The sequence below is a fragment of the Euphorbia lathyris genome, chromosome 5 (genome assembly GCF_963576675.1).
Source record: "Euphorbia lathyris chromosome 5, ddEupLath1.1, whole genome shotgun sequence".
Classification (NCBI taxonomy): domain Eukaryota; kingdom Viridiplantae; phylum Streptophyta; class Magnoliopsida; order Malpighiales; family Euphorbiaceae; genus Euphorbia; species Euphorbia lathyris.
The window spans coordinates 82,318,058-82,390,146 of NC_088914.1; the positions used below are offsets into that span (position 1 = coordinate 82,318,058).

Below are 72,089 nucleotides of genomic sequence, written 5' to 3' on the forward strand. Positions count from 1 at the left end.
TGGTGAGAAGTTAGTAGATGAATGTATAGCCCTATTATAAGCGAACTCAATAAATGGTAGGCATTCTTCCCATGACTTAAGATTCTTTTGAATAACTGCCCTAAGAAGTTGTCCTAAAGTTCTATTTACTACTTCGGTTTGACCATCAGTTTGAGGGTGACAAGAAGTAGAAAACAACAGTTTAGTCCCCAATTTATTCCACAAAGTCTTCTAAAAATAGCTTAAAAACTTAGGATCTCTATCACTAACTATACTCTTTGGCATCCCATGCAGACGAACAGCCTCTCTAAAGAACAAGTTAGCAATATTAATAGCATCATCAGTTTTATGGCATGGTATGAAATGTGCCATCTTAGAAAAGCGATCTACAACCACAAATATGGAATCATTACCTCTCTTAGACCTAGGTAAAGCCATCACAAAATCCATGGATATAGCAGTCCAAGGTTCATTCGGCACAGGTAATGGAGTGTATAAACCATGAGGCATAACTCTAGACTTAGCTTTCTTACAATTAATACAACTAGCACATATTCTTTCCACATCACGTTTCATATGAGGCCAAAAGAAATGTTCAGAAATCATGTCCAAAGTCTTAGCAACCCCAAAATGCCCCATCAAGCCTCCACCGTGGGCTTCCCTCACAAGAAATTCTCTATGTGAACATTTAGGCATGCATAATCGATTATCTCTAAATAAGTAGCCCTCATGTCTATAAAATTTTCCAAAAGCAGTAAGTTCACAAGCTTTATAAATAGATGCAAAGTCTAGATCATCAACATATAATTCTTTGATATACTCAAATCCTAAACACTTAGCATGCATCACATTCAATAAGCTAACTCTCCTACTTAATGCATCAGCAACTACGTTTTCCTTCCCTTGCTTATACTTAATCACATAAGGAAACGTCTCTATAAATTCCACCCACTTGGCATGTCTTCGGTTCAATTTTTGTTGACCCTTAAGATGTTTCAAGGATTCATGATCGGTGTGGATCACAAACTCTTTAGGCCATAAATAATGTTGCCACATTTGCAAAGCCCTAACTAATGCATAGAGTTCTTTATCATAAGTGGGATAGTTTAAGGTTGCACCACTAAGTTTTTCACTAAAGAAGGCTATAGGTCGACCCTCTTGCATTAAAACAGCACCAATCCCTACTCCCGACGCATCACACTCAATTTCAAACGATTTATCAAAGTTTGGAAGTGCTAAAACGGGGGCAGAAGTTAGTCTTGCCTTAAGCATCTCAAAAGCATCCTCTTGTGCTTTGCCCCACTTAAAGCCAACATTCTTTTTTATTACCTCGGTTAGTGGTGCGGCAATGGTACTGAAGTTCTTCACAAACCTCCTATAGAAACTCGCCAAGCCATGAAAGCTCCTCACCTCGGTAACTGAACTTGGCGTTGGCCACTCTTGAATGGCTTTCACCTTTTCAATATCAACAGAAACTCCTTGTGCTGAAACAATAAAACCCAAAAACACAACTTTCTCCATGCAAAATGAGCACTTAGAAAGGTTAGCGTATAATTTCTGTTCTCTCAAAACATCTAATACAACCTTAACATGTTCTATGTGTTCTGCCTCAGATTTAGAATAGATAAGAATGTCATCAAAATAAACAACAACAAATTTACCTATAAACTCTCTCAAAACATGATTCATTAATCTCATAAAAGTACTAGGTGCATTTGTTAAACCGAAAGGCATAACTAACCACTCATATAAACCATGCTTAGTCTTAAAAGCCGTTTTCCATTCATCTCCTAATGACATGCGAATCTGATGGTACCCACTCTTAAGATCTATTTTAGTGAAAATAACAGCCCCATTTAATTCATCCAACATATCATCTAACCTAGGGATAGGATGACGATACTTTACCGTGATTTTATTGACGGCTCTACAATCGATGCACATCCGCCAAGTTCCATCTTTCTTTGGTACTAGGATGACTGGTACAGCACACGGACTCATAGATTCACGAATCAACCCTTTTGCCATTAGTTCCTCGACTTGCCTTTGTAGTTCTTTTGTCTCCTCAGGGTTACTTCTATAGGCTGGTCGATTTGGAATTTGTGCTCCGGGAACAAAGTCAATTTGATGCTCAATTCCTCGAATCGGGGGTAACTTATTAGGCATCTCTTCGGGGAATAAATCCTTGAATTCCTGCAAAAGAGGGGAAATACTAGAAGGAAGGTTAGACTGACTTACAGAAGATAAACAAAAACTCTTACAATAAAATAATAATAAATTTTTGTTTTCAAAATCAGCTTGCTTTACATCCCTCAATTTAGCATATAAAGATAGATTTTGGCTTTTGTTAATGCTCCTCTCTTTTTCTCTCCTCTCACCCTCATTTCTCGACCTCACTAATGCCTTTTCACTCACCTCTTCTCTCTTCACACCCTCACTGATTTTATCACTCTTATTTTCTCTCGCCTTAACCTTTTCCCTTCTCACAGATTGTTCTTGTAACATTCTTTGCATGTAGAGCTGATCTTCAAACACTTCAGCAGGTGATAAAGGTGGCAAAATATACTTCTTCCCATCCTTAGCAATAGTAAATTTATTTGTTCGACCATGATGTAGTGCTGATCGATCGAATTTCCAAGGCCTCCCCAATAACACATGACATGCTTGCATAGGTACTACATCACATAATACCTCATCAGAAAAAGAACCAATAGAAAAGTTCAGAAGCACCTGTTTAGTAACTTTGAGTTCGTTACTATCATTCAACCATTGTAACCGATAAGGATTGGGATGTGGAATTGTTGATATCCCTAATCGGCTTGCTAACACATTGCTTACCACGTTGCAACAACTTCCTCCATCAATAATTAGTAAGCATGTTTTTCCAAGTATGTTGCAATGAGCATGAAAGATGTGCTCTCGTTGCTCAATGTCACCACTCACTCCCATCTTCAATGTTCTACGAGTGACTAAGTTAACTCCATGTCCTCCTTTACTATCCACCTCTTCTATATCACTACAATCTTCTAAGGTGGGCATATCATCTGATTCATGTTCGGACTCACTTTCGGATATTAACTCACCATGCTTCATAACCATCGCCTTTTGATTCGAACACTCTCTTGCATAGTGCCCTCTCCCTTGGCACTTAAAACACACAATTTCACGAGTTCTTGTGGGTTTTTCAGTAGTTTTGTATTTTGGAGTAGTTCCACCAATTTGCAACTTCCCAAATGCTTTTGAATCAACCTGAGGCGTTTGGTCACTTTTAGAGCTAAATTCAGATTTAGTTTTGAAATTACCTCTTGGATCTGACTTCCATGGAGTGGAAGTAGTGCCTTTGAACTTTGATCTCCCTTTCTCAACCTCTTGAAGTTGTCTCTCAATTTTTATCGCTTTATGGAGCATCTCGTCCATGTGGAAATAAGTTTGTAGCTCAAGAGGGTTGCGAATCTCCCTCTTCATTCCCATGAGAAATCTAACCATGGTAGCTTCCTCATCTTCTTGTATATCAGCTCGGATTAGTGCCATCTCCAATTGTTCGTGATAATCTTCAACAGATTGGTTACCTTGAGACATGGATTGGAGTTCTTTCAACAACTCCTTATAATAGTGAGCCGGCACAAATCTCTTTTTCATGACCTTCTTCAATTCACCCCATGTTCTTATGGGTTCATCACCATCTCTTTTTCTTGTGCGCTTTAATTGGTCCCACCAAACAGCCGTATATTCAGTTAGTTCGGATACTACAAGTTTCACCTTCTTCTCCTCGGAATACTCATGTATGTCAAAGATTGTTTCAACCTTTCGTACCCAATCAAGATACGCCTCTGGGTCACTAGCTCCTCGAAAAGTAGGCATTTTAAGTTTGATAGCATTAAGATTACTATCTTTTCGATCGTTACCCCTTTTTCGGTATCCAAACTGCTCCTCCTCTTCAGACTCGGATAGTTCATCATCAAAATTCAATCTCCCGCGTCCTCCTTTCTTTTGGCTTGATTTCTTTTGGTTTGAAACCAAATCAGCCACAATAGCCCCTAACCTCTTCATCTCACCTACAATAGCTTGTTGCCATTCTTTAGAATCAACATCGTTAACGTTGTCCTTTTTAGGTTCGTTAGACATGACAAAATATATAAAGAATGAAAGAAAAGTGAAATCTAGTCTAAAGCAAGAAAAGAAGAAAAAGAAAGTAAAAGAAGTACCTCACAACCGGTTCAATCACTCTTTTATATTATCTTGATAGATCACAAGGATTATCTCGGGTAATATAAATGCCAATGAAGCAAAAGAATGACAAAATAAAGTAGAGCAGAAACTAGAAGCAAAGAAGACTAATATTGTAACGATAACCAAAGTTTAGCACACTAAGAATAGAATAAAAGACGATTTTCGAAGAAGAGACAAATGTTTGAAAGAAATTTTAAGAATGTGTGTTTAGCATGCAAATTCTAGAAAACTTGTAACTTTAGTACAAACAATGAGCCGATTTTTTTTTTTTTTTTTTCCTTTTTTTTCCTCTTTTTTTTTCCTTTTTTTTTTCTTTTTTTTTTCCTTTTTTTTTTAAACTAGATTGGAATTGATTAACAAATTAAACTTGCACTAATGATTTAGCATGCAAAAAAAAATTGAAGAAATTCACACACATAAATGGGTTTGGCTAGTAAGAATAGAATCCAAAAATAATCAGTTCGCTACAACTAAGAACCTAAATAACTAGATGCAAAGATATGAGGAACTCGATCAATAATTAAAGACTCTAGATTGGGGTAATTTTTTTTTTTTTTTTTAATTTCGACAAACAAAACAAAAACAACAAATTCCTTAAGAGCCAAAGCTCTGATACCAATTGATGTGATATTGGTTATGAAAAAGAGATAATAACCAAATCAACAAGTTTTCCCGATCTATCTTAAGGAATTAATAGAATCAAATAACAAACATAAATTGGTGATAACAAACCAATCCCAAAGAATTAAAGACAATGAAAGGAGATCTGACCTTACACCTTCGAATAATTAAATTGGAACCTGAGTGTTTGGCGATTCACAAGTACCTTACCAAAATACTTGTTCACGATCAAGATAATATTGCAAGAATGATGACCCGGTCTCTCAAGCTCACAATAAAGAATTCAATCCCGGATTGAAAATAATTCCCAAAGGAAAAGAAGAACTTTTGTTCATAAAAATATTGATTTCTGATTGATAAAAATAATGAAGAATACAAGCCTTTATATAGGCTACAAAATAAACCTAAACCTAAACTAAAAAGGAAGTTGAATCCTAGTGCACCAAGGTAAAAGAAATCCTAATTAGACAAGGAAAAACATTAAATTCGTTTTTGTCCTTTAGAGCCCAATTTCAGCCCACTAATTAACATTATTTGGGCCTTTTAATTAGCTAGAAATAAGCCCAATCAAACCTATAAGGTTATAGCATTAATTTTAATGAGTCCCAATGGGTTTTGCACATGCCAAACACATGCAAGTCCAAAGCTTCTCTTAAAATATGATCAACCTTTTTACATATCACTATTATGGGCTTGGGCTTGGATACAACACAAAAACACACCATCTTTAATGACTTCGCTAGAATTCATTCCTTGTTTAAAGAAGCTCAAGATGAGTCCATTAAGCATTTGTTGGTCTTTCTTTGCACGATTCTTCGTCATAGGTCCAATTGACAGCTCCAATGGATCCCTCATGCTTCTACTAGGCTCCTTAACTCCAAGCTCCTTTGTTCCATGCTCTTGTGCTTTTGATATCACATCACCAAGTCTGCGTCACATTTGATTTGAGTAGTTCACCTCGACTTTCCAACCTCGATTTTTGTATATGAGGAATTTTATATTGTTGTGAGCCTTTAACTTTCATGATTTCAACCATGCACAGTTGCAAGGTTAGAAATATATAATCCGACTTGAGTGCAGGAAAATCATTGAATGCCTTAACAACAGCATCAATCAACTCATCAACAGTTTTTGGTGCCTCTTTATACTGCAATGACTGAATACCTGCAAAAAATCCAAGATCTAAAACATTTAAATCAGGGGAATTTGCAGGCTGACAAGTCAAACGGATATCAAACCCATCTTGTGTTGCTGCTCGGCGAGAATCTGCATCATCATTTGCAATGTGTGTTTTAGCGTTGTCTTGTTGAATAAATATTGGATAATTTAACTCCTCTCTCAGCCATTTTTCCCTAATGGCGGGTAGAACTTTCTCAATCAAATAGAACTTTACCACCTCTTTTTTCACCGAAGTTAGTGGTTTTGTTTCTATAGTTCCTGCAACTCTGTTAATACTACTTCTTCTAGCAGGCACATGACTGACAAAAGGAACCCCAATTTTCCCAGAGAAAATTTCATTTCTTTCCGCATCAAACCTAGGACGAGCTATAGCAACCAAGAACATGACTTTCACAATAAAAAAATTGCTCTTACAAGTACGTAATGGTTCTTCTTCACTTGGAAGTAAGTAATAATTTTCTTTTTTTTAGTCAAGAAAAACCATTTTTCGTCTATATGAACCACGTTATACATACCTTTAAAAGTTGGATCATGTGGTATAGTACTTGCATCAAGCATCGACAAACAAAACTCCAATCTTGATCTTTTATTTTCTTCCTTTAGAAAAGGCTTTATAGCATTTGAGTGACATCGTATTTCTCCGGAGTTTAGACGCCTAAACAATGTAGTCGTGCTTCAATTGGTAGAAGAAGATAATGACCGTAGAGTTGTCCGTTTATTCAAAGGAATATCACGCAGTGTTTCTAAATCAAACTCCATTCGCTTACGACCACAATTTTTTGTCCTTTTATGTGAGATATCAACATTTGGACCACTATCCTTAGCAAGTTTCCAAATACGTTGAACGGTGCGTATTGGAACAGAAAATGATGATGCCACTGTTGTTGTCACTCCTTTTTTCAATTTTCCATCAATACTCTTCTGCAGCAACATTTCATAAATAGCATGGCGTTGTTCGTTACCTAAAATCAAATGTTGTCTGCCTTCATGTGTTGATGATTGTTCAACATTTTCAGCATTTTGATCAAAGTCAATAGTTTCATCTGTAAAAAAACACACTTAGGATATAAAATTACTCTCACTATTCATATACTTAGAATAAACAGTTTCACCATATTTTTTTTAGCACATTTGAGTTTTAATGGATATAAGCTCATTTTACAAGAGAAACAAAACATAATAGGTTAAATATTCAAATCATAAAAGTGAAAATATTCTAATGGAATTATACATTTCAATGGATGTTTGATAGAATATGTAGACAATTAATATTAAATAAACAACATAAAGAAATAGCGTACCAAATTCTTCATCAGTTTGCAATGCCAATTCAAGCACGTCATTAGAGTTAAAATTAGCTTCATTGTTCAAGTTCATTGGAGAATTTGGATCTTCATTGAGGTCAGGCAAATTGAAAGTAGACTTCTCCGCAACTTATGATTCTCTTGAATCCGTAGCATGATTATCGGACACGTTCAAATCAAATTCTGATAAAGGCATCCGTGTTTCTAAAAATTCAGATTCTTGACGACGATTAACACCCTTATATGGGATGTTCAAATACAAGAGAAGATTTTGTTATTTATAAATTTACCTGAAATATTGAACCCTATGTAGTTGTTTTTGATGAAATTGCAAATTATTTGAAGATAAATGTGATGAATTTATTTATTTTAATTGCAAATTTATGTTTTTGGTATGTTATATTGTTTCATTTTCCTCGTACAAGATCAATTTGTCTATTTTATTCTTTCTCAATGCTGGTTGTTGCTAAGCTATCAGTTTTGATGGTAGTGTTTATCATATAGTTTCACATATGTTTTAGCTTGTTGGTGTTGTTGGAGCAATTACACTTTGGAACTTTCCCTATGGCCATGATTACTCATAAGTGCATTGAACTAAGAATGATTATTCTAATATTCTTTTGCTAGCCCTTCAAGCAGGAATATAATTGGTAATTCTTATTCAAAATTTCATATATCATGGTGGAAGTAATGTTATAGTGTTAGGTCTCTTTCAATAACAATTGCTTGAAATATAACGGTTTGACACTTGATAGGATGTTGAATTGGCTAAACTTTCTATAGTAGGTAGCCTTAAAAAATCTCGTTTGAGCAATGAATCATAAATCGCAGTTGGGGTTTTGTTGCTGGTGTGAGTGTTGCAGATTAAAGATTTGATGATGTTGCTGCTCTTATGAAGATGCTGCTCTAAATTGGCCTAAAAGTCTGCTGATGCTGCTCTTGTGAAGATGCTGCTATAAATTGGCTTAAAAGTTTTGATGGTGTTGTTGCTCTAAATTGGTTGTTACTCTAAATGTTTGAGATTGTCTGTTGCTGCTCTTGTTAAGATACAGTAATAAATTGGTTGCTGCTCTAAATTGGCCTAAAATTTTATGCTGCTCTAAATTGGAGGATTAAAGATTTGATGATCCTGTTGCTCTAAATTGGCCTAAAATGGTCTAAATTGGTCTAAGATTGTATGATTAATTAGTGCTATTTGCTTTCTCTAATTTATACTTTCATAATTGTAAAATTATTCTACGGTTTTATGGCTATAAACTTACTTAATTTTCTTAGCTAGCTTTATACACAATTTTGGATAATTTGGATGCTTCTTTAAATTTGCCTAAAATGGCCTGCTGCTCTAAATTGGAGGATTAAAGATTTGATAATCCTGCTGCTCTAAATTGGATTAAAATGGTATAAAATGGCCTAAGATTGTGTGATTAATTAGTACTATTTGCTTTCTCTAATTTATACTTTCATAAATGTAAAATTATTCTACTGTTTTATGGCTATAAACTTACTAAATTGTCTTAGCTAGCTTTATACACAGTTTTGAATAATTTGGCTGCTTCTTTAAGTTGGCCTAAAATGGTCTGCTGCTCTAAATTTAAGGATTAAAGATTTGATAATCATGCTGCTTTAAATTGGCCTAAAATGGTCTAAAATTAGTCTAAGATTGTATGATTAATTAGTGCTATTTGCTTTCTCTAATTTATACTTTCATAATTGTAAAATTATTCAACTGTTTTATGACTATAAGTTTACTTAATCGTCTTAGATACCCTTTACAATTAATGGATTAGCTACCTTTACATATAATTTTACTAAACTGGATGCTTCTTTAAATTGCCCTAAAATGGTATGCTACTCTAAATTGGAGGATTAAATATTTAATGATACTGCTGCTCTAAATTGATTGTTAGTTGTAGGAGTACTTTACCCTGAAAACTTTAGAGTGCATGAATTCATTTTTACAAAGTTCTCCTTTCTTAATTCTATATTCTAATGGTTTTATGATTGTATTCCTAATGCATTCAATTAAATTTTTTTTTGAATGAAAATAGAGCAGAGTCTTAGACTGAGCTCGGACATCCCAACTATGTTGGCACCCCCTTGACCAATCTAAGGCAAAACCCAAGGAATCAATAAATGAAAAAATGATTACAAACTAGGAGAAGTTATCTAAAACGTAAATGAGCTAAATTACAAAGGTCGTCGAAAATGAAAGCCGAACAAAAATTAGAAGCCGAGCTCCACCATCTAATATCGGAACATGAAGTACCAAATCTTGCCAAAGCATCTGCAGCTCACGGTAGATATGAGTCACAATTATTTCCATTGAGGCTCATTGTTGCAGACATTGTAGCCATTTTTGTCTGACCATCCACGGGACGTTCGTGGAGCGTTTTTTCAGGAGATTTACAACGTATATGGAATCTGCTTCCAGCCATAGCTTTGTCCAGCCGCGTTCCCATGCGACGTCAATGGAAAAAATTGCAGCTCTGAGCTCGACAAGATAGGCGTGTGAATTAGGCAGATTGAAGGCGAAACACCCAGTCACAAAACCTCTACTGTTTCGAAAAATACCACCTGCTCCGCCATCCCCGGGTGCGCCAAGCGCTGAGCCGTCAGAGTTAACTTTTATCTAGCCACGAGGCGGTGCAATCCAGTGAACCAGTTTTATGTTCGACGCTGGTGGAGGTCTCGGGGCAAGCCCAAGGCAGCCAAAGATCGGGAGCTCGGTTCTAGAGAAGCTACCACAGATTCTTGAACTAGATTCCCGGATGTATATGCGTAGCCGACGCGAAACAGTTTGGATTGAAGGGAGGTCATTATTGAAGATGGCAGCGTTTCTGGAATTCCAAATTATCCATAAGCAAGATGTAACCGCAAGCTTCCACAGGCAAGTGATGAATTTTCCAAATTTGAAGTTCATCAGATGTTTAAAGAAATCAGCAGCAGTAATACCTGTAGTGACGATGACAATCTCAAAGATCGCTTCCAAAACCTTCCATAGCACCGTAGCAAATGGACATTCAACGAAGATGTGCAGCCTATTTTCAATCGCGTGTCTGCATAGCGCGCAGCGAGGAGCGAGCTGTAAACCATGCTGCTGCAACTTGTCCAGGATGGCGATACTGCCATGGATAATCTTCCAACTCGTTACAAAACGGGACGGTGGAATAAACTCACACCATATAAAGCGGCTCCATTCAGTCGCGGGCCCTGCCGGGCAGAGCTCTTGGAAGAAACTTTTCACAGAGAAAATCCCCGAGGGATTAAGCTCCCACACACAGACATCCTCCAAATCCAGCCCTCTATTGATACCTGCGACATACTGCTGAACCATTGGCGGCAGGGTCTGCAAGTTATGCCATAGGTCCCCGTTCAGAAATTCCTCAACATAATTGAATAATTTCCGGCGCTGATTTACAGACAGCCCCAGACGATCAACTGCCGTTGGCTTTATCCAAGCGTCACACCAAAAGTTCATCTTTGATGAACGAACAATCCACCAACTTACCTGCGAGTTTACCATTTCATAAACACCTTTGCAAGAGGACCAAACCGTCGAACCACCAATAACAGCTCGAGGAATACCAGAAATACTCATAAACCGCGACTTTAATAAGTCAATTGTCATTTCTGATTTTGAGATTAAGGCCCAGCAGAATTTCCCAAGCATTGCCTTGTTAAACAGATGGAAGTTTTTTATACTGAGACCACCTCTGTCCCGATTGCTGCAACAAATGTCCCAAGAAACCGTGCATATTTTCTGTTCTTCCCCGCTACCGGTCCATAGGAAGTTGCAGATGCTCTTATTGAGTCTGTTTAAAAGAGCTACATGCCATTTATATATCATGAACGAGTGCAAAAAAGCCCCTGTTAACGAAGACTTTATCAATGTTAGCCGGCCTGCAAAGGACAGAGCCTTCCCTTTCCATTGGCTGAATTTAGACAGGAACCGATCTGCTAGGCTACTTAAATGTCTGGATTTTGGAGCACCTCTGAAGATCGGGACCCCGAGGTAGCGAAACGGCAAGCTTGCCCGTCGCATGCCTAGGTACCCCGCGAGAGTCGACGCCCTAGCAGTAGTCACCTGTTTACCAAAAAACACTGCCGATTCCTCCCAACTCACTATCTGACCCGAGAAATTACCATACAAGCTGAATAACCTGCGAATTGCACTCACATTGCGCTTTGTTGCCTTAGCAAACAGTAACATGTCGTCTGCGTATAGTAAAAAGGTAGTACTCCGTGCATATCACATTGGTTCAATTAAGCCGCCTATCTCCATTCTATCAATCCACTTGGTAAAGAAATCCTCAGTAATGCAAAAAAGGAGCGGCGAGAGGGGGTCACCCTGTCGGACACCTCTTGAACAACCAAAATATCCTTTGGAAGTTCCGTCAATCAAAATTGAAATCCGGCTAGAAAAGAGCATGTTGTAAATCCACTTTCTGAATCTGTCTGAGAAACTAAAAGCCCTCATGACCATAAGGAGAAAACCCCAATCAAGCGTGTCAAAAGCCTTTTTGATGTCGATCTTCAACGCCATATTCCCTTCGTATGTGCGTTTATCCAGCGTGTTAATACCTTCTGAGGCAGCCGCGATGCAGTTATGAATACTTCTGTCCGGGATAAAGCCAAACTGATTGGGTGCAACAATGCGGTCAGCCACTTTAGCAAGACGGTCTGCCAAGATTTTGGCGATAATCTTATAGCTGAAGTTGCTCATGACAATTGGCCTATAGTGTTCAATTTTGTTTGCAACATCAGACTTGGGAAGCAAAATCATAAGGTTAAGAGTTCTGACCCGGGAGAATGCAACCAGTACTGAAAAAACTACGAACCATATTACAGATGTCTTTTCCTACAATAGCCCAGAAGGTTTGATAAAAGATGCCACCAAATCCATCCGGCCCGGGTGCACTGTCAGCATTTAGGCTAAAGACCCCATTTTTTTATTTCCGTATCCGTAGGGCTGGCTGTTAGCGACTTATTCTCAATTGACGTTACCTGGCTGGTGATAACGGAATCAATTTGCTGTTGACAGGGATCAGCTGGTGGTCCGTTGAATAAATCGGTGAAATAGTCAATAATGTGAGGCGCAATAACCCCCATGTCCTCAGTCTGCACCTCATTGATCAATAGTGAACGGATGCCAACATTAAGTTTTTTAACCGCAACGGTTCTGTGGAAGAAAGATGTGTTCTTATCCCTGGCGGCAAGCCAGTTAGTTCTACCTTTCTCCCGGGCAAGCATCTCTTGACGCAATAGCTGGAGCTCAAGGTCTTCATGGGCAGCCGTTTCCTCTGCTCGTCTACTATTAGTGAGTCCCAGACTGCTTATTTCCTGTTGGATGTCCGAGAGCCTACTCTTTGCTACCTCAATGTTGTTTTCAACCCGCCCAAAGACATCTCTGTTCCAGGCCCTCAGCACCGGTCTTAATGTTTTGAGTTTATGCCCCAGAAGCTGAACCGGAGAGAGAGAGAGATGTGTGAGGAAGCCCAATGGTCCGCCACAAGGTCCTTAAGAGTGGGGTGTGTTAGCCACATAGAGAAGAAACGGAATCTGGAGACTCATGGCGACCCAACATACACTTTAACAGTAACGGACAATGATCTGACAAGTGTCGGGGTAGAGCAGTGCAGTTCAAACTGTCCCAGCTATCCAGAAAATCAGGGGATACTAGTACTCTGTCAAGACGGCACTCAACATGCGCTGAACCAACCCTGCCATTCGACCAAGTGTAGTAAGCTTCCGCCGTGTCAATGTCCAACAGTCCGTGGTGATCAATGAAGCCTCTAAAATTTACGCAAGCTCCTGATGCAGGTGGAGAGCCCGTTTTTTCATGTGCGCCTGTGACAATGTTGAAATCTCCCATAATAAGCCATTTGCCGGGGGAGCAAGGCATAAAACCCATTAGGTCAGCCCATAATTCCAACCTCTTAGAAGCCAGGTTTGCCCCATAGACGAATGTGATAATAGAGGTGTGACTCCCGTGAGCATATTCAAGCGTAACATGTTGCTCATTAGTTTTGAGAAGGGAGAAAACACTGTCATTCCTTCCTAAGATCCATAGAGTCGGAATGTGCTTGTCGTTATGACCAATCAAAGAGAGCCCGAGTGAGGACCAGTAATGTGTAGGAAAACTATCCAGATTAGTCATGGGCTCTGCAATACCCAGAATATCCGGTTTATGAATCTGACATAGCCGCTTCAATGAGCGTTGGGTCCTGGCGTTGTTCAGTCCCCTATAGTTCCAGAACATCGCGATCATTGGAATCTAATAGGGGGCCGACTCTGCCTTTTGGCACGAGTTGAAGACGTTGTGGGGGTTATAATTTTCTTTTTCCTCACCGTGATACACTGTGATTCAATACGCAAGTCCGCCTGTTGCGGCTCCAGACTGACAGTCATAGTCTGATCTTCTTCAACTGTATTCCCAATGGGAGACTCAAAATTAGGACAATTGTCCGGCTTCTGAAAGCTGATTGGGCGGGAGAAATCCCAGCTCTATTTTGGGAACGCTGGTATCATTGGGTCTGGCTTCGAGTTCGAGCCCTCGCCCCACTCCATCTCCAACCTGTTAGTAGTGCCACTATGTACCACAATGGTTGTTTCCTCATTGAGAGTTGCTTTATCAGTTTGTGTCTTGCTTACCTCGGCTTGTGGCTTTCTAACCCAGACATTTTGTGAGGTTGATCGCCCCCGTTTATCCGCTGAACGGGGCCTTTCCTCTTTGTGAGGCTTGTCTGGCTGCTGCTCGGTTTTCCCTGATGCTCTAGCATCGTTACGACGGAAAAATCCGATTGTGTGTCCAATTGATGAACAAAGGTTGCAGAATTCAGGCAGTTTCTCATATTCCAAGTCCACCCATTGCATATTCGTGTCTGTGTCCACTCTGATTTTGTATTGCAGTTCCTAGGCAAGATCAACATCTATCAGAACTCTCGCATAATGGCCAAACTCCCCGTTAACGGTGTTTTGGTCGAACCTAATAGGGATGCCAATTGCACTGGCTATGCTTCCCAATATCCGCTTGTCCCAGAACTCCCAGGGCAGATTGTATAGCCGAACCCAAACCTGAGCCGAAGTTGATTTATATGAGTCTAAGTCAAAACCTGGCTTCCATGCAGAGAAATGCATGACTCCCGGCTTAAGAGCGATGTGTCCCAGTCCCCAGACGGCTTGAATTGCCTCGGTATTCGGCATGATGATATGATAGAAACCCCGGCCAAGCGAAATCAGCTTCCAATCCATAGCTCTCGCCCAAATTGTATTCAATTTCAGTTTCAAGTCTGAGTGTTTCTATGGGCCTTCACCCTTATTTAGAAAAATTCTCCCGATGACCGAGTGCTGACATACTCTCAGCCTTTCATTATATACCGACTGCATTATTTTCACAACTTTGAAACCCCCTTCTTCAGAAATACCTGCAGTATTCAGATCAGATTTGGGAGGAACGAGATTACCTGTAAGGGCCGAGGCAAATGATTGTGGTTTATCTGCACCCGCCACTGTAGAGGCGTTCTGCTCCACCGCAAACGGCGGAACCCTAGTCGGCTGTGCAATCCCTCTTGCGAAGGAGGCTCTATCGAAGAGGTGTGCGATGTTAGGATCTTTTTGAGAGGCGAATGGTGATTTCCTTTATTGCGATTCAAACCCCGCCCTGGAGAAGAGGTGGGCAATGGCGAAATCGGGAGGGTCGGGTTGCGGCGGCGGCGCCATCGTTCCAAAAAAAGATGAATCTAATGCATTCAATTAAATTTGGCAGAATGTATATATGTAAAAAAGAAATCTGAATAATTCAGGTCATATAGTAAGGTATCGAATAATGCCTTGGAATACGTTAAGATATTGAATTAACGAAACAAAATTTGCATTTCCATGTCCCAATCGTTGCTTAAATAAACATGAATCACACAGCTAATACTAAAAATGACCCATATAAGCACACTGAAATCAATCAAAATGCAGTATTTTTTATCTGAAAACCTACAAACAAAAACTAATGAATACTAAAAATCATACATCCCTTGCTTCATCGTCAAACTAAACTTATTGATTCAGATGTTGAATTACATCTCGCACCAAGTCCGCGTCACATTTGATTTGAGTAGGGAGTTCACCTCGACTTTCCAACCTCGATTTTTGTATATGTGGAATTTTATATTGATGTGAGCCTTTAACTTTCATGATTTCAACCATGCACAGTTGCAAGGTTAGAAATATATAATCCGACTTGAGTGCAGGAAAATCATTGAATGCCTTAACAACAGCATCAATCAACTTATCAACAGTTTTTGGTGCCTCTTTATACTGCAATGACTGAATACCTGTAAAAAATCCAAGATTTAAAACATTTAAATCAGGGGAATTTGCAGGCTGACAAGTCAAACGGATATCAAACCCATCTTGTGTGGCTGCTCGGTGAAAATCTGCATCATCATTTGCAATGTGTGTTTTGGCGTTGTCTTATTGAATAAATATTGGATAATTTAACTCCTCGCTCGGCCATTTTTCCCTAATGGCGGGTAGAACTTTCTCAATCAAATAGAACTTTACCACCTCTTTATTCACTGAAGTTAGTGGTTTTGTTTCCATAGTTCCTGCAACTCTGTTAATACTACTTCTTCTAGCAGGCACATGATTGACAAAAGGAAACACCCCAATTTTCCCAGAGAAAATTTCATTTCTTTCCGCATCAAACCTAGGACGAGCTATAGCAACCAAGAACATGACTTTCACAATAAAATTTTTGCTCTTACAAGTACGTAATGGTTCTTCTTCACTTGGAAGTAAGTAATAATTTTCTTTTTTTTAGTCAAGAAAAACCATTTTTCGTCTATATGAACCACGTTATACATACCTTTAAAAGTTGGATCACGTGGTATAGTACTTGCATCAAGCATCGACAAACAAAACTCCAATCTTGATCTTTTATTTTCTTCCTTTAAAAAAGGCTTTATACCATTTGAGTGACGTCGTAACTTGTGATTCTCTTGAATCTGTAGCATGATTATAGGACACGTTCAAATCAAATTCTGATAAAGGCATCCCTGTTTCTAAAAATTCAGATTCTTGATGACGATTAACACCCTTATATGGGATGTTCAAATCAATCTCAGACATAAACATTCTTAGAGGATGAAAAAAAGAATTTTAGAATTGCAATGTTTCAGATGACCTTTGAAATATTACTCCTAAAACTGATATGTCGTTCTTTAGGTGTTGTTTATGATTTTTTATGATTATTAATATTAATTACTAACATCTTAAGCATTCTTTTACTGTATCTTTCATAGAAAAATGATCCAAATTTAATACACTTTTACCGCCTAAATCCAATTTTCTTTTCTTTCTTTTTTCGGAAAAACCACTATTCTTTACCGCCAACTTTTATTTTTGCAGGATCCAAGTAAAACAATGAAAGAGCCCATAATTAATGAGGATAAAACTATCTTTCTTATATAAAATATTATTATTAATTATATTTCTTAATTTGTGTGCTTTTTTTCTTAAACGACAAACATGTGAAACGGAGGGAGTAACTGCAAACAATCAATCTAAACTAACCATCTGCCACCTGTTCCATGCACAACCACGTGTCCTCATAAAGGACACGTAAGACTCCTCATCTTCTTCTCCATATAAGACCCCCAAATTTTGTCCATAGCTAAGTAAATTCAATGTTTGAATCAAAACCTTCAAAAATGCAACCTTTACCCTTTCTTTTGCTTTCCCTGTATTCTTCTCCTTCCTGTTGCTTCTTCCATCAATGGTGAAGAGAGGAGACAGGAAGACATTAATTGTATCAGAGTATGGAGAGATCTCAGCCGTTGATATTAAAAGTGGAACAAAAGGGTCTTTTCATATTGAGTTCATGACATTGGAACCTAACTCTATGTTTCTCCCTGTTCTTCTACATGCTGATATGGTGTTTTATGTTAATACTGGTAATTTAATTAGTTAATTACTTGATTAGTTCCTTAATTAGTGTTTGTGATTAGTATAATTTATGTTAATTTATGGGGTAACTTTCATCAATGGTGTACAACCTTTGCCCGGTTTCACACTTTGGTGTACAACCTTCATTTTGTCTCACTAATATATACGACCTTATAGGTGACCTCCCACTTTGGTGTACAGCAGGTAAAAATGACCGGTCAACGCATGGTCAACGTGCCACCTCATCATTTTTTATTCAAATCATCACTAAAAGTGGGACCCATAAATTATAAAAAAAATTAATTTTTACCTTTCCCTTTTTTACCCTTATTTCTCATCTCTTCATCTTCCTTCTGAAGGAAATTAAGGCTAAGGTATAGCAGCGAAAATATAAAAAAAAATTTAGCCTACTTCCTTTTAACCATAGGATCCGTTAATCGTTATTTCATATAAAGAGGGATAAGAAGGAATACCTTTTGAAGAACAATCTACCGTTGTTAAAGAAGTGCCCATAATTCTTCTCCGAGTTCCCAAGCACGAAGTATAACACGGTGAGGTTAAGTTAGAATCAACCGTATGAGATGCAACCAAAATAGATTGCCTCTAATTAACCAACACAAGATCAACGAGAAAAGGAGATGAATGAAATTAATCAATCGACGGAAGCCGTATGAATTCTTGTCCACGAACTAGGGGATGCGAATTCACTTTCTCTCTCTAATTGTCTATTTCGAAAATCACAATAAGGGGAGGGGTTAGGCTTAGTCGAAATTCACTTATTAGGGGGGTATATATAATAACTTGTATCTAAACCCTAGTTAGATAGGAATAGGTTACTTAATAGGAATTCAATTCGGAATAGGATTCCCAATTATTATCTTATAATATATCTAATATATCTAGGATAATAATAAATAACCTAATTGGATAATAATAGGAGTATATTAATCTAATTAAAACTCCTAACTTAATTATCTCTTAATTAATTTAATTCACAAACCTAATCAAATTAGGATTAATGGAATTAAAATATTTCCTAACTTATTATATATAAATTTCGGCCTCCCCTAATTAAATGGGCCTTACTGGGCTCATTTGGACTTCCATCTATTAATGACATCCATCTCTCTTTTGGTTCCAAGTCTTATGTGTGATACATTAGATTCTTACTACTTCTGGCCGTATGCAACTATTAAATTAATTTCTTCAAGAATTATATTTAATCCTTGCATAACGGAATGATGTACTGAGTATGTTATTGGCAAGTCTGTAATCATTCCCCCAGAGTCCGTTAAGAAGACAGGTTGATTCTGTCGTTAACCCTTCCGTATTAGTTATGGTATAATTCGATCCTTTATCAACTACATCCTTGAACTGAATCTTATGACTATGGGTGATGTCAAGTCACATAGAGCGAGACGTTCGTTTTACTTGTATAGGCCGAGTCAACTCAAATAGATAGGTTAAGTGAAATCTGTATTTCTTACTCTTAAGCTATCACCTTGCAAGGATTTAGAGTCGAGTCTTCCACAAGCGATCCTTGGATGTATCTCCCATTAATCGGGAGTGATAAATGCTCAATCCAATGTATAACTACCCTGACATTACCTCCTGTGACACCCAACCTTTGCAGTTCACACCCCAGAGTCATCTCTGTTAAGGATCGTGGGACCGCAGGATCAAAGTCTCACATTCAGTAATTCAGGATGACCAATTAACATTCCTTTGAGTCTGAGGATTAGTTATACCTATTAATACCAATGAGATGAACAGGTGACAAGGATGAATCTACCCATCCTGTTATCTCAAATCGGATCCCCAATCCTAATGAACGACGTTTCATCGGATCTATGTAACTGTCCAGATATCTATATATATGAAGCTTGTGAGATCAGCTTTCTGTCGGACAGAAGACATTGTTACATACAAGTCTCAACAGTGATATATCAATCCTAAATATATCACTTGACTTGGGATGGTTTTAAGTTTATTAGTTTATTATAAAGTTTTGTCTCACTTCATGCTTGTATGAACACTTTATAATCACTTTAAACAAACTTACGGATTTCCTTTTATTTAGACTTTATTTAGTGCTTAAAAGGGATTGCCTTTATATAGTTATAAAACATATATCTTATTAAAACAAATGATATAAAGAACAATTCATTTACATTAAGTTTGTATCCTGCAACAATTGTCTATAGGACACTAAACCCCAACATACTCCCACTTGGACTAAAGCCAATTGTTTCTAAAACTTATCCCAGTAGAAGTTAAATGACGATCATGTACTTTCTGGGTTAAAGGCTTTGTCAACGGATCTGCAACGTTGTCCTCTGTAGGTACTCTTTCTATTCTCACATCTCCTCTAGCCACAATCTCTCTTATGATGTGGTATCGCTTTAGGTAGTGCTTGGATGCATTATGAGATCGTGGTTCCTTTGCTTGCGCAATGGCTCCATTGTTATCACAGTACAGAGTAATGGGATTAACAATGTCAGGCACCACACCTAGTTCTGTAATGAACTTTCTAATCCAAACTGCTTCCTTTGCTGCTTCCGCAGCAGCGATGTACTCTGACTCGGTCGTAGAGAAAGCTACGCTTCCCTGCTTGGAACTTTTCCAACTGACCGCGCCCCCATTCAAGATAAACAGGTATCCTGATTGGGATTTAAAATCATTCTCATCTGTGAGATGACTAGCGTCTGAAAATCCTTCAATTTTTAGATCTCCTTCTCCGTACACTAGGAACATGTCTTTAGTCCTTCTCAAGTACTTAAGAATGTTCTTGACGGTAATCCAATGCTCGTCTCCCGGATTCCCTTGGTAACGACTCGTTACAGATAACGCGAACGCTACGTCAGGTTTAGTGCATAGCATAGCATACATAATCGAACCGATCGCGCTAGCGTACGGGACTACAGCCATGCGTCGTTTGTCATCATCAGTTTTAGGACATTGATGATTGTTTAACTTTACTCCATGTAGCATGGGTAAGTTACCTCGTTTCGATTCAAGCATGCTAAACCGATTTAGCACCTTTTCAATGTATGTAGCCTGTGAAAGACCAAGCAGTCTTCTCGATCTATCTCTATAGATCTTTATACCAAGTATATAAGCTACTTCACCAAGGTCTTTCATTGAGAAGTTGCCGGATAACCATACTTTTACCGACTGTAATAGAGCAATGTCATTTCCCATTAACAGTATATCGTCCACATATAGTATGAGAAATGCTATAGAGCTCCCACTTGCTTTCTTGTAAATGCAAGCTTCTTCGCAATTTTGTTCGAAACCAAATTGTTTTATGGTTTCGTCAAAACGCTTATTCCAGCTTCTAGATGCTTGCTTGAGTCCATAAATGGATCTCTGAAGTTTGCAAACTTTATTTGCATCCTTTGATATGAAACCTTCAGGTTGTATCATGTATACATCCTCAAGCAGGTTTCCATTTAGGAAAGTTGTTTTCACATCCATTTGCCAAATCTCATAATCGTAGTGAGCGGCAATAGTAAGCATGATTCTGATTGATTTGGACATAGCAACAGGAGAGAAGGTTTCATCATAATCAACACCTTGTTTCTGACGATATCCTTTCGCTACCAGCCTAGCCTTGTAGGTGCTAACCTTTCCATCCATGTCAGTCTTCTTTTTGAAGATCCACCTGCACCCAATGGGAATTATCCCTTCGGGTGGATCAACCAAAGTCCACACTTGGTTAGTATACATGGAATCCATTTCAGAATCCATGGCCTCAAGCCATGCTTTAGAATCTGGACTAGTAAGAGCCTCTTCGTAGTTTTCGGGTTCGTCGTCTAACACGGGAACCTCGTTATCATCTCCCACTAGAAAACCATATCTAATTGGGAGTTCACGAACTCTTCGTGATCTACGAATAGGTGCCACTGGAGTCTCATCTAATGGGACTTCTTCGGGTACCTCAACCGCTTCTGTTGTTTCAGTCGGTGTTTCTTCTTCTTGAACTTCGTCAAGTTCAATCATGCTTCCCTTTTGTGTTTCTTCGAGAAACTCTTTCTTTAAGAAGGTTGCGTGCTTAGATACGATTACTTTCTGATCATCTGGATGATAGAAGTAATATCCCATAGTTTCCTTAGGGTATCCAATGAAGAAACATTTATCAGATTTCGAATCTAGTTTGTCGGACGCAATGCGTTTGACAAACGATGAACAACCCCATATTTTCATGAATGAGAACACGGGTTTCCTACCAACGAACAATTCATATGGTGTGGAACTAGCGGATTTAGTTGGTACTCCATTTAGGGTGAAGAGGGCAGTTTCTAAGGCATAGCCTCAGAATGACTTTGGAAGTAAGGGCATGCTCATCATGGATCGTACCATATCTAGTAGGGTACGGTTTCTCCTCTCGGATACACCATTGTGTTGTGGTGTATAGGGAGGTGTCCATTGTGAGCATATCCCACATTCAGTTAGATAATTCAGGAAATCATCTGAAAGATATTCGCCACCTCGATCAGATCGAAGCGTCTTTATTTTCCTTTCTAATTGATTTTCCACTTCATTCTTGAAGCATTTGAATTTCTCAAAAGCTTTTGATTTGTGCTTCATCAAATAGACGTAACCATATCGGGTATGGTCATCTATGAAGCTTATGAAGTATCTGAATCCTCCTCTTGCTTGGACTGACATAGGACCGCATACATCTGAATGAATAAGTCCTAGAGTGTCTGATACACGCTCACCTTTATTGCTAAAGGGTGTCTTTGTCATTTTACCTTTTAAACATGATTCGCATGTTTCCAATGATTCATGATCGATTGGATTTATAAGCCCATCTGAATGTAGCTTTAGCATGCGTCTCTTGTTTATATGGCCTAAACGACAATGCCACAAGTAAGTTGAATTATCTATCTTATGTCTTTTGGTATCAATTGCAAAAACAGGATTTTTATCATCTAACACATAAATCCCATTTTGTGATATTCCTGAAAAATAAAAGATCGAATCTTTATAAAAATTGCAACTATTGTTCTTTATTGAAATATGAAAACTGTCGTCAACAAGACGGCTAATAGAAATAATGTTACGAGACATCTCAGGAACGTATAAACAATTCCTTAATTCTATTACAAGCCCAGAGGGCAAAGATAAAACATAATCTCCAATTGTGAGGGCGGCAACTCTTGCTCCATTTCCAACTCGCAAGTTTATGCTTCCTTTCTTTAGTTCCTTAGTCTGATTTAGCTCCTGCATATTTGTACAAATATGAGATCCACATCCGGTATCAAGTACCCAAGATTCAGACAGCGAAACTGTATTTATTTCAATATAGAACATACCAGATGTAGAAGCACCGCCTTTTCCCTTCTTGAGGGTGGCTAGATACTCCTTGCAGTTTCTCTTCCAATGCCCGTCTTTACCACAGAAGTGGCACTCTCCTTTGGGCTTCTTCACTTCCTTTCCCTTGGACACAGCTTTCTTACCTTTCTTGGGATGTTTAGGATTGGGAAAATTCCCTTTCCTTTTCTTCGATCCCTCAATTACAAGAGCCGATATGGTCTTGTCTTTCTTCATATTGGGCTCAACTGACTTGAGCATGTTTGCAAGCTCTTCAAGAGAGGTTTGCAAGTCATTCATCTGATAGTTCATAATGAACTGTGAATAACTTTCTGGGAGGGATTGAAGAATTAAGTCAACACTTAATTCGTTATCCATCGCAAATCCAATACTAGAAAGTTTGGTAATGTAGCCAATCATCTTGACACAATGTGTCATGACTGATGTGCCCTCTTGCATCCTGCAACGATATAACAGCTTGGATATCTCGTAGCGTTCGCACCTGGTTTGTTTCCGAAACAATTCCTTTAGGTGCATGATGATGGAATAGGCATTCATCTCCTCATGTTGCCTTTGTAATTCCGATGTCATCGATGCAAGTATGATGCATCTGGCATGATCGTCATCAGCCTTGTGCTTCTGATAAGCATCAATTTCCTCGATGGGAGCATCATCTTCAGGGACAGGGGGTATCGATGTATCAAGTACATACCCAATTTTCTCGAACTTCAAAACAATTTTGAGGTTGCGAAACCAGTCGGTGAAGTTTGAACCATTCAGTTTGTTATCGGTAAGAATGTTTTGCAGATTGGTTTTAGTCATGATTTTAAGAGTGTGTGTTTAAACAAAACCTGAGAGTGAGAAAGAGTAAACGTACGTCATTCATTTGCTTTAAAGTATAACAATCTAAAATTATAGGCCTTTTAATTTATTTCAGATTGCTCCCACTATTTTGCCAAATTAATAGCCCTCCATATTAATTCGAAGAATTTCACAAATCCTTTAGTGAGCTAGGATCCTAACTCCTGAGATTTCGCCTTGAGTTTACTCAACAAGCTAGTCTCATTCATTAGGTAGATACATATGATCAATCACATCTCTAATGTGATTCCTAGGTTATTGGGTTACTAACCACATTAGTAACTAATATGCTATTCATATTAATCTCAACCATCTTGCCCATTAGTTTATGATAACATGAGTTTACTCATCTAATTATCATAATCTAATTTAAGTATTACCCTATATTCATGAAAGAACGATTTTCGATAATTCAAGTGTTACCATAAGACCCCGAGCTTGAGTTTACTCAACAACCCAAAGGCCCCCAGTACTGCCGGCTGAATTATAATATTAGGGAGGGGCAACCGATTTTAATAACTTGCTTATTTACTTAACTTTTTAATGAGGGATTTTATTTTAGGTCTCATAATCTAACTTAGTCTTGATTTGCTTTAGCATACATCAGACACATACATTGGCGTTATGGACATATCATCTAAATTATTCCGTCGAGCCAGAGACGGAATAAAAGGGCAAACCTAAGGAAATACTAACTATTACATATTTCTCTTTAGGTCCTCCGTCTTCTCCATGGCGCCTTGAAATTACATATTAATTTCTATACTAGTAAAGAAAACTTCAACTGAATTGAAGGGAATTAGATGAGAGGAGAAATTACAATAGATAGTAGATAGGCAGGACTCGCAGGCCCTATTTCAAAAATACCAAAAGACTAAAAGAGGGTCCAAATATGTCCATAACTCCAAACATGCATAGACTCAATTAAATAAATTTAATTGGTTGATTACATAACTATCTTATGTAATATTTATGTTAATCACATTAACTTAACAAATTAACTTTCATCCAATTTTACTTCTAATAGTTTCGTATCCTTTTATATTAAACTTTTAGGTTAATATAACTATACAAAACTTTAATTATGCATGTTCCAATTATTTAGATTGTAATTCATTTAACATTTTGATTTAAAAATTGGTAAAACAAATTTTCATTCGATAATCAAGAACAGAAAACTATCAATTTCTGAAATATATATATATTCAAATATAAAATGATTTTAAACCATTTAAAATCAAGTGGGTATCGGGCCGGGCCCGAGAGTGGGCCGCTGCCGATTGGCAGCGGCCCTTAGGGCGCGCGGGACGCCGCTGCCTTGCGGCAGTGGCGCCCTAGCGCCGCACGCAGCTGCTGCCGCGAGGCAGCAGCCGCGCGCGACAGAGGCCAGTCGCGCCGCGAGGCGCGACTTGGGCTGCTGTCGCGTTATTTTTTTTATATATAAATATATATATATATATATATATATATATATATCAGGTTTTTAAAACGGTTTTAAAAAACGATTTTCAGAAATAGGAAAAACTACAATAGGTTTCCGTTTTATCTTTAGTATTAATAAAACTGATTTTATTAACCTAACTATAAAACTAATAGATTTTGTTATAATGATTATCAACCGAAATAATTAGGAACATACGCATAATCAATTTTAATTAACAATTAATTAAAACTTATTTATCCTTAGGATTAATTAATCAAAACTATTTGTTAATTAATCCTAACCATAAATATTTATTCAATCCTATTAAAAAACTTCTAAATTTTCATATATCAAATAACGGATTTAACGATGGCTCTGATACCACTGAAGGAAATTAAGGCTAAGGTATAGCAGCGGAAATATAAAAAAAATTTTAGCCTACTTCCTTTGAACCATAGGATCCATTAATCGTTATTTCATATAAAGAGGGATAAGAAGGAATACCTTTTGAAGAACAATCTACCGTTGTTAAAGAAGTGCCCACAATTCTTCTCCGAGTTCCCAAGCACGAAGTATAACACGGTGAGGTTAAGTTAGAATCAACCGTATGAGATGCAACCAAAATAGATTGCCTCTAATTAACCAACACAAGATCAACGAGAAAAGGAGATTAATGAAATTAATCAATCGACGGAAGCCGTATGAATTCTTGTCCACGAACTAGGGGATGCGAATTCACTTTCTCTCTCTAATTGTCTATTTCGAAAATCACAATAAGGGGAGGGGTTAGGCTTAGTCGAAATTCACTTATTAGGGGGGTATATATAATAACTTGTATCTAAACCCTAGTTAGATAGGAATAGGTTACTTAATAGGAATTCAATTCGGAATAGGATTCCCAATTATTATCTTATAATATATCTAATATATCTAGGATAATAATAAATAACCTAATTGGATAATAATAGGAGTATATTAATCTAATTAAAACTCCTAACTTAATTATCTCTTAATTAATTTAATTCACAAACCTAATCAAATTAGGATTAATGGAATTAAAATATTTCCTAACTTATTATATATAAATTTCGGCCTCCCCTAATTAAATGGGCCTTACTGGGCTCATTTGGACTTCCATCTATTAATGACATCCATCTCTCTTTTGGTTCCAAGTCTTATGTGTGATCCATTAGGTTCTTACTACTTCTGGCCGTATGCAACTATTAAATTAATTTCTTCAAGAATTATATTTAATCCTTGCATAACGGAATGATGTACTGAGTATGTTATTGGCAAGTCTGTAATCATTCCCCCAGAGTCCGTTAAGAAGACAGGTTGATTCTGTCGTTAACCCTTCCGTATTAGTTACGGTATAATTCGATCCTTTATCAACTACATCCTTGAACTGAATCTTATGACTATGGGTGATGTCAAGTCACATATAGCGATACGTTCGTTTTACTTGTATAGGCCGAGTCAACTCAAATAGATAGGTTAAGTGAAATCTGTATTTCTTACTCTTAAGCTATCACCTTGCAAGGATTTAGAGTCGAGTCTTCCACAAGCGATCCTTGGATGTATCTCCCATTAATCGGGAGTGATAAATGCTCAATCCAATGTATAACTACCCTGACATTACCTCCTGTGACACCCAACCTTTGCAGTTCACACCCCAGAGTCATCTCTGTTAAGGATCGTGGGACCGCAGGATCAAAGTCTCACATTCAGTAATTCAGGATGACCAATTAACATTCCTTTGAGTCTGAGGATTAGTTATACCTATTAATACCAATGAGATGAACAGGTGACAAGGATGAATCTACCCATCCTGTTATCTCAAATCGGATCCCCAATCCTAATGAACGACGTTTCATCGGATCTATGTAAATGTCCAGATATCTATATATATGAAGCTTGTGAGATCAGCTTTCTGTCGGACAGAAGACATTGTTACATACAAGTCTCAACAGTGATATATCAATCCTAAACATATCACTTGACTTGGGGTGGTTTTAAGTTTATTAGTTTATTATAAAGTTTTGTCTCACTTCATGCTTGTATGAACACTTTATAATCACTTTAAACAAACTTACGGATTTCCTTTTATTTAGACTTTATTTAGTGCTTAAAAGGGATTGCCTTTATATAGTTATAAAACATATATCTTATTAAAACAAATGATATAAAGAACAATTCATTTACATTAAGTTTGTATCCTGCAACAATTGTCTATAGGACACTAAACCCCAACACCTTTCTCTGTTTCTTTCTCTCTCTAACCTCTCCCTCTCCAATTTGTTTCTCCAGCTAACTCATCTTTCTCTTTATACAGATTTGTGCGAAATCATCATCAAACGCTTCTTCATTTGTTTATTGTCGAACCTTGCAGCATTAAATATCGAAAGCACTAAATTCAAAACTGCTAAATTCTTATTCCCATCCATGGAGTCTTTGATCTCGTAAAAGCTAGTGGTGCGCGTGGTCGGTTAACCAGTCCATTAAGGTTAATTCGGTCGGTTAACCATTTATCGGTTTTTTGAAAACACTAACCATACACTAGTCCACTAAATTCGGTTAACCACTAATCGGTTAACTAATTATTTCGGTCGGTTAACCTTTTATTTCGGTTTCTAACCATTAGTAAATAAAATAATAATAATAATAAAACTTTTAATTTTTATTGTGAGTAGAACGACGGGTTAATGGCGAGTTGAAGAGATTAACAACATAGAGAGATATGTGTGCATTATGTACGTGTGGACTATGGATTGGACACTAGATGTTTCCCTTACAACAACTTTTTAAGGCATTAAATTACTATTTTTTTGGACTAGAATTCTTATCATCCGTGCTTTACCAACTAAGCCCTATCCATTTATATTAATTTCACTAATTATCTACTTTATGACAAATTTGATAGTACACAACATTTGGGATGAAATATTCCATCATTGAGTCTTAATTACCAAAAATAATTAGTGTTTCTTATTAAATTTGCTATTGATCCCTATGTTTATTTTAAGTGGGATAAAGTACAATTATATGTATAAATATAAATATAAATAAATATATTTTTATATATTTAATTGAATTCGATCGGTTTCGGTTAACCGCGGTTTTTAGAATATGAAAACCGTAACCGTAACCATTAACCACTATTTTTAAAATTAAAAACCATACACTAGTCCATCGGTTTCGGTTAACCTTATTTTCGGGTTGGTTTCGGGTTTGTTTTTCGGTTTTACGGATTTTTGTGTGCACCCCTAGTAAAAGCTGTCATTTTCGAAATGGAATTTATCAATCTCTAGTGACATATCTATGTTATAAACAGTGTGCAAAAGCATAGGTTGAGTTTCTCATCCGGCACAATAGAAATCGGAGTGTGTGGCTCTCCTGATTGCTGGAATGAAGACTGATGCGATAATCCGATGCACCAAATCTAAAATCCCTCGTCCGTGGTTGATATCGATCAGAACCTTGCATATGATTCTTAAATGAGTTGTTATTCTCCATCAGTGGAAAATATTGAATGGAACTCAAGACTTTGATGTCAGAATCAAAACGCTTAATTTGGAAAAGGATTTGAAAGAAAGCCCATAAATTTCAATGTTCAGTGTCACGGACACAGCCTCTTGACTATCTGTCGACCGTGCGGCACTAGTAATTTCACCCCTATTACTAGTTCAGCCTTAACCTCGTATGCTTAGCTACCACGCTAGGCAACGTTATGCAGCGGAAAAACAGGATCTTGCACAAATGCTAAGTGAGGAAAACACTCTTATATTAGAAAAGAATGCTTTACAAAGGATAGCTTACAAAGTAGCACTCACACTTGCTCACACTTTGTGATTTTTGTGATGATGTTTACAAATGAACCCTTCCCTCCTATTTATAGGCAACCTAGGAAGGTTCTAGAATACTTTACACAAATAAAATCCTAGAATATTCTAGAGAAAGAACAAATAAGAAACATAAAGAAAGGTTGGGACATTTCTCCTTTGTCCCTAGAAGCTTCTCGGACCATTCCTGCACTTTCCGGAATATTTCTCGTACCTTCCGAACTATTCCGACACGTTTTGGCACATTTCGGCACGCCCCGGACCAATCTGGCACGTTCCGGAAGTTTCTGGCCCGTTCTGGCACGCTCCGGGCCCGTCTGGAATTTTCTGGGCCCGTAGCTCGGCATCCTGAGGTTCAGTAGGCGAAGTCTCCCGCAGCTCCTGGCCGTCGCTCGCACCTTCTGGCAGCCCCTGGGCCTGCTGCCTGCTCGCCCCGCACGAACCGAGGTTCTTTGTGCCTACTGGCACGCACACGGGCCCGACGGCTCCAGCTCGGGCCCGTACTTTTCCACCATGGCAATTTTTGCCATACTTAACATTTCCCCCGCACATCCTTGAGCACATAACTCCATAATGATCCCAAGGAATCACATACCAAATATGAAGACATTTGGAATCGTCTAGACATACCTTAGGAAAACATGTGGTGTGTGGGCTTGACAATGTTCACCGACAGTGTGTCCCAAGTTGGTATAAGACACACTATAGGGGGGACCTTCTCTTGGCCAAATCCTCCCCCGGCTGCCTTGTGCACGATTGCACATACAATTGGCCCGATGTCCACCGGCATGTCCTGCATGGTCCCGATGAACAGGAAAATGACCGTTTTGCCCCTGGCTCCTTTCTCTTAGCCCTTTGGGCATTTGGCTCGGGCCTTCCCACGAATGACTTTAGGCGGGCCGTGACATCAGGCATAGGAAATTTAGATAATAACAACAATGAAAACTTGTATAATAATAATTTAAAAAAAAAAAGTAAGCTGCAAATTGATTGAGGGGTCTATATAAAAAGAGAGATGAGTTAGAGAGGGAGGGGTTAGAGAGAGAAAGAAATTTGAAAAGAGAAAGAAATAGAGGGATGAGGATGAGGATGAAGATGAAGGGTAAAAAAGAGAAAGGTAAAAATTAATTTTTTTTAATAATTGTGGGTCCCACTTTTAGTGATGATTTCAATAAAAAATGATAAGGTGGCGCGTTGACCATGCGTTGACCGGTCATTTTTACCTGCTGTACACCAAAGTAGGAGGTCACCTATAAGGTCGTACATATTAGTGTGACAAAATGGAGGTTGTACACCAAAGTGTGAAACAGAGCAAAGGTTGTACACCATTAATGAAATTTACCCTTAATTTATGACCGGGAGTGGAAAGCTGAGCTGGTCAGATGATGGAAAAGAAATGAGGAGAATGGAGATTAAAAGAGGAGATGTTTATAGGTTATATGCAGGTTCTGTTTTCTTTGTGCAGAGTAATTTAGAGACTGAGAGGCAAAATCTCAGGATTTATTCTATCTATTCAAATACAGATGAAGACATCTATGTACTAATTTCTGTTCTTACTCTCATTCATTAGGGATAAAATGCAAAATACAGATTTGACTAGTTTAAGGGCAAAATTTTGCAGGTGGGAGCATATTCAAGCATAAGTGATCTGGTGCTTGGATTTGACAGGAAACTACTGAAATCAGCATTTAATGCTGGAGATGATGTGGTAGAAGAAATGGTAAATGCAAGCAGACCAGAAGCTATAGTGCATGCAATGCCTGAGGAGGAGAAGAAGAAATCAATATTCAAAGAAATTGAAGCAAGAATTGTAAAAGCTGTGATTGGAAACACTGATTCCCCTTTTTATGATTTCAGTAATGGCAAAAAGAAAAGCAAGACATTCAACATTCTTGAAGCTAATCCTGATTTTGAGAACTGTAATGGCTGGAGTGTTACTGTGGATAGAAAGGACTTGAAATCTCTCAGACACACTAATATTGGCATTTTCATGGTCAATTTGACTAAGGTAAAAAGAATTAACATTAGATCATTTTTAACAGGTGGGTTTTGATTTGCAGGGATCAATGATGGGGCCACATTGGAATCCATTGGCTACAGAGATAGCAATAGTTGTACAAGGGGAAGGGATGATAAAGGTGGTTTGTGGAAGCAATGCAAATGAGACAGAATGCAAGAACATGAGGTTTAGAGTTAAAGAAGGAGATGTTTTTACAGTACCAAGATTTCATCCAATGGCTCAAATGTCATTCAACAATGATACATTTGTGTTTATGGGATTTAGCACATCAACAAGGAGGAATTACCCTCAATTTTTAGCTGGGAAAAGCTCTGTTCTTCAGACTTTGAGTAGAGACATTTTGGCTTTGTCTTTTAATGTGACTAACACTACCATTGATGCTCTCTTGACTCCTCAGGAGGAAGCAATCATATTGGATTGCACTTCTTGTGCTGAGGAAGAGGAATTGAAAATGGTAAAAGAATGGGAGGAAGAGAAAGCTAGAGAGAGAGGAGAGGAGAGGAAGAGGGAGAAAGAGAAAAGAAGAAGAAGAAGAAGAAGAGAGGAAGAGGGAGGAAGAAAAGAAGGGGAAAGAAGAGGAGAGAAAGAGGGAGGAAGAGGAGGCTGCTAAGAAGAGAGAAGAGGAAGAAGAAGCAGAGAGGGAGAGAAGGGAGAGAGAAAAAGAGGAAGCAGAAAAGGAGCGAGAAGAGGAGCGAAAAAGACAAGAAGAGGAGGCCATGAGAGAGCAAGAAGAGGCTAAGAGAGAACAAGAAGAAAGGAGAAGGAAGCAAAAAGAAAAGGAAGAAGCAGCAAAGAAGGAGAAGGAAAGAGAAAAAGAAGAAGCTGAGAGAAGGGAGAAAGAAAGAGAGGAAGAAGAAACACGGCAAGAAGAGGAACGGAGAAGAAGAGAAAAACAAGAAAAACGAGCAAGGAAAGAGCAAGAAGCGGCCAGGAGAAGAAGACATAAGGAAAAGGAAGCAGCAGCAAAGAAGGAGAAGGAAAGAGAAAGTGAAGGTGAAGGAGAAGCAGAGGAAAATGGAGTAGGAGGCATGAGAGAAGAGATAAGCAGAAGAATAGCTGCAAGAAGATTGTGGAAGGCTTAAGCTAAGGGTGCATCTGAAAGAGATCCTCAGACAGATCCTATGTACATGAAAATAAAAGCTTCTCATCTGTTATGTCCTGTTTTTTCTAAGCTTTTTATTCCTTCATGTCAATAAGCTCTTTGATCTTTGCACAGACATCATGTGCAAAGTCTTTGTAAGATAAGTTTTTGGAATCTATTTTTCTTGGCAAGTCTGTGTGAGCTCTTATTTGATAGTATCAAAATGGGTTATCATCTCATAAAATCTCCTGTTAGAAATATCTTCAAGCTAATGAATTTCAATACCTATTTCTGAGTCACAAATTCCTAATATCTAGCTAAACATTGGCCACATGAAGCAAAGAAAATAAAACTAAAACCTTGAGATGGGTAAATTCCTGTTGATCAGGTATAGTTAATATTCTGAAATAGGCAACCATATTTAGTCATAATAATCATATAAAGAGTCAATCTGGGTCTTCAATTTAGCTCTAAAGCAATCTCCATATCAATTTCATTTTAGAACTTCATACCAATTTGATATTTCACCAGTCACGCTTAGTTTACAGTGGTAAAATACATCTATTATCAGAGGGTTATTAACATTATGATCTCTAATTTCTATTTAGTTTTTAGATCAAGAATTATAGGGAATTATGGGGTTAGTTATAGGGTTCTCTTAGATTCAAGAATTATAAGGTTAGTTATAGGGTTTACATTCTGTCATATTAAAGTCTAAATCAATGAAGTCCAAATGACTTTCTTTTATTGATGTTACAAAACAATTATGATCAAATACCGAATTTTTGTTAGATTTGGATTTCAATATTAAAGAAATGTAAAATTCAAGGATATATGTTAGTAGCATTTTATCTTGTTGATTTGTAAGCATTTATGTATAGAAAATTTCAGGAACTCTCAGACAATCGATGGATTTTATGCTGGTTAATTATCAAAAGTGATCAATTATGCTTAAAACTAGTCTTAGCAATACCATATCAAAAGGCCATTCCATCAAGTAAAACAATAATTTTCAACTGAGCGAAGGACAGGTTCATCAATGAAACATAGTTATCAAAAATGCAAAACTTCATTAAAGTAAGGGAAGACATTAATGAGTATTTTGCTCAACTAGGTTTATTGACAAAGAGAGAGACAGTACCTTCTACTAACCTACAAGGCAAAAGAATGCATCAAAGTACAACTAATTGGCGCAGCAACATACCAGACGACATAATTCACACCGTGTTAGAGCTCCTTATGCATGACACGACAACAGTTATATCGTCAAGTTTACCGCCATAGTATCGGAACCCAGCTTCTTGAGCAGCAGATGAAAAAGGTGTCTGCCGGTTCTTGTCAAGTGCTCGTTGACGTGCCAAAGCTGCAATCTTCTGGGCTGTTGATTGAGGCGCTAAACCAGCTCTTGCAGCATGAACAACAATGGCAGTGACCTCGTTGTTATACAAGTTGTCGAATAATCCGTCGGTGCCAGCGATAATTATATCACCGGAAGAAACAGGAAATGTGAAAACCTGAAACCATTTGGTTCCAAAAGGATGATTAAAATAAAGCAACCAACAGGCTTTTCTTCAAATTTTCATATTATTTGCTCATCCAGCCAAAGCAATTCCTTGTGGAGGGAAAAACTGACCTGTCCGGAGCTGGGTAAATCGCCACTGCCTCCGCTCTCAAGTTGGTATGTAAAATTGAAACCGTGCTGCTGCACAGGGGATTGGAATACGGTGTGCCCATCTCGAACCACCATAAACCCACTGTCTCCTAGATTAATAGCATTTATTCCCTGAAAAAATAATACAGATGAAATGTGGTTTCAAACCATAAAGTTCTATTGTTCCGTCATATTTGAAGAAATACAGGAGAGCTGAAAACGGGAGCTTTGAGAAATTCATAGTAATGGGTGACCCTGAGACATTGCTCACATCCTTAAACTTGAACAAATTCGAAGTCTTGACTAGCGAGTAGTGGCAAATAATAAACTATCGATTTCTTATGTTAATCCGGACTCAACAACATCTTATCCTAGAAAAGTAAAAGACATGGGAATAACACTTCATTATGCTTTTTGTTCATTAGAGTTAGAACCCTACATTCCTCAAATAACAACGAGTACACAGCGAATCTGAAGAATAACCTTATTGGAACGGATGAAGATTCGTATTATAAGAGACCTCAATGGTACTAAGAATAACCATCCAGATATCCAATGGAAAAAACAAATAGATATGACAATAAGAAACCTACACCCGTAAAGAGAAGAGAGCTGACCTCATTTGTAAGTGCAATTATACAGGCTGTTGATGAACCCGGAGCTTTTGTGCTTGAATGTGCCTTCTCCAGCACTCTGAATGGATCAATTGATCCCCTGGGCTCCTCTTCAATTGCACTTACTGAATTGGACATAAGTTCACGAGCATAATCTCCGGCGTTGATTCCAACATCTGCCCAACCCCCTACTCCATCTGCCACACCAATGGCTTGTTGCTCTTCACATATAAAGTGCGCATCTTCCCCACCCGTGGCCTCCTTATCAGGATGTGGCAAGTAACAAGATCCTGATATCAACTTCAATGTTCTGTCACCAAGAGCAATTCTCCAAATTAACACTGAGCAACTAAGTAACTACAAACATTTTGTTAGTTAAAGCCTAGTTTCATTAGCATAGTTCTCAAAGAAAGGTGACACTCTCTAATTTGAATATGCATACTATCATAAAGCCAGCAATACAGGATTTGTTTGAACATAAATAATAGGAATAAGATCCAAATTTGCATCTATCATTTTTTGAGAGTGCAGAATTACCCTAATGTACGAAATGGTAAATTGAAGGAAAATTTTACTTCTATGTAACGGAAAATGCTGCTTTAACCATTATTTAATGGTCACATCGAACTTCCAAACATCAATTATGTCTAAAATGTTTAATGTGTTACTAACATAGTTGCAAATAACCTGTCAAATGTCAACAACTAAATCTGCTATATATAAGTTAATCATAAAACAATTACAGAAGTGTCTAAATTGTTTAATGTGTTAACAATCTACCAAAATGGCTTGTTTGGAATGTCAGATGTGGCAGTCAAAACAGGGCATTCTGAATTCATGTTGGGCATGAGTAATTGATCTTGCTTAAAAACATATGGAGGTAAATTTTCACCATTTTGTATGTTACATGTAAATCTACACTTCCCCAAAATGATAGGAGCAAATTTGGACCTTATCCCACCAAGTAACTACATACAATTTGTTCGTTAAAACCTAGTTTCATTAACATACTTCTCAAAGAAGGGTGAAACTCTCTAACTTCAATATGCGTATTATCATAAAACCAGAATAACAGGGTTTGTTCCAACTTCAAACAAATTGCAAAGGCAACAATATAAATCATAAAGTAGTAGATAACTTCAACGAACAGAAGATAAGAGCACTTACTGGCCAGATACCAGAGTGGAATTTACTGGCTGTTCCTCCTTAGAATTCCCATCAAACGACATATCACGAGCGGCCCCAAATTGAAGAGAAGACAAGGTGTTGAAGTTTTTCAACAATGGCCTAGACCCAAAATTATTCAAAAATCCGACCTTTCTTGAGTACCCACAAACCAACCGACTTTTGGGCAATTCCCCATTAATCATTCTCACGCTCGATTTCAAACAATTAGCTCTACTTCCATCGGCGAAAAACGCACCGCTAGGTTTGGAGAAGTCCAATCCATTCCCACAAGTAGTAATAATATCATCCACATGAATATCGTTAAGAACAGGTTTAGAACCAGAGGCAGCCATAGAATAGCCACCAAGAGAACGCCTAACTGAGAAATTACTGGGATTAAACAACGAAGAAGATGAATTCCTAGTAATTAACGCTGTCCTAAATCCTAAATTGAGCTTCACAAAGAAACCAGATGGCATCTTATCTCCTAAAACTAAAACCAAATAGCGCCGCTTCTTCAATTAATCCTTCGAATAAAAGGAGAATTCTCATCAGGAACCTGAAATGGGTATTTGGAATCCAAAATTGCTCAAAAACAGCAGAAAGAAAGAAATTGAAAATTCAATGGATAACGCTAAATAAGGAAAGGAACTAAAAATGGAAAAGAGATATTGAAGAAAAGACGCACCTTTTGGGTTATGAAGAGAGAGGAAAAATTGATGGAGGGAAAAAGGATTGAGATGTGAGAGTTTGGTTCAAATGGAAGCTCCGAAGATGGGTCTACCGGGTTGGGGTTGGGGTTGGGTTATCTCCGGAGCTTCTTCTCTCTCCAAATCTCTCTCTCTCCTCTCCCTTTCTTACTCTTCAAGAACAGTGTGAGAATGAGACGCCAAAAATATTTTGTTCTACTTTGAAAAGTCGGTACCCGCGTGTAATTTCCGTAACCCTATTTTTTTATATTTCAAATTATTTATTTGTTATATATTTAAATTAAACAGGACATCCATAAATTTTATAAATAAATTTATATTCCACAAATTTAATAAATAAACATTAAAGATTTAAATTTCTAAATAATATAGGAGTAATACACAATTTAATAAAAAAAAAAGCACAAATTATGAAATATTTAATATTAAAACTCATCATTTCTATAAAAAAATATAAAAAATTGTCAATGACTGTTAGCTTATTACATTAACTATTGGCCGATTACTTTTTGGTTGGCTGATGATTGTGTAAATTTGTTTGGTAAAATTTAGATAATTATTAATAGCTATTTATGAAAAATAACAAATAAGGACATGATAAAGTCATTAATTAAGGATAAAGGGTAGTTGGGGGGTAAAAATGTCATTCGAAAAAAATAGAGCAATAACCTAATGGAAAAAGCTCATAAAACTAACTTTTTCAAAATTAGTTTTTTGGATCTAAAATTAGAGGTTTTGACTAGTCCAAACCTCTAATTTTACCCCAAAAAGCTTTTTACCAAACAAGGTCATAGTATTAACGGATAGTACTCTATGAGTATTCTCATCCTCATCATATAGTAGTCACATATATCTCTTTTTTTAAATCTCATTCTCATTTCAAATCTTTTTATACAAGGTTCGGATAGTCCTGTCATGATCGAATAGTATTTGTTACCCGTGAAATCCGCACATGTTGCCATCCCTAGGTATAAATTTAGCCTTATGTTATTAGAGTGGTCTCTACGTGCAAAACAATATCATTTTAAGTACAATGTTTAATGTATGGTGCAATTTCAAGACCCATTAAAAAAAGTCAAATTTTTTTCATTAACAAAACACACACGTGGTAATATTAGGTGGTCAGAATAGTTGAGGTTGGATGAGGTCAAAATATGAAAAAGAAAACTAATCTTTCGTGAATGGGCATTGAAATTGCACAACTTGGTAAATATTAGATTTAAGATTGGTTTTGTACGTGGTAGACTAAATCTGCTCTTCTACAATAACCATATGCTAAATTTATACTTTAGGTTTTGGGGTTTTATTTCGGCTTTTAGCCGGGAGATAAACACATTATTTGTTTTGTTTTATTGCTCTACTATGGCAGATTTAAAGTTTCTTCTTTATTTGTAATTTTTTGTTATTTCTGCCTTTATGGATGGTTGTAGTATATTTCCCTATATGTGTGGTATCGTAATTCCTTTATGGAAAGACAAAATAATTTTATCTATCATCACATAGATTTTGCTTATTGAAAAATCATAAAGTCATTCCTGGAGGAAAAAGACTATAAAGTCGACTCTGGGTGGAGTGTGCTTCTCGCTGTTGTACCAAAAAGAGTTTCAAGTACAGTCTAATATTGCTAAATCACGATTTATGATATTGAAGATTCAGATTCAAGTTTTTCTGATGTACTTCTGGATTGTATTTTTTTAATTACTTATGTCGAGATGTACTTTTTTTTTTTTTTAAGGAAGCTATTATATTTCTTCTAAAAATATGTTATTTAAGATTGAAGATGTATATGCTTAGCGTGAGTTAATTTTTCATAGTAATGTTCAGAGAGAAAGCTAACATTTAGAAATAGGAAACTCCTGATTTTAAAAAATAAAAAATGTGGTTTCACAATAAATATGATATTAAACAACTTTAATTCTTGAAAATTTTCTTTTTGAGTTCGTTATAGGCCAAATTTAGAAAAATGAAAATTTTGCCAATTTAGATGGACCTGCTAATATATATAAATTTACGGACTGATAAATTATTTACATTACCAATTAAGGTTGATTTGAGTGGTTAACAACATCAAATCGCTTAAACTAAAAACCGTGAATTCAAAATCTAATATAGCAACAATTTTTAATTGGAAGAAGATCTGTTTAAAGAGGAGAAATTTTACAGTACTCCATCAGTAATACTCCCGACTATTAAAATCATTTTAAATACCACTGTAAAAAGAAAAAATATAAATAAATGTGTCCTGAATATATTGGTCATGAGTATTATTCCGGGAGTATCTAAAATTTTCCGTTTAAAGAGTAGCTGACAAAATTTTGAATTAATTATAAAAATAAATTATTTACATTAATTATAAAAACATTTTTGGTCCCCAATTTAAGGAAAAGGAATGAGTGTTGCAAATTTGGTCCGAAATATAAATATATGTAATAAATATGGCCACAAATTTTCTTTGTAGCTCTCGTCTGTTGGACTTCATCAAGGGCCACCTATCCCTCCTCTTCTATCAATTTTTGGCTAAGGTCCGGGGAATATACTCGTGTACTTAATTTAAGGTACGTTTGATACAGTAATTTTCACCTGGTCAGTAGTGAATTTGGTCAATTACCATTAGATTTAAGTTTATTAAAATCATGTGGTGGAGATTAAAATCATCATAAGGTTTGGATTCGCTCATCCTAAATCTAATGGTGACTAACCAGGTGAAAACCACCAATGTTTGATAATGTTTTGTTTTCTTTTTTTTTTTTTTGTGAAGAAGAAGAAGTTTGATAATGTTATTAAGGTTTGAATTTTTTTATTAATTCGAGCTTAAAAATTTATAAATATGAATTTATAGTTTGTGCAGTTTGTAAATTTAAATATCGAAGGATTTGAAGTAATTAAAAATATTGAATTTATAAATTATCTCATGTACAAAATGTAAATTAATAAAAATATAAATATTATTTGATCAAAATATTGATTCACATATCTTTTAATAACAAACCACGAACCATTGTTCGTAAGTTTTTAAACCATGAGACTGTGTTTTAAAATTAGGCAAACCACATTTGTTTTTTGTTATTTTATCCTAAAAGGATTAGTATAGGGATAAAGTCTAAATTTGCCCTTATCGTTTTCTAGAAAGAACAAATTTACTCCTAATATACAAACTGATACAAAATTTAGCCATGATATTTCCAAGCAAGATCAATTTTACTCCTACGTAATGAAATATTTGAACGGGCTTGTTTGAGCATTATTTAGTTGTACATTAGACCTTCCAAAAATTAATTATGACTAAAATATTTATTATATTATTAATACAGTTATAAAAAAGTCATACCAAAATATCAACTACTAAATCTACCACATATAAGTTAATCGCAAAAAGAACTGTGAAAATGGTCTAAAATATTTACTGTGTTACTAGTATAGTTACAACCAACATGTTAAAATACACGAAATGATTAATTTATTTGGAATGTCTGATATGACAGTTAAATAACTGATAAACTAATTTATTAGAATTTTTTATTAAATAAAGGTAAATTTGATAGAGATAAAGTTATACCATTTCGTAAATTAGTTTGGACCTTATCTCATTAATCTATCTAGTAAGGATGAAGAAAAGAAACATTTGGTCCATGAGTGATTTGGCTGCAGGGTCAAAATTATAGAGAAAATTGTAGAGAATTGGCTGAGGTATCAATTCAATAGAATTTTGGAATATCGCAAATAAATTAAAAAATTATAGAAAATAAATTCATATAGGAAAACCTGAGTATAATTTTGTTTTCACCCTATTTCTATTTTCATTTATCAAAAAGTTAATAGTATTATTTTTGTCCGGTTCTAATTCTATTTTCACATACAATAAAACCTTTATTTTTTTGAATGAAAAAATATCAATTAATCAATGAATGAATTGTCTTTACAAACAGCACTCTTTAACTAACTAGGCACTTGAAAACTAACAAACTCAGAAGCATTGGAAATAGATTGCCTTGCAATTACATGGGCAACCACATTCGCATTCCGAGAAATAAACGACACTCTAATATCCTGTCTAACTCTCAACCTCTCTTTACATTCATTAATAATCATCCCAAGCTCAGAATAATCCACAAGAGAAGAGTTAAAACCATCCGCAACTAGCTTGGCGTCAGTTTCAATCTGAACATCCACCAGCCCACGCGAAAAAATCCAATCAATAGCCCGTCTAAGCGCTAACGCCTCGACCACAGCAGCAGAAAAAACTCCTTCCCTGCAAGAACTGATACAACCGAGAAAATCTCTCGTATAACTTCGCAACACAGCCCCAATCCCGTGACAGCCTTGATCCTGAAAAATAGCACCATCTATATTGCATTTAGTAAGCCCAGCTAAAGGCTTTTGCCATTTTACCTGATGTCGAACCCGCCCTCTCTTCACATCAAAAAATCTAATCTGGTTCCGCCTCCATTCATCAATCCATCTTCTTGATTGTTCCACCGCAAAGGACGCCTCCATAAGACACGAATTCCATAGCATATTATTCCTTTGTTGCCAAATAGTCCAAAGAACAGTAGCCACACAACATGTAATCGGAATCCTAATTCTTCTACCACTCAACCTCATACGAGTTGGAATACACAATGAGCAAAGACGCCATAAAAAAGATTTTACCTTTGGAGGGAGAGAGAGAGCCCATAACTATTTCCACCCTTGAATAGGAACAGAAGAAAAATGATTACTTTCTAACAATCTATATCCGGATTTAGATGAATAAACTGCATTCCTTGTATAATGCAAATAATTTTGTCAGCTAAAGGTTGAAAAGGAAGAACCATATTTACCACATCATTAACATCTTGCCCATTTAACAACAAATTTAATTTTCCTCTATCCCAAATCCTAGACTCCTCCACAATCAGATCAGCCACCTTAAAATTTTCTGTACCTGCCAAAACAGTAGACGTCACCTGTAAAGGAGCCTCACGATTAATCCAGGGATCCTGCCACATCAAAATACTTTTACCATCACTCACTCTCCACCTAATACCCTTTGCCAAACCATCAATATACGCCCACATACTCCGCCAAACATAACTAGGATTATTTCCAAGTTTGGCGGAAAGGAAAGCAACATGAGGAAAATACTTCGCTTTAAAAATCCTGCTAACCAATAAATCTGGATTGTCTATAAATTTCCATCCTTGCTTACCTAAAAGTGCCAAAATAAACTCTCGTAACTCCCTAAAACCAAGACCCCCTTCCGCCTTAATCCTACACATATAGGACCAATTAAACCAATGAATCCTCTTTTGCCCATCACTCTTCGAACCCCACCAATAAGAGTTCATCATTTTTTGAAGATCATCACATAAAGATTTAGGGAGAAGAAACGTACTCATACAGAAAGTGGGAAGGGCCTGTGCAACTGACTTGAGCAAAACTTCTTTCCCAGCAGTTGACAAGAATTTCGCACTCCAACTGTTAACCCGTTTTCTTAAGCGATCTTTAAGAAAGCCAAATACTGCTTTTTTAGACCTCCCAATCATTGAAGGAAGTCCCAAATATCTACCAGAATCAAGAGGATTATGAACATTTAAAATTGAACAGATATTAAACTTGAGATCAGCCCTAGTATTAGGACTAAAGAAAATACCCGATTTTTGGAAATTAATAGCTTGCCCAGAAACCATCTCATACTGGTGAAGAACATCAGCAACCGTCTGACTATCCTCCAATGTCGCCCTAAAGAAAAGGAAAGAATCATCTGCAAAAAACAAATGAGAAACTCGTGGAGCCCTCGGACACACAGCACATCCTTGTAATCTGCCATTCTCTTCAGCCAACTTAATCAGCTTTGATAACACCTCAGCACACAATATAAACAAATAAGGTGATAAAGGATCACCTTGTCTCAACCCTCTGCTCGGAGTCACATTTCCAACAAGATTCCCATTCACAGCCACAGAATATGAAACAGTAGTAACACATAATCTCATCCACCTAACCCACACATCATGGAATCCCAACCTCACCAAAACAGCCTCCAAAAAGCCCCAATCAACTCTATCGTATGCTTTACTAATGTCAATTTTAAGAGCAACATGACCCATCTTTCCTCTATTCTACCTTTGCATAAAATGTAAGGACTCAAATGCAATTTGTATATTATCCACAATGGACCTACTTGGCACAAAAGCCGATTGATTCTCTGAAACAAGTTCCGGAAGAATAATTTTCAACCTATTTGCAAGAACTTTAGCAACAATTTTATACAAGACATTACAAAGTGAGATAGGACGATAATTCTTAATAGAGTCCGGGTTGTCAAATTTGGGGATTAAAACTATAATGGTGTCATTCAGATTTGCAGGAAACTCATTTCTGCACAACCACCCAGTACAAGCAGAAAAAACATCAGTACCAATTGAATCCCAAAAATGCTGGAAAAACCCCGGGCTCAAACCATCCGGGCCCGGAGACTTATCAGGATTCATCTGAAAAACAACAGACTTAAATTCCTCAATTGAAAAAGGGGAGATAAGAAGAGAATTCATTTCCTCAGAGACCAAATGACTCAAAACATCAACAGTATCAAAATTAGAAACAGTAGAAGGAGCAAACAAACCAATGAAGTAAGAAATAATATGGTCCTGAATTAAAAAAAGTATGTTTTATTAGATTATTATAATTTATTGTTTACTATTATTATTTGTCACTAATTAATGTTAGCATATGAAAGATGTTATTATAAATAAAATAAAAGGGTGGTGACCAAATCAAAAGAAAAAAATAAAAAAATAAAAAATAAAAGAATGGAAGCATGGATATTTGGATGGCAAGAGTAAAAGAATAAGTATATTGACTTAAATGGTTCTGAACTTGTGCAAACAAAAAAAATTGATTCGCCCTGAACTTTCAAACTCCATCAATTTATATAAAATATTCAATTCGTTTCATAAACTTACGTAAAATGTAATTAATTAATCATTTGATTGCAAAAAAAGTAAATTGCATATGAAAGATTTATTGTGCACGCCTTAAAATATTATACATGATTCACAAAATAGATTAAAAATGAAGTTCTTACTTGCTCAACTGTAAAACTTATTTTTCTAATGTTAGAACCGCAGTACACTGACATTGATCGTTCTACTTTTTTAAGATATATGTAATACATTTTCTATATTTAACTTACTTTTTTTTTTACAAATGAGTGATAATATGATTACATTTTCCACAAATTTAAAGGCTAACTAGATATTTTATATAATTTAAAGGGACTATCGAAGTACTTTAAAAATTTAGACAAGAATATTTTATATAATCAGAAAGCAAATAATATATTAAGCCGATAATATTTTTTAGGCAAATTTTTTACTAAAAAAAAAAAGTGGCCGTGCAATGCATGAGATTAAAGCTAGTATATTAAAAAGTTTGGTATGCTTTATCTCATTAATATATTAAAACGTTTGGTATGATGTGATTTTCTATATAAGGGTTAATTGCACTCATGATATATACTCCAAACATCGTAAATAAAAAATCAATACCATAAAACTTCATTCTCAACATTACACTCATTTATCTTTTGCATTTGATTTCTGGTATAGTTTTTTTAAACTGGATTTTCATAATAATAATAATCAATGGAAAGGACATGCAGGGCGTCTCCAGCATTTTAGAGGTCCTAGGCGTATTGTGCAAAAAAAATTCATATCTAAATCTAATACTATTTTAGAAATAATAAATATTAAACAGTAAAATCAATAAATTATTAACTAAAATTCAAGTCATATAATAATAATATAAAGCTAAGAAATTATTATTCTTCTTGCTTTTGTACATGTAAAATCGAGTTTTCTTTTATATATTTAAAATCAAGTTTTTCTCACCAGTCATGCGAAAGCAAGCAGACGACAAAATATTAATTTCTGGAAATTAATCTTAGTTGAGAAGAATTTATCTTCAAGATTAAAAATTGGTTGAGTCGTGTATTTATTATGAATTACAGGCTTAAATTACTATTTGGACATCGATTGATTCAAGGAATCTTGTCGTTTGACGCTTGATCTATCCAAAATTTTATCATTTGTCCACTGAACTATCCCAATTGGTGAAATTTCAATCCAATTTGGATGGAAACTTAATAGAATTATTGACATATGATGATATTTTGATAACTAGACTTGAGTTTAGATATTTGTTTTCTTGTTTTAATCTCATTAATTATTTGAGTAAAATCAACTTTAAAAACGTACGGCATGTCAAGTCCATATGTCAAAATATCACCACATATCATAATGAAACAAATTTATCAAGACTTCATCAAAATTAAGTAGAATTTCATCAATTTGAATAGTATATGGTCCTAATGTGACCAAATGATAAATTAGTGGCCAAATATTAAAATTTTAAATAAATCAGGGTCTAAATAACATTTTATACCAAATTACAAATTGTAATTTATAAGTGCATTTCGTCTTGTAATTAAAAAAATAAAAAATTTAAAAATGACTACAATAACAAAATAATAGTTTATACATTGTTTCCAAATATGAAAAAAAGTTCAGAAAAAATCAGTACATGTGTTGTCAAAAGAAAGAAAAAAATAAGAGAAAAAATTAACCAATAAATGTTGATTCAAGAAATCATCCAAATTGAGTGAAATTTCATCAATTTTAATAGTTTATGGTCTAAATGTGATCAAATAATAAATTAGTAGTCAAATACTAAAATTTTAAATAAATCAGAGTCTACATAACATTTTGCACCAAATTACAATTTATAAGTGAATTTCATCTTGTAATTTATTAAAAAATAAAAAACTTAAAAATAACTACAATAACAAAGTAATAATTTATACAATAACATAAGAGAAAATGTGGAAAAAAAATGCTATTTCAGGGAATCAAACACTACCCCTTATAAACATCTCCACTATATCTTTACCATTCAGTCTAGCAGTATCTTTTGTTATATATTTAAATTTATATACCTTTTAACCATATATGTTTTAATAATTATCAAATTTAAATAAAATTCAGATCGGAGGCCCCCGTAAGTCGGAGGCCCTAGGCGGCCTCCCCCTAGAGCCGGCCCTGAGGACATGTACACGACTCGTAGATAAATATTTCATGTGAATTTTTAAAAAAAAAAGACAATGTCAATAAACTCAACCCGATTAAACCGATCCAGGTTAAACATGGAACAGATCTGAGACAATTTTTTTACATAAACATGTCGGGTTGGATTTGTTGACATGACATTTTATTTATTTATTTTATTCACATGATTTTTTTTCTGAGGTGTCGTTCACGTGTCCATTCCAGTGATTGTTATTATTGAAATCCAGTCGGATTGCATGATCAATAATGGATCCTTATTTTCCATCCTTGTGTCTAGAACCCACGTTCCTCGTAAATATCATGGTGTACATAATGTTGCTCCACCACTAAACCGACACTTCCTTTTCTAGCACATGGAAGTCCATGGATGCAATTAACTCGTTTTGTAATGGAATGTCTATTATATTAAAAGCTCGTCAAAATGTTTGGTTATTGTTTTTGTAAAAACAATAGAGAGACTGAAAAATGTTTTTATGTATATATTAGTGATTTGTTGTAGGCATTTATACAACAAGAGGAAAAAGCTAAATAAGAAAAGCTAATAATTTTTCACTCATTGACTATAACTATTAATTATTTACATCTATTCACATTGTAACACTTCCCATCAAGTTGGAGCATATATATTTATCATGCCCAACTTGTTACAAATATAGTTTACCTAAACTCCATTTAAGGCTTTAGTGAAGATATCTCCAAGTTGACCATCAGCTCCAATATAAGTTACGTAAATGGTGTTCTTTTCTAGCTTCTAACAAATATATCATATCTTGGGAAACTCGGCCCAAAAAAAAAGAAAAAAACCAAACTACTCACAAAGCATATAATAAATCGTGGTGAACTTGACCAGGAAACAAAAAAAACTACTTGCAAGGCAGATAATAAATCCTGGGAAACTCAACCTAGAAACCAAGATAGGAACCGAGTTGAGAGCTAAGTTTGAGCTGGAAAGGATTAGTAAATATGAAAAATTCAAGGCTGCAAATTTGTACTTGAAAGATCTTGATGAAACGATTAATGATGAAAAACCGAAAGAATTATTTTCTGAGTTTGGATCTGTAACATCATGCAAGGTAATGATTGACAATCAATGTCTAAGCAAAGGCTCTAGTTTTGTTGTCTTTAGTACACCTGAGGAAGCTTCAAAGGCTTCGAATGAAATGAATGTGAATGATATGAAGGAAATCTATTTATGTCGTTGTTTCCCAGCGCAAAGAAGAAAGGAAAGCTCGATTACAAGCACAGTTTGCTCAAATTGGAGCCCCTAGCGCACTTTCACCTTTGCCTTCAGGAATTCCTGGATATCACGGGGAACCAAAGATTGCACCACATAAACTTTACTTTATTCAAAGGAATCCTCGTATGATGCCCCCTCAGCATGCTGATTATGGCTTCCAACAGCAGCTCAAACAATAAAATCTTATGTGGTTGCTCCATGTAAACGTCTTCTTGAAGGTCCCAAGAAAACATTTTTTATATCTAGATGATGCAAGGACTAATTGGAACAAGCCGTCATTGCGAACCCGGAAGCAACACCATAATAGTCTAGTATAAAATAGTACGCAAATCAACAAAATATAATGGAAAGAAATTCAACTTTCCATAAACCATAAAAAAAATGGAGAAATGGGTGAGATGGAAGAAATAACAGAGTAGAGAGAAATATTAATCGATAGAATATCCAATCAACGGAATACTATCATGATTCTGTCCAATATGCCAACAGATACCGAGAATTTAACTATGCTCTAATAGCATATAAAGAACAATACAAAGCTTGGAAAATATTCTTCTGTATATTATTACTGATTAGCTATAAGTATTTATACATGATGTAAAAAGTTAAATAAAGAAAGCTAATAAATTCACACATATTGACTATTGACTATACAATTGACTACAAACATCTATTTAACAATTTTTAATTTTCTTATAACGGAATCATCATCACTGCATTTTTGTTTTTGCATAAATTGATATAATTGTCTATTACATTTAAATTTTGATTTAATCCCAATTTTACCAAACTCTAATACAATCTCCAATACATCAATTTAAATAAGCTTTCTGCATTTTTATTTTTTCTGATTTTTTTCATTTTTTTAACTTTTTCTTTAAAAAAATTTCAATTTTATAATTTTTTTTATGTTTTTTCTCTCCATTTTTCTCTTTCTAATTTATTGTTTTTCTCATTTTCCTCATTTCTCTAATTTTTTTTTCTCGTTTGTCTTGTTTTTTTATGTCTTCCTCGTTGTTTCTTCAATTTTAGTTTGGTTCGGTTATTTTTACTATCTGTTTCGGTTCGGTTTTAATTCAGACGAAGTTTAGTAATTGGTTATCTGTTCGGTTATTCCATAAAAAAATATTGACTTAACCAAAACAAAACCGAAGTTTATATATAAATAAAATCATAATCTCATTTTATATTCCGTAAACCAAAGTGTATGTACATGTGTATTTAGTTTTGAATATGGCAAATCAATGTTAATTTCAATAAAATTCAAATTTATAAATAATTACAATGTCTTGGCATAAAGAAATATATTTTCTTGTATAAAAATTTATAATTTTAAACATTTAAATTAGAAATTTATATATTTTGGCTATTCGATTAGTAACTAAACCGAGCCGAAATTTTTCGGTTAATTAATATTCAGTTACCAATTCTATTCGGGTTGGTTCAGTTTCTAAAATATAGGCTATTTCGGTTCAGTTAATCGACAGTTCAGTTCCGTTAGTAATCGAACAGAACCGATGTTCACCCCTAGACATATCCATAATGGTTTTAACTTTCAATCCAACACGAAGTTAACAAGCGCCTTAGCTCAGGTGATGAGATGGATTTTTTCAACATACTGAAGAGAAGTATTCTATTTTATCCTATGATGAGATCTCTGGCCAGGTGCACTCTTGCATCGGCTATTGCAGTTTATGTGAAACATTATTACTTCAACACCATCCCATATGACATTCTGTTCCATTTTATAATTTTTAATTTCCTTTATCGAGTTTTACACTTTTGCTAACTTATTAGGAAATGAAGAAATACACGAAACTCGAATCATTTTTTATATCACCGTAACATATTACAAATATTAAACGCTTAATTTACATGTTTCATCAAAATTGCTTCAAAAATTCCTGAAATTTTATAAAAAAAAAATCATAATTTATGGGTAACTAAAAACATTTTCTGAAATTTGAAAATGATTATAAAATATTTAAAAAATAAATATTTGGTTCAATTAAAAATTAAATTTAAATTTCTATAAAATCGAAAAATCAAACAAAGAGGATGGAAATAAATGTTAACGACGACCTACAATAACGAGGAGAAAGGAGAGAGATGAATGAAACTCTTTACTATTTATCTTATATCTTGTGAGGAGTTAAAGTCACATGGTTATGCTATCTATTCATAGCTTGTAATTAACAAATCCTCATTACTTACATGATCCAGCTTTATGTTACCGAGCCAGGTCTGAGCCAGGCCAAAACCTTGTGTGGCGCCTCGACTTTCTCCCAAGTCTCGGTCAGCCAACTCCTACCGAAGAGTATATCCCCTTTAAGCGTCCTGTCAATGCATATATTGGTATTCCGTTCCGGAGGGTCTCCCTGTAATTAAACCTCGCCCTAGAATAGGCACGCACTATGGGCTCTCGTTGGCCCCGTAGTGTCCATAGAGTTCCCCTCTATGGAGACATCTGTCTCCCTTTACGAATGACGTATGTCCGATTCTCCTGTGTCCCTAGTGGACGGGGATGGATCGCTTAAATCAGTTTCGACTATTGACTCCGGGGGTAACAGAGATCCAACACCAGAGTAGTACATGTCCCCTATAGTGTTACTTATACCAACTCTGCATCTTCTACCAACGTACGTTAATATGTCCCTTTCGCCACTCCATATCAAAATCTTCTCGTAGCTTTTCAATGCTTAGATTGAGTTTGAGTATGACCAAACGCACACGTTACACTTTGGCCCATTCAAATTACAAAGATATTATATTTCATCCGAATATATTTACATACACCTTCATGTTATAACTTTGATTTTGTTTCGTGCATTATTACGATTTTCACTACAAAGTACCAAATTCCAATGGTGTAATTTCATTCTCATAATTTTTCCATTGCTTAGTTGTAATCTTTTTCAATTGAATGCCCATAAAAAAATATCAATAAATTTGTATTTGAATAGAATTGCATCCTAGCTCAACCTTTTTCATTGTATCATGAATATTGTATTTACTGGAATTATGGTCATAATATGATGGAACCAACATATCCAAATTAAAAGCAATTATTGAGGATCAAACTTTAGTAAACTCCATATATATCTTCATAATAGATTTTTCTAATTTCAATCCAAGATTAATATATTCATAAGAAATATTCACTATTGATTCAAAAAAAAGAAAAAAGAAATATTCACTATTCTTAATGTAATCTTTTTAATCGTCTATTTAGTTGTATTTTGTGGTGGTATTATTATACACTGGGTATAATACATCCGATCATTAAAAGATGGATAAATACCAATTAAAAAAGGGATAAATACCAATTCATGAAAGATGATTGATGCTAATAAATAAATATATACAAGTGGCATTATTTGATTAGACGTATTTATTACACCGAAAATATAGTAGAGCTTTTCAGTAATAAAGATCTGTTTTATTTATACTTGTTTAAAATCTACGGTCTGATTAGAATTTTAGTTGTAATAGATTATTTCAACGTGAAAGCATTTATGTATCGAAAAATTAATTATTACTAATAATTAAGCAAAGTAATGATTGTGGAGATGAAGTTACTTCCACATCTGAAATTCCAAGAGAAAGTTTAGCCACAAAATCATAAATAAATAAATAAGGCCTTAAATTGTTGACTTTTGGAGTACCATGTATTTTGTCAACGGTAATATTATTTTCTACAAATAAGGGGACCTCCTCAAATGACCAAACAATGCCGATAATATTAAAGTTGTCCAGCAAATTACATTTCTAATACTTTCTTTTCATTGTTCTATTCTATAAATTATTTTAAAGTGTTTTATATAAATTTAAAAATATAATTAATAAAGCTTAAAAATTATTGGAAAATAAGTTTTTAATGTTAAAAAATATATGGATATAATATAATTAAAATAAGGATAAAATTTAACGTTTGGATCGAAAAATTAAACTAAAAGTTTATGGAAAACTAGAATGATTTATAGTTGTTAAAAAAAAGGAATGATTTATAGTTGAAAGAAATCACTTTTTAGCTTTCTTTTGTGACTCGGGTTTATAACCTTCCTTCGATTATAAAAAAAAAAAAAAAAAATCACTTTTTAAAATGACTTGTATATTGTACAGAGGGAGTATTTGTTTTTATGTTTTTTTAATCGCCTAATATATTAAGAGCTCCATGAATTTGTCCATAAAAGTAGATTGGTTCTTTGAACTTTGCAAGTATCTCATTAGCTCCTTAAACTTGCTTATTTCGTACTATCTGCTCCTTAAATTTGTCCATAAAAATAGATTAGCTCCCTGAACTTTCTTATTCCATAATAATTAAATGCAAAAACCATATACTAACTTTCGATCGTCATCCATTCGATCTCTCAAACCTGCAACACTAACTCTTATAATAGGTTGAAAGGTATGAGAAGAGAAAAAATTACCAATTAAATAGATGAAGATACACTTATAAAGTTTAGAATGCTAATCTATTTTTATGGACAAGTTTAGAAAACCGGTAATACGAAATAAGTAAGTTTAGAGAATTTATGAGATACTAACAAAGTTTAGGAGCGAATCTACTTTTATGGAGGAGTTGAATGAGCTAATGATGCATTAAAGCTTTTTTTAATAGAACAACCAACATTGTACACCCATTTTAACTCATTAATTTTGTTGGGCTTGAGACCATGATTATTTTTGTTGGGCTTAACATAAAGTTGTGAATTTTAAAAGAATGAAATCCTACTTACATGATGTGTGGTTTATTAATGGGGCTAGTTACATGAATATCATAACTAACTATAAAATTACAATTAAATCAGATCAGTAAACTTAATTCTGAATATGTCATTATCTTTCATATATAACAAATAAAGTATACTTTTACATCATAATTTAAAAAATTTAAACTCCAATTCATAAATCATAAACCCTAGACAATATATCCTAGACTCATCATAATTTAAAAAATTTAAACTCCAATTCATAAATCATAAACCCTAGACAATATATCCTAGACTCATAATTTATAAACTCTAATTCTTAAAATAGGTTAAAAGTAATGATTTTTTTGGTTTGACATAAATCAAAATTAGGAATTAACATAATTGTAAATAGTTTTTCAAATGTGAATTTATACGTAAATTTCTCTTATTTTTCTGACCACCACCTGCACAACACCATCCGTCTGGATTGAATGCCTGGTGAGCCCATTATTTTTTAGGCTTAATACATTATTTGCATCCTGAAATTATCAGTATTCCAATAGCTCCCTCAACTTATATAATATGTCCAGTTAGCTTGCAAAAAAAAAACATAAGTTAAATGCAGAAGATGTATTCCATGCATTTTAGAATATTTTTACATAATTCAAAAATAGATTAAAAATGAAGTTATTAGTTGTTCAACTATAAAACTAATCTTCTCTAATTTTAGAACCGCATACTATGATCATGGTTGTTTTACCTTTTTTAAGAAGTGTCTAATGTATTTTCGGCATTTAACTTACTTTTTTGAAACCGAGTGATCAATTGATTACATTTTACGCAAGTTTAGGGGGCTAACTAAACATATTATGCAAGTTGAGAAAGCTATCAAGACACTTTAAAAGTTCAGAAAGCCAATCAATCTTTTTGAACAAATTCAGGAGCAAAATGATGTATTAAGCGTATTTTTTATTACATAACTAATTTTGAATTGATTATTTTGTTTTATTAAATCTTTTTAAAACGTTTTTGAATTAGTCTTTCTATATCTTATCTCCCTATGTTTTTGTAACTTCTCTGGTTTTCTTCTCTGATTTTTTCTTCTCATTTCTTTAGCAACAACAGTCTAGCTTCTAAAAGATATGAGAGTGCAGCTATCCAACGATTATGAATTGTGCATATCAGTGTCAGTATCGTAGTCTTCGACTGAACTATTTTATCCTAGAGGCAACAGATGATCTGTTTGCATATTTTTAGAGCCAGAGAACGTTTTAAAAAAAGAGACTTTGTCCACATTCACCCATATTGTTTGATTGGTAATTTCTTTTTTCTATTTTATGTGCAATAATAATTTCAAAACAATTTCTTTAATGACTTTAGATGAGAACTTTTGAAAATTTCAAGGACTTTAATTGGGTTTTAAAACAATATTTCCAAAATGCAGATTTGGTAGAAGAGATTTATAAAGATCAACTAAAATCTTTTACAGAGCTTTGGTAAAGAAAATAAAATGTACAAACTAAATAAAAAAATTTACATTCCCAAACAACCTCAAACTTGTCCATCAAAATCCTAAAAGAAAACCAGAGAAAGGTAGATCTCTCTTTCTTTTTTATTCCACTATTACTGTTATAGTCACCGTTACTTTTTTCGTTCTAGCTTTTTAAACAAATCTACCTTCCTTCTTCCTCCTCCAATTATATTTGAATCTTCATTTTTAGCTTCAGATTTACCTTTTCGTGTTAGTTTGAAGTCTATATACCTTCTTAAAACTTCTTTTTCCGTTAGATCTACAGTTGTTCGCTATATTTCTTTCTTTTATTCTTTTTTCGGTTTTAGCAAGAGCGGAAAAGGTTCATCTTACCCGTAGATCTATAGATTTGCGTGGTTACAATAACAGAAAAAAAATCAGATCTGAATGTCCGGAAAAGCCTAAATGATGAAGCATGGATTACAACGGGTTTTCAACGGGATTTGACTTACGAGAAGAATATGATTTCTATGTTTGTTGTATTTGTACCTTTATGGTTTTATTGCTGTTTGTAGTCTATTTTTCTTCCCTTTATAGATCTCGTACTGGTTGTTGCCTGTATGGGTTGGAGGTTTTATTCTCTTTATTTTCGTGCTGTATTTGTACCTTTTAATTTAATGAAATGAAATATAGCATCTTTATTAAAAAAAAAAAATTGTATAATTTTTTTTGTTTGAGTTTATAATTGTCAATGTTTTTAAAATAAGTGAATGTGATATATACATATATTCTTGATAACTTGCTGGATCCGATTTGATGATCTCCGCCGTAGTTACCTGCAAAACAGAACCGGAGACAGGATCTTCGGGAAAACTCTCCGACGATCAAGTCAGTTTTTGTAGGAGGGTTGGTAAATTGACAATAGTATTGTGGAAAAAATGTGAATGTACCTTTCCCCCTTTGGCCTTAGGGCTTTTTATAAGTGTTCTTAAGTAACCGCCGAGGGCGGTTACCCCTTCCAGGCCATGTTCCGAGGGCGGTTACTCCTTTTTAGGTCATGCCCCCTCTCGTGGCTTTCGTGGCAACAAACGTGGTATCGTTTGTCCTGAGTGGGAGTTTTAAGGCTCCATTTAGGAATTCGGGGCGGTTACTCACTTCACCCGCTTCCTCTATTCGGGTCCCATCCCATCTTAGACCATGGATCTAAGTATGGGCTGGGCCCGTGTAATGAATTCGGCCCGGTTTGGCTTCGCGGATCATCACATGCCTCCCCCTTAGTTTGGTAAGAGCCCTTTAGGGTCTTTTTTATAGGAGACTCTTCGTTTTTGTCTGGATTTTCAAAATTAAAAAATTGTGACTTTCCTTTTCCCGTCGTTTCTTTTCCGGCATCCACCTTTTGTGTCGTTTCTCTTCCGGCATCAACCTTTTTGCGTCCGTTCTTCTCTGTGTCGTCTTTCATATGTAAGTGTTCCTTTCCAGAATTTGTACCTCGCTCGATTCTTTACTTCTGTTCATTTTCCTTCGTCAATATGTCGAACCCTGACCTCGACTTCGCACCATTCGACGAAAATTACGTCCGCGAGGTCTCCCATGAGGTCGAGGAGATGGTTGATGAAGCTTCAACCAGCTCTCCCGGGTCTGATTCTCATCCCGCCGACTTCCTCCACCTGGCGAATACAACCGATGAGGGCCTAGGTTTTGACCCTAAAAAGTTGATTCCGCCACCTATCCCAACCCCCCGTTTATTACCGAAGAAGGACAGGTCGGGAAGTCTAGTTTGTCAAGAGACAATTGACGATTTGCGGGAGCAGTATCCTTGGCTCCAAGGCCTCGAAACCCTTATTCCCGGGGAGGATAAAGGACCGGGCGACTACCCAAAGGGGTATTTCACCATTTTCGTCGCCCAGATCATCTGCGGCTTCACGTATCCGCTGGCGGATGAGGTTGCCTCCGTCCTTGGCGGTTACGGAATCGCACCCGGTCAGTTGCATCCCAATGGATGGGCCGATTTAACTCTGGACAAATTTCTGGCGGATTGTCTGGAGGTTCCCTTTTCGCTCAAAATTTTCTCCAAGCTTCATCATTTCAAAAGTTCGGCGGGGTATTTTACTTTCATCCGTCAGAGCGGTTACTATGGTTTTGACGAGAAGCTGAACAAAATCCGCGAGTGGGACCGATCTTATTTCTTCATCAAGTTTCACGAAGGGAATCCGAACTTCCTTCGCCGTTGGGGCCGACCAAATGTAAAGAGTTTGAACTTCGGTTACCCCAGCGAGGAAGAATCCGATGTGATCAAGTTTTTGAAGGGTACTCCTCCCTTTGTATGGACATATGATCAGGCTTTCCACATGCTAAGGAGCCGAGTGGCGATTGCCTATCGCGAGGGGGATCACGTTGTCTATATCCCTTATCGCGTTTTTGTACAAGGTACTTTTTATTTCCAAGTTGATGATTTCTTTTAACCCTTTGCAGGGGTGATCCTTTATCTCAACTCGCTGCAGATCGGGAGGCTAAAGCCCTAGCGAGAAGGAAGAGGCGAATGGAGGGAAACACTTCAGTCGCAGGGGCGAATTCTCCTGGAGGGGCGATTACTTCTATCGAGGCGGCTTCTCCCGCAAGGGCCTCCGTTTCTCAAGGTCCAGCTTCTGCTTCCGAGGACCTTCCCTTAACTAGGAAGCGGAAGAATACTGCGGATACAGAGTCTTCTCGTCCTAAAAAGAAAAACGCTTCTGTGTCCCTCACTATTGGCGGTACACCTGTATCCGCCTCGTCCAAAGGAAAAAGCAGTACACCAATCCACGAGGTATATTGATCTATTCCCCTTTTTTATGTTGTTAATTTTTCCTTATGAGTTATCTGCTGTTCTCCTGACCTTTCTCCTTATGCATTCGCAGCCAATTCCCGATATCAGCGGGTGGTGGACTAGGACCTTTGGCATGGCTGTGAGCTTCTCGTGTAGGGACATTGTTTCTTCCATATGCAATGTCCTTGGGCGACTCCCCTCTGCTTCCCGCGTGCGAGAGCAAGTGCCGCTTCCTACTGCTATGGAGGGGATTGAAAAGCGGGCCATAGAGGTATATTGTTACTTGTGATATTCTCTTTCAAGGATCTTGCATTTGTAGTAACCGCACATTTCTATCCGCTCTTATTATCTGCGAATCATCTTTTATGCAGATTATTAACTTCGCGGAGGGTGCTCTCCTAAGGGACGCTGAACGCGCTAAAGAGTTGGAGAACCTTGGTACTGAATTGGCGACTCAGAAGTCGCTTTATGATGATGTCCAAGGGAAGGTAAAGGCTCTTGAAGGCGCTTGTCAGAAGGTTATGAGCGAGAAGGAGGAAGCTCTCAGATCCCTCCAGGCTAAGTCCGACGAGCTGCAAAAGGTCCTTGATGATCTAAATTCATCCAAGGAGGCTTTGGAGATGCAAAAGAAGAAAGCTGAGGAGATTCTAGCCGAAGATGGTGCTCGCATCTATTGGTATGGGGAGCGAATTCATGCTGCTTATGAGCATGGGCATCCAGATCGAGTACTTAGCCGCCCCAAGGTTCCCATCCCCGAAAAGGATCTAACTGAGAAGTGGGACAAGCTGGAAGCCGAGGATGCTGATATGGATGAGGTACTCTTCTTAGATTGGCAGAGTTTTCAGAACCCTCCAATTAGCTGCGAGATCCCTACTCAGAACGCGGAAAAAGAGGCACCACAAGACCTTTCTCAGCCTGAGCAAGAGGTACCGCCCTCTGAAGCGGTTACTGATTCGAGGGTTGAGGATTCGCTTGAAGCAGATCCGCCCACTAGAGGAGATGAGGGAGCCGCTGAAGGCGAGGAGGGCCATAGGGGTGAAGGAGAGGAAGTTGTAGCATAGTTTGATTTATATCTGGACTGTTGTATGTAACAAACTGCCCGTATATATATATTTTCTTTTGCTTGCCGCTTTACCTATACGTGCGATTGTTGCTTTATTCCTTATTGCCCTTTGTTTTCATACGTGACCCTTGCCCTTTTGCCGACTCCATATTTGTATTTCCTCGTAGTTTAGTTTCGTTTCCGCTAGGGTGGCCAGACCCTTTTTGCAATTTTTTGAGTACTCGTTAATTCGCTTAATTTTATGCCTTATCTTATAATTTTTCTTTCGAAAATAATATAATCATAAGGTTAATCATAAGGTTTTGCGAGTGATGCGTAATCATGCATCCGCCTTTCTTTAAGAGGCAACACATTTATGTGTTTTTAAGTTCAACCATAAGGTTTTTTACGAGTGATGCGTAATCATGCATCCGCCTTTCTTAATAGGCAACACATTTATGTGTTTTTAAGTTCAACCATAAGGTTTTTGCGCGATTTACCCGCCTTTTGTTTGTAGATAACACACTGAAGTGGTTGTCCTAAAAAGGATCCGCACTCAAACGCCGTATGCAACAATTGAATATCTTTATTGATAAAAGAAAAGACTTTTTGTTACATTGGTATATGAAATGTGCGGGATCAAAGCCTCATTAAAACCTTTTATCAGAAAACCCAGTGGGAAAAAACTCATAAAAGGAAAAAGAGTACTCGTCATTTCCCTGAACTACCCGGCCCGTTTATATAGGCGCAGATTTTCTAGATTCCAGGTGCACGAGAGCTTTTTTCCGCTTATTTCTTCTATTTCAAAAGTTGATGGTCCCAGCTTCTTGGATACTCTGTATGGTCCGATCCAGTTGACGCCTAATTTGCCTTTGCCATCTCTGGATTGTATTTTGTCCGCTTTTTTCAAGACCAAGTCGTTTTCGTTGATTATCACTTTTCGCACCCTTCTGTCATGATATTTCTTGATTCTATTGTGGTACACTGCCATTCGCATGTAAGCTTTTTCTCTTCGTTCTTCAACAGAATCCAATGCATCTCTAATGTTGATAGGATTTTGTGTGTCGCAATAATAAATTATTCGATCTGTAGGCGACTTGATTTCAACAGGTAGGACTGCTTCGGCTCCATAAACCAGCGAGAAAGGTGTTTCGCCAGTTGCTGCTTTTACAGAAGTTCTGTATGCCCATAACATATGGGGTATCTCATCCGCCCAACCTGTTTTTTTATCACCTAGCCGCTTCTTGATACCTTGAATCATGGCTCTGTTGATAACCTCTATCATACCATTCGATTGGGGATGGTTTACGGAAGAAAAATGATTCTTGATCCCCATGCTTTCGCAGTATGCTTTGAACTTGACACAGTTGAACTGGGTGCCGTTGTCAGTTATAAGCTTTTGCGGGATTCCAAATCGCATGATAATGTTCTCTCGTAAGAACTCGATCATTCGTTCAGGTGTTTGAGCGGTTACTGCCTCCGCTTCTACCCATTTGCTGAAGTGGTCAACTGCGACTACCAAGTACTTCCTTTTCTTTGTCGTTTCTGGGAATGGACCCACTATATCGATTCCCCATGTTGCGAATGGCCATGCCGTCATTATAGAGATTTGTTCGGCTCCGGCAACGTGCTTTTCATTCGCATGGATTTGACAGCTGTGACATTCCGCTACCATCTTCTGGGAATCCTCCATCACCTTTGGCCAATAGTATCCCATTAACTTGACCTTTCTTGCCAACGCCGCGGATGCTTCATATGCGCCGCACATTCCTTCATAGAGTTCTCGCAGTACGTAGTCTCCTTCATTGCGGCTAACACATTTCAACCATGGACATGTATATGATTTTCGATACAAAGTTCCATCTCGAATTGAGTATCTCGCTGATTGTCCAATTAGCTTTCTGGCTAGGCTTTTGTCATCTGGCAAATCTCCCTGCTCCAGATATTGGCGGATAGGTATCCGCCAATCTTCATCATCTTCCAGCTCTTCAATGACCATAATCTGATCGACTTCAAATGCCGGTGCGGATCTTATCTCCAAATTGCATGCTTTTTGATTCCATGGTTCTCTACTCGCCGCTGCTTTTGCCAGTTCATCAGCCTTTGTGTTTTGGCCTCTTGGAACATGCACCATTTCCCAGACGACTCCCTTGTGTGTTAACTCCTGCGTCAATCTGCCGACTATCTGATGGTATTTGACCAGATCTTCTTGTTTCACCAGATAGTTTTTTGTGATCTGATTTATCATGAGTTTAGAATCGCTGTAGATCACCACTCTTTCTGGCGTAAGTTCATTAAGCAGCTTCAATCCGCATATCATTGCTTCATATTCTGCGGCATTATTGGTAGTTTTGAAAGTTAACTTTGCCGCATAGTACAGGCGAATAACCTCTGGGCCTTTGATGACGACTCCCAGTCCAGCCCCATCTGTGGATAATGCCCCATCTGTGAACATGCTCCACTCTTCTTTTTGTGCCTTTGGACGTTCATCTTCATCCCACGTGAATTCATTCACGAAATCGGCAAGTACTTGACCCTTTAGTGCTGGTCTTCCTTCGTAGCGAATATCGAATTCCCCCAGGCGAATTGACCATTCCATTAATCGGCCGGATGCGTCAGGTTTCTGCAGTACCTTCCGCATTGGAATTCCGGTTCTCACAATGATAGTATGCGCCTGAAAGTATGGTTTTAGCCTAGCCGCCGTGGTTATCACCGCGAGAGCCATTTTGTCCAACTTCGAATACCGAAGTTCTGCATCCTTCAAGACCTTGCTCACATAGTACACTGGATATTGTTGGCCCTCTTCTTCTCGCACCATTACAGTGCATATCGCCATACTGGTGACGGATACGTAAAGAAATAAATCTTCTCCGTCCTCCGGCCTGCTCATTAAGGGCGGATAGCATAGCAGTCGCTTTATACCCTCAAATGCCTCTTGACAATCCGGCGTCCATTCAAAGGACTTAGATTTTTTGATGGCATTGTAGAAAGGTAGACATCTTCTAGCCGAGCATGATATGAATCGCCCTAATACCACCAACCGCCCATTTAGTCTTTGTACTTCTCTTACGTTCCTCGGAGTTTTCATCTCCATTACTGCTTTAACCTTCTCAGGATTCGCCTCAACTCCCTTGCCACTAACAATGAAACCCAGGAATTTTCCTGCCCTTGCTCCGAACGTGCATTTTTCTGGGTTCAACTTGAGGCCATATTTGATTAGCACTTCCAGGATTTCTTTGATATTCTGCGGGTGGTCTCGCATCTTCTTGCTTTTGATGATCATGTCATCTACGTAGATTGAGAAGTTCTCGCCTGACTTGTCTAAAAATATCTTGTTCATCATCCTCTGGTATGTTGCTCCTGCGTTTTTCAATCCGAAGGGCATCACCTTGAAGCAATAAGTCGCCTGATGAGTTATGAATGATGTTTTGATTTCATCCGCCTTCTCCATGGGTATCTGGTGGTAACTGGATTTCACGTCGGTGAACGATAAAGCTTCAAATCCTGCAGTTCCATCTACCAATATATCAATGTTAGGTAGCGGATACATATCCTTCGGACAAGCTTTATTCAGATCCTTGAAGTCGACACACATTCTGTACGTTCCATTTGGCTTTTTGACTAGCACCACATTGGCTAGCCACTCCGGATAGGTGACTTCTCGAATTGCATCTGATTTTAGCAAATCCGCCACAGCTTTTTCAATCGCCTTCTGCCGCTCTGGAGCGTGTCCTCTCTTTTTCTGTCGCACTGGGGTTGCACCTTTGTCCACATTCAAACGATGGGTTGCTATATCTGGACTTATTCCTTTCAGCACTTCATTCGGAGCGGCGAATGCCGACTCGCATTGGATCAACACCTTGGTAATGGCTTTCTTCGTTTCCTCGGGAAGTCCTGCCGCTATTCGTACATTCTTGTCATTTGAGATGGCGAATAGTTCTGTTTCTCCTAATGCTTCTGCCGGCAACTTCTCATCAACTTTATCCTCTTCACCTAGCTTTGGTTCAAGTGACAATGTATAGACTTGTTGAGATACAAGTTGATCACCTTCAACTATGACTCGCCCTTGGTGTGTTGGCAAATGTAATGTCAAGTGCTTCATTGAGATGAGCGATTCCGTTTCCGATAGGAACGGACGCCCCAGAATTATGTTGTAGGCCAACGGGAGATCAACAATTGCGAATTCTAGATCACCTCGCCATTTTAGATTCTTATCGCCTATTTCTGCTTCCAACACCACTTGTCCACTTGTTTGAGACGATTGACCTCCAAAACCAGTTACATCCATGAATGTATGTTCCACTCGCTCGTCATTAATTCCCAACTTGTTGAATGCAGTCCGAGTAATAACATTACAAGAACTGCCAATATCAATAAGGACCCGCTTGACGTCCCATCCTTCTACAGCCATCGTAATCACCAAAGCATCCGCATGCGGCTCCGTGATTCGCGCAAATGAGTAATTGAGGGCATCCCCCCTATGTGTGTTGCTTTTTCGCTGTTCACGGCGAGCCCTTTTTGTTGGCGGCTCATAGATCCCGCCAGCTATCATGTTTATCACCCCTTTCTTCTGTTTCTTTTCGGGCCTTGCTTCTCCCTCATGCGGGAGCATTGTTTTCTCATCAATCGTTTCTTTTCTTACGAATTGGCCTAGCTTGCCCCTCTCAATCAGCTTTTCTATTTCCTTCTTCAGTTCATAGCAATCGTTCATGTCATGGCCGTTCAATCTGTGGAACCTGCAATATTTGTTAGGATATCGCCCCAAACTAGTTCGGCCTTTCGCCTCGGGGAACCGCACATCCTTCTTCAGGGGGTTCTTTTCGATCCAAAGTAACACCTCCTGGCGAGTCGTATTCAATGGTGTTTGATATCCTCCCCCTTGAAAGGAGCGATCGCCTCTGCGAACAAAATTACCCTTGGACTGGGTCTGGCATCGATTGTTCGAAGTGGATCTAGCAGTATCTCTCTCTCTCCGGGTTTGAGCTCTATGTTCTCTGTTGACATCGTCCACTTCCATGAATTCCTTTGCTATCTTCATGAGTTCGGCCACTGTGCGCGGCTTGTTGCGGATGATTTCCTCCCGCATGCTCCAATCCGTGGTTCCATCCGCCATGATGTTGCGGATGCTCACGATATCCGGGTTCTGCAACCGCACCAGAATATCGTTGAATGCGACAACAAATTCCCTTAGGGAATTATAGTTCCTCTGTTTGATCTCCTTCAACTGCCTATCCGTCACATCTGCCGCTTTACAGCCCATGAACTTGGCACAGAAATCACGACTGTATTGATTCCAGTTGTGAATAGATTCAGCAGGTAAAGACCGAAACCAATCAGATGCCGCTCCGCCCAAAGTGGTCGAGAATAATCTGCAAATTATACTTTCACTCGCTCCCGCAACATCCATCAATTCTCTGTAGTTCCTGACATGAGCCTCAGGATCAGAATTAGGATCCCCATAGTATTTAGGTATCGCCGGGGCCTTTATCCTGTGATCTGGTATAAATTTTCGCAACGACGGAGCAAAAGGCGAATCACTCTGCACCTCTGCTCTCGCCCTAGGCGTGTACCCCATTCGCTCCATCATGTTTCGTAGTTGATCTTCCAACTCAAGATTGGGTATTCGCCGAACCTCTTCCATCCGCTGCTGGTGAACTCTAGGTGGCATCCACCCGCCAATTGATGTTGAGATTTGTTCTCGCCGTGGTTCTAGCCGTCGTCCGGTTATAGGATCAAAGTTCCAGGTGTGCTCCTGCCCAAACGTATTCGCCCCAGACGCAATTAATTCTGAATGCCCGTTAACCAAGGGTTCCGTGTGTTGTAGTGGAAGGATTCCTGGCATTCCCGATGTCGGTTGGGATGTTTGCCAGGTCGGATGGATCGTCATACTAGGATCGTGGTACGAGTAGTTGCTTGGATGGCTGCGTGGGTTCATGCGACTACTCTGACCTATCTGGGTTATGATCGGCCATTGCGGTTAACAAACTAATCATTCGATCCCCGCCGCTTGGCTCATATTTGAAGCCAAGACTTGTCCTGCCATTTGTACGAAATCGCTATTGGACATCTCCATTTCATTTTGCACTTGAACCTCCAATAAGGGACTCAATTGTCCCGAAGGGCTTGACGAGCTAGGCACCACAGGCTGCGTACTTGAAGGTTGCGAATTCGCAATCCGTGGACCCCTTGAGTTCATACTAGTGGATCTGGTTGTAACGCCGGTCGTTCGTGATGGTTCTGACATGTTCTTTGTGTACCTTTAACCAAATGTTGGTAAAAAAGGTCCACGATCACCGCACCAATGATAACTTGCTGGATCCGATTTGATGATCTCCGCCGTAGTTACCTGCAAAACAGAACCGGAGACAGGATCTCCGGGAAAACTCTCCGACGATCAAGTCAGTTTTTGTAGGAGGGTTGGTAAATTGACAATAGTATTGTGGGAAAAATGTGAATGTACCTTTCCCCCTTTGGCCTTAGGGCTTTTTATAAGTGTTCTTAAGTAACCGCCGAGGGCGGTTACCCCTTCCAGGCCATGTTCCGAGGGCGGTTACTCCTTTTTAGGTCATGCCCCCTCTCGTGGCTTTCGTGGCAACAAACGTGGTATCGTTTGTCCTGAGTGGGAGTTTTAAGGCTCCATTTAGGAATTCGGGGCGGTTACTCACTTCACCCGCTTCCTCTATTCGGGTCCCATCCCATCTTAGACCATGGATCTAAGTATGGGCTGGGCCCGTGTAATGAATTCGGCCCGGTTTGGCTTCGCGGGTCATCAATTCTAAAGTTTTTTTTTTTACAATGGTGGTGGAAGTCTCCAAAGCAAAAGTAAAAAAGAAAAAGCCAAAAGAACAGCAAAGAACTAAACTAATTACTAATCATACGAGTGGAGTAAGACCCATAAATATCAACATACAAAACGTTTTGAATGCATGCAGGTAGTCCAACACATTCGTGAAAATCTAGAAAAAAGTTTCTATGAAGTTAATCATCCAGTTAATTGTTTTATTTCCTACTATGTAATTATGAACCCTTATAATTCTCCAATTTCTCTCCAATAACTCTCAACACTTATCAATGAGCCAATAATATTGATAAGGAGCGACCATCACCTAAAACTATATTAAGGACAACTTTGGAATCCAATTCCACTATAACTTGAAATCCTTTTTCCAATCTATTTCTAGAAAAAAAAAAAAAACTCCATAACATAGTTAAAACTACAATAGCAATTCCAATATTAATCGCAAAATCACGCAACCATACCCCTTTGTATAGTCTCTAAAGAACCTAACCCATGATTACTTTTTACTAGCTCCATCACAATTTAATTTCGCCCAACCCATATCGGCTTCCATCCGACTAAAGTTTCAATTTCAGGATGTCGGGTCACAACTCTAGCTAGACTGTGGGTTTTAGCAAAATCACATGCAACTCCTAATGTTTTTGATACTCTAGTTTGGAGTTTTACTAATTTTAATTAATGCAAATTTCTTAAGAAGAACGAAATATATACCTTTAGCCTTATAATTTCGTATAATCATTATATGTATATTGATAAAATTATATCTTAACCACTAAGTACGTGGTCCAGATGGTTAAGGTATTAGATCAGTTTAACTATCCAATTATAGATTAAATTCTAGAGATGGGAATGCAGTCGTAATTATAAATTTGATGAAAAAGATTTACCTCATGAGAAACACCTATTCGGTTCAAATTTGGATTGTCAACCTACACAGGCCCGTAGTTTAGCATGTGCAAGGTGCTCAACTACACAGGGCCCATAATCTGAGAGGGCCTCCAATTTTTTTTTTTTTTTTTTATAGATCCAATTTTATTTTTTTAATGATATTTTATTGTACTTTCTTTGATTTAATTGAGTATATAAAATTTTGCATATTTGTATTATGACAAAAAAAAAACATCATTAGATCCCTAATTTTTTATTTTTTAATTCATTAAATCTTTGATCTTTTATTTAAATATATTAAGTCCCCGATCTTTTATTTTTTGTCACATTAAGTCCTTGATGACCAAAAAAATCAATTTTGAACATAAAATTTGGTTAACATAGTGTTATTCATTGCACCTTCATTTAAAATTTATATTCATTACACCTGCATTCAAAATTTGTATTCTTTCATTGCACTTGTATTCAAAAAATTCAAGTGTCGCACAGGCCCCCAAAATCTTTAAGACGGCCCTGAACCTACAATAGCATATATTAAAGAGTATCGTAATCATATTATGTAATTTTAAACATTTCATACGATTATTTATAATATAAATACAATAAAATGATTATTATACACACATACAGTATACAGTCTCAGTAGAAAATAGGGATAAGGTATCAAAATCGATCTATGGTTTTTGGAAAAGTATCAATTTAGGTTCCACGTACAAAATAACACTAATTTAAGCTTAACGTTTAAAAAATGTATCAATTTAGGCATCGAAAACGGATTGGACGCGTCATTTATATTACTCCGTTAAGTTCTGATTTCTCCATCCATATACAGTTGACAGAATTTAACCGAGTAATATTAATGACGTGTCTTGTACCATTACCGATACCTAAATTGATACTTTTTTAAACGTAAGTCTATATTAATTCTATTTTATACGTAAAGCTCTTCAAAAAAAAATTATCCGCTTTTTTTTTATACCTTATCCATGTAAAATATCATAAAACGAATTATTACGAAATAGGAAAATAAGGGATGAACATGTAGGAAGCTGAAAACGACCACCAGAAAAGACAACAAAGCCACGCCGGATTTGGACTTCTCATCATCTCTAAATTATAACTCCAATCCAATTCATTAACATATTGGGAATAAGTTTACTATAAACATCAAATTTAATTAATTAAAAATGCCACATTTATGATTATTAGAGCAACGTAGTGTCCATGTATAAAAGTCAAATTTATTCTTTATTAGATATTGTAATTTTAAAACTCATTAATAAAAAATAAGTTTTTTTTACGTGATATGAATATTCAATATGAATATTGAATGAGGTAAAATCTCAATAACTTTGATTTCTCATTAAAGGAATATATAGGTACTAATTACATATTTAATCTATTGCTAGGTGTGCTCAACAAGTAAAAAGGACTACAAGGACAAAGACAAGTGTTCCAATCCTAACCGTTGATTAAGAGGCCTTGTGATGGATGGTTGTGATTGATTCGGGCTAGGCTCACATGAGGTGTGGTGTATTCTATTAACATGGGCTGCTTCTAGAATACTCTTTTGGAAAAAGGTCAGAAATACCCTTGGATTACAAAAGGGTTACGTAAAGACTTAAAGTCTTCTTTAATTTATTGTACTTGCCAGAATTCATTATGATTCCTTTCTTTTTGGACTCTTCAGTTTCTTCTTCTTGCTTTCTTCTTCTCTTTCGTTCATCATCTTCTCCATTTGCAAAATCTGTAGATTTTGCTCTGTATTAGCCTCCCTCAAACTGGGCTTGCAAAAGCTGGACTTGCTCTGTAAGGATTTCGCAAGCCAAGTTTGGAAATGAGGAAGCGTAGATGAGGAGAGTGTTGAGGTTTCGTAAACAGATCGGCGAGTTGTAGAGCCGAGGAAATAGGCATCAAATGGATGAGGCCGGATTGGACGCGTTCGCGGATCACATGACAGTCAATGTCGATGTGTTTGGTCCGTTCATGGAAGACGGGGTTCTGAGCAATGTGCATGGCGGAGGTGTTGTCACAGAAGAGGAGAGAAGAAGCCATCGTAGTGAGTTTCAGATCTCGGAGGAGATTGGTGATCCAGTGGAGTTCACAGGATGCGGAGGCCATAGCTCGGTATTCAGCCTCGGAGGAAGAACGGGAGACGGTGCTTTGTTTCTTAGAACGCCAGGACACGACGGCGGAGCCAAGGAAGACGAGGTAGCCGGTAATGGACTTGCGAGTGACGGGGCAAGTAGCCCAGTCGGAGTCTGAGAAAGCCTGGAGAGTGAGATCTGTGCATGCAGGGAAGAAGAGACCCAAGCCGATTGTCCCCTTAAGGTAATGCAAGACCCTGTGAACTTTATGCATGTCATCCGTAGTGGGTTGGGTAAGGGATTGGGAGAGATGATTGACTATGTAGGAAATATCAGGGCGGGTATGGGTGAGGTAGAGTAGTTTTCCGATTATCTGCCCGTAGAGAGTGTATTGTGGATAGGGGTGGGGGGCAGGGTGGATTTTTGGTGAGGTAAGGCTAGGGAAGAAGCAGGTTTGCAGTCTAGAAAGTGTGTGTCTTGAAGTAGTTCTAAGACGTACTTTCTTTGTGACATATGCAGGCCTTCTTTGGTTCTGGAGAACTCAAAACCCAAGAAAAAAATGCAGAGCACCAAGATCTTTCATACTAAAGGAGCTGTCGAGGTGCTGTTTAGCAAGGGAGATGGTCAAAAAATCGTCTCCGGGAAGGATGACATCATCCACATAGATGAGCAGGACGGTGGTGTGAGAGTCTCGGATGAGAACAAAGAGGGAAGGGTCTGCCGTAGATGGGAGAAAACCCATTTGTTGAACTGTACTAGTGAGCTTGGCGTTCCATTAACGGCCAGCCTGTTGAAGTCCATAGAGGGATTTGCGGAGCTTGCAAACAAGCGGAGGGGTGGACTTGGGGAGCCCCGGAGGCAGAGACATGTAGACGTCTTCATGAAGTTCACCGTGCAGGTAAGCATTATTGATGTCGAGTTGATGGATATGCCAATTTTTTGCAATAGCTAAGGTTAACAAGATTCTGATAGTGGTGAACTTTGCAACAGGTGCAAAGGTGGCAGTGAAGTCGACCCCTTCTTGATGTGCATATCCCTTTGCAACGAGGCGAGCTTTGAAGCGAGCAATGCTACCGTCAGCCTTATGCTTGAGCTTGTACACCCATCGGCACCCAATAGGTCGTTTGCCTGTAGGTAAGGGAACTAAATCCCATGTGTGGTTTGCTTCGAGGGCTAATAGCTCGGTATTCATAGCTTGTGTCCAGTTGGCGTCTGACTGGGCTTCTTTATATGATGCAGGTTCTCTGTGACAGGCTACGTTGATGAGGAAGGCTTGTTTTGTGGGTGAGAAATTGGAGTAGGAAAGGTGTTTAGACAGGGCGTGAGGCGAGTTGGTGAGGCAGGGCAAGGTGGATCCTGCGGCTAAAGCCAAATGGTAGTCTTGGAGGTAAGTGGGAATCCTTTTGGTTCTGATGGGTCTGCCTGGTGTTGATGTTGTTGTGGGTATTGGGTCGTCATTATCACTATCAGTGCCAGCCTGTGTTGCATCCACATTTTGCATGTTATGTTCTATGTCTGGTATGCTAGCTTGTGTTGCATCTGTCTGTGTGTTGAGTTGAGGGTCTTCATCGTCGTCAATAAGTGATGAATGCAAAATGTCTAGATTATCTTCGCTGCAGAATGATGTCCCTGCCGTGTTATCATTGTCTGAAAAGGGAAAATGTTGTTCAAAGAAAGTAACATTCCTGGAAAAGAAAACCACGTTAGTAGTTAAGTTCAGGAGTTTGTATCCTTTGATGCCATGTGAGTACCCTAAGAAAACGCATTTCACAGCCCTGTCTGTGAACTTTGTTTTATTTCTGTCAAGGGTGGTGGCATAAGCTAAGCACTCGAATACTTTGAGGTTGTCTAGGATGTTGGTTTCCCCGTATAGGCGTTCATAGGGCGTTTGTTTTTGTACTGGTGTTGAAGGAAGCCTGTTGATTAAGTACACGGCATGGCTGACTGCTTCAGGCCAGTAGAGTCTAGGCATTGAGCTTTGAAACATGATAGCACGAGTGGTGTTCATGATATCTAAGTGCTTGCATTCAACTCTACCATTCTGCCGTGGTGTCTCCGGGCATGAGGTCTGGTGTATGATCCCATTGGTTGCATAGAATTGTCTCATAAGAAATTCAGGGCCGTTGTCTGAGCGTATAATCTTAACTTGCTTGTTGAATTGTCTGTTGACGTAGCTGCAGAAGTTCTGTAATGTGATGCTTGTGTCAACCTTGGTATCCATTAGGGAAATCCAAGTATACATGCTATAGTCATCAAGGATAGTTAGGAAATAGTGTTTATTTGAGTAGGATTCCCTAACCGGTCCCCAAATGTCAACATGAATGAGATCAAAAATGTCGTTAGCCATGCTATTACTTAGTGGAAAAGATGCCTTTTTCTGTTTAGCTCGTTGACAAATGTCACAAGGTGCATTTTTGATTGAATGGAAATCATTACAGGATAGGTGTAGGCCCTTTAAACGCTCATAAGAGGGGTGCCCAAAACGCAAATGCCATACATTGGCCTTAACTGAAAAAACAGAATGTTCATCAACTATACTAGGGATAGGATGTTCTAAGTAATAGAGGCCCTCATGCTCCTTAGCCCAGCCAATCCTCTTCCATTTTTGAATATCCTATATCACACATGTGGACCCAGTTATAAGCATACACATTCGACTAGTGGCAAGTAATTTACTAGTGGATATCAAGTTGTAGTCGAAATTAGGGATGCACAATGCGTGATGTAAAATAAGCTCAGGACTCAAAATTACGGTGCCCACGTATTCGGCCTTAACTCTGTCTCCATTAGGTAGGTTCACCCAACAATTGTCTAGCTTGGAGTATGTCATATAGAACTTAACATTGCATACTATGTGGTCTATGGCTCCGGTGTCTATTATCCAGTAAGGTCGTGTAAGCTTACTAGGTAAAGTGTTGAGAGTCATACCAGAGTGCTCTGCCTTGGCAAAGGTATTGACACTGCTGCTGGTGGCTGTGGACTTGCCCGAGCTGTTCTGTGGTAATAATGCCATCAATGTCTGATACTAGTCCTTGGTCAAGGAGAAGAACTCTAAACTGGTTTGTCTGTTATCTTCTTCGCCTGAGTCACCATGCTCTCTGTTTTGGTTGGTTGTTGAGTTTGCTTTAGGCTGTATGATTCTGGAATTACTTCCTTTGCTTCGGTTGCCATAACTTGGGGGGTATCCATGTTTTTTGAAACAAATATCTTCAGTGTGACCTGTATTGCCGCAGAAAGTACATAGTGATGAATTTTTGTTGTTATTTTTACGATTCCCATACCTTGCATTGTTGCGATTATTGTTTTGTCTGCCTTGTGTGTTTGTGAATCCTACGAATGGATTACTCTCACTTCCTTCTTCGTGTTTGACAGGCGCAAGGCCTATCTGTCGTTCGTGCTGAATGGACAAAGCATAGACTTTGTTGAGCGAAGGTAGTGGCTCCATGAGGAGGATTTGAGAACAGACAGCGGAGTACGACTCGTTCAATCCTTGCAGGAAGGTGATCACCTGGTCCGCATCTTGTTGGTCACGCAAGATTTTGAACGCACCGCAGCTGCTGTTAGACGAGGTGCCGCGGCCTAATCTCCCGGGCGGACCGGGGGGTGGACAACCTCATGGCGACGTAAGCGGTGATTGGCGCCGAAAGCAACCAATCGTGGAATCAAGCTGCTCGGTAGGACCGGAGCTCGGAGATATGAAAGAGTCGCCACCCACGAATGGGAAAATGAACACCGATCCCTTGCGGGAGACCGGTGTGGGTTCGGGAAACTTAGGTACGAGCCGAGAAGGCTAGCTCCTTTCCGGAGAAAGGCTACTAGGCACCCCGACATCGCCCGGTTATGAACCACCGGCCTCCTACTCAGCATGTTAGGCGATAACGGACTAATCGTATACTTCTTTAAGTTTAAAATTCATTTGAAACCCTTTTCTTTCTCTTTTTGGAAACCATTTTGAGCATATGATATTGAAAAGCCACATCAGTAAAGAATCACCCATTTATGTTTATACATACACAGAGAGGGGGAAGAAAGAAGTGATTTATTTACAACCGTATTTAAATGTTATGTTGTGTGTCTATTCTACATTAACTTATTTCCCCAAAACGATGTTTATTACATGGTTCGCACCTTAATCGCCGTTGGAACGATTTAGGTGCGTTTTAAAACCCCGTTTGATGAAGCTTACCCGAATCGCCGTTGGAACGACTCGAGTAATTGAAAACATTAAAGTAAAAGCCTTTTAATAAGAAAACGTGGTTAAACATACAAGTCAATTTTATTTTGTACAAATTCATTAAGAAAGCGATTCAAAATCTCCATTATTAACAAAAAAACGATTTTGATTACAATGTTCGCTTAATCCGTCGTTGGAACGGACTAAGGTTTTAAAACGTGGTGTTTTGAAGACGATTTGAAATATCAACCAAAATGACTCTATTTATCTACATTAGAGATCTAAGAAAGCTCATTAGCTTAAATAATTTAATTGAAAACTCTCTTTTTATGACTTATTTTCCCCACTTATTTAATGGACTCTCTAACTATTATAATTACATCAATAAACACATTTAGGCCCAAAAATTAATTTTTCCAAGTGAAGCCCATTTGAAACATGGACTCATAAATGGCCAAAAGAGATAAAGAAAATAATATAGATATATATTTACACATTTTAGCCCAAAAGACATAAAATAAGAGTAAAAGAAAGTATACTATCCAATACATATATAAGAAAGAGTAATGAAAATAATATATTTATACTTTAAATATATATGAAAATAGTAGATGAAATTCATAAATAAGAAAATAGCATTTATCACTCAAAATAACTCTATTTGTCAATAATTAACATAACTCAAATATACTCCAAAACTATATATATATACATAACTAATATAATCTTAATGTCAAAAAGACTATATGTTTATTCCCTAATATCTACTAATTGTCTCACAAAATACCCAAGTAAATAACATTTAAAATAGATTTTAATGTGACTTAAATAAATAATGATAAAAAAAGAGAAAATAATACATACATTTATAAAAATAAAATGGAACACCACTCTTCTAAAATAATTATATATGTTAAAATTCTAAAACAATTTGAAAATCATATATTACATAATTATATATATATATATATATATATATATATATATATATATATATATACACTAAGGATTAAAAGTCTAAAAGTTAAGAAAAGTGGACCGAAATGGCATTTTTTACATTTTGACAGATTTACCGACGGAAAATCCGTCGGTAAACAGCCTTTAGTGACAGAATTGGCAAATTACAGCAGCACTCCAACATTTTTCAGATTTGTTCAAAAGCATTAAATTAAATCTAATTCAATCGTTTTGGACTTCCGAACTACCAAAGATGGATCATAGTCGAAAACGGAAGTTCCTAAAACGATGTTTTTATTTTAAAACGTTATTTGGAAACCTCTTTTAAATAAAAAACTTATAATTACAACATTTTCGATACCCGAACTACCTTTTTATCGGATCACGGTTCGTATTGGGATATCCAAAACGAGGTTTTTATTTTAAAACAAAACCGAATTTTATTTAACACGAAACGAAAATTAAATAAATACGCTAACTAAATAAAACGTGACAAAATAAATAAATGACTAAAGGAATAAAAACTATAGCATAAAAAAAATAAATAGAAGGAGAGAAATAAATTAAATAAAATAAAGAGTCTAGTCCTCGGATAATACCTTTGATTCGGTATCTGACAGTCGAAGCCGATTGATTCCACGAACCGCGAGCTCCCGATTTTAATAAAAATTTAGTAAAAATTGAACTTAGGAAATTTGGAATTTTTGAGAAAAAAATATTTTTCTCAAAAAAATCCACTCTCTCTCTCTAAAAATGTTTAGAGTGAGAAAGTTTTTCCCCCAAAAAGGCCTCCCCCTTTCACCTTGGGATCCGTGCCCTTATATAGGGAAACGGATCCCAGAACAATGGGCGACGCCCAAAAAAAATTGGGCGGCCGCCCAACTTTCGTTGGGCGA

At 37.1% G+C, this 72,089-nt stretch overlaps 2 protein-coding genes and 1 long non-coding RNA gene across 3 annotated transcripts; 1 reads left to right on the forward strand and 2 right to left on the reverse strand.

Moving 5' to 3' along the window:
• Positions 1-15,613: 15,613 nt before the first annotated feature.
• Positions 15,614-25,399, reverse strand: LOC136230229 (uncharacterized). Its single transcript, XR_010689317.1, has 3 exons — positions 25,360-25,399; positions 17,726-17,769; positions 15,614-15,640 (listed from the first exon to the last, which is right to left on the reverse strand). It is a non-coding gene; the product is annotated as an uncharacterized lncRNA (long non-coding RNA).
• Positions 25,400-30,045: 4,646 nt separating this feature from the next.
• LOC136229901 (vicilin-like seed storage protein At2g18540) lies at positions 30,046-31,324 on the forward strand. Its single transcript, XM_066018767.1, has 3 exons — positions 30,046-30,231; positions 30,316-30,702; positions 30,755-31,324. The coding sequence occupies exons 1-3, from the start codon at positions 30,046-30,048 to the stop codon at positions 31,322-31,324; spliced, it is 1,143 nt and encodes a 380-aa protein (XP_065874839.1).
• A 1,521-nt stretch (positions 31,325-32,845) lies between these two features.
• On the reverse strand, positions 32,846-36,102 carry LOC136230208 (probable protein phosphatase 2C 80). The gene is made up of 5 exons (XM_066019194.1): positions 35,916-36,102; positions 35,228-35,786; positions 34,064-34,370; positions 33,429-33,578; positions 32,846-33,309 (listed from the first exon to the last, which is right to left on the reverse strand). Exons 2-5 carry the CDS (start codon positions 35,704-35,706, stop codon positions 33,013-33,015), a joined length of 1,233 nt encoding a protein of 410 aa, XP_065875266.1. The 5' UTR covers positions 35,707-35,786; positions 35,916-36,102; the 3' UTR covers positions 32,846-33,012.
• Between the last annotated feature and the right edge of the window lie 35,987 nt (positions 36,103-72,089).

What these genes read in the sequence shown, in the direction of transcription:
- LOC136229901 (XM_066018767.1), top strand. Translation starts at nt 30,046, where the DNA reads ATGACCGGGAGTGGAAAGCTGAGCTGGTCAGATGATGGAAAAGAAATG. An exon ending in ATACAGATGAAGACATCTAT is followed by an intron (nt 30,232 to 30,315) that starts GTACTAATTTCT and finishes AAAATTTTGCAG; the next exon opens with GTGGGAGCATATTCAAGCAT. An exon ending in TCATGGTCAATTTGACTAAG is followed by an intron (nt 30,703 to 30,754) that starts GTAAAAAGAATT and finishes TTTGATTTGCAG; the next exon opens with GGATCAATGATGGGGCCACA.
- LOC136230208 (XM_066019194.1), bottom strand. Translation starts at nt 35,706, where the DNA reads ATGCCATCTGGTTTCTTTGTGAAGCTCAATTTAGGATTTAGGACAGCG. An exon ending in TCCACTCTGGTATCTGGCCA is followed by an intron (nt 34,371 to 35,227) that starts GTAAGTGCTCTT and finishes TCTTGGTGACAG; the next exon opens with AACATTGAAGTTGATATCAG. An exon ending in TAATTGCACTTACAAATGAG is followed by an intron (nt 33,579 to 34,063) that starts GTCAGCTCTCTT and finishes TTATTTTTTCAG; the next exon opens with GGAATAAATGCTATTAATCT.